The following is a 72,089-nucleotide window of genomic DNA, read 5'->3' on the forward strand; positions in this document are numbered from 1 at the left end:
CACCCCATCTTGGATTACCCTAGGTATTTAGTTTTAAAAAATGCATAGGTTTGGTAGGTTTCCCTAGGTGCCGGCTGAGCTACAGGCCAAAATCCACAGCTAGGCACTTTGCAAAAAACAGCTCTGTTTTCTTTGGGAAAAAGTGATGTGTTCATGTTGTGTTTTGGGGCATTTCCTGTTGCGGGTGCTACGCCTACCCACACAAGTGAGGTACCATTTTTATTGGGAGACTTGGGGGAATGCTGGATGGAAGGAAATTTGTGGCTCCTCTCACATTCCAGAACTTTCTGTCAGCGAAATGTAAGGAAAAAGTGTTTGTTGATCAAATGTTGAGGTTTGCAAAGGATTCTGGGTAACAGAACCTGGTGAGAGCCCCACAAGTCATCCCATCCATGATTCCCCTAGTTTCTAGTTTTCAGAAATGCGCAGGTTTGGTAGGTTTCCCTAGGTGCCGGCTGAGCTAGAGGCCAAAGTCCACAGCTAGGCACTTTGCAAAAACAGCTCTGTTTTCTTTGGGAAAATGTGATGTGTCCACAATGGGTTTTGGGGCATTTCTGGCGCGGACGCTAGGCCTACCCACACAAGTGAGGTACCATTTTTATCGGGAGACTTGGGGGAACAGTGGGTGGAAGGAAATTTGTGGCTCCTCTCGGATTCGCTGAACTTTCTTTCACCAAAATGTGAGGAAAAAGTGTTTTTTTGGCCAAAGTTTGAGGTTTGCAAAGGATTATGGATAACATAAGCTGGTGAGAGCCCCACACATCACCCCATCTTGGATTCCCCTAGGTGACTAGTTTTAAAAAATGCACAGGTTTGGTAGGTTTCCCTAGGTGCCGGTTGAGCTAGGGGCCAAAATTTACAGCTAGACACTTTGCAAAAAACATGTCAGATTTCAATGTAAAAATGTGATGTGTCCATGTTGTGTTTCCTGTCGCGAGCATTAGGCCTACCCACGCAAGTGAGGTACCATTTCTATCGGGAGACTGGGGAGAATACAGAATAGCAAAACAAGTGTTATTGCCCCTTGTCTTTCTCTACATTTTTTCCTTCCAAATGTAAGACAGTGTGTAAAAATGACGTCTATTTGAAAAATGCCCTGTAATTCACATGCTATATGGCCACCCCAGAATTCAGGGATGTGCAAATAACCAATGCTTCTCAACACCTTATCTCGAAGAATTTTATACACACTCCTGAGACCTTACTCTGTGTCGTGTAAGACCTTATTCGTTGTCTTTCTATCAATTTTTGTAAGCACCTAAGATTATTCGCATTAAATAATGCTTAGCAAATTCATCCACCCAGTTGGACACTGTCTTTTAGTTGTGTCTTTCACACTCCAAGATGGTGCCCATTTTTTCTTTCAACACTATGTCCTTTTTCTATTTCGGACCAGCCGATGATTCTCATCATTGAATAAAAGAAGGACCAAACAAACAGACTGCCCGTCATGCCGAGAAGTTTCACACACACCCCTGAGACCTTACTCTGTGTCTCTTCTATACCTTAAACCTCTAGGTAGGTGACATTAATGTTAACTTATGTATTTTGCACTTTATTTTGAGGGGGCTGAGTCTGGTTGCTCAACTTAGAAGCACCATATGATTATAATCTTTGTTACATCGGTTTTAGATGAGACGGAGGGCTTACACGTCCTTTTTCTCTACATACACGCCAGCTTAATTATCGGGGAGCAAGACACAGTGGCCCTCATTCGGACCTTGGCGGGCGGCGGAGGCCGCCCGCCAAAGTCCCGCCGTCAAAATACCGTACCGCGGTTGCAAGACCGCGGCGGGTATTTTGACTTTTCCCCTGGGCTGACGGGCGGCCGCCGAAAGGCCGCCCGCCAGCCCAGGGGAAAACGACCTTCCCACCATGAAGCCGGCTCGTAATCGAGCCGGCGGAGTGGGAAGGTGCGACGGGTGCTACGGCACCCGTCGCGTATTTCACTGTCTGCTATGCAGACAGTGAAATACTAGCGGGGCCCTCTTACGGGGGCCCCTGCAGTGCCCATGCCATTGGCATGGGCACTGCAGGGGCCCCCAGGGGCCCCGCGACCCCCCCTACCGCCATCCGGTTCCCGGCGGGAGAACCGCCGGGAACTGGATGGCGGTAGGGGGGGTCAGAATCCCCTCGGAGGATTCCAATGGGCGGCGGTACACTGGCGGGAGACCGCCAGTGTTGCCGGTCCGACCGCGGCTTTACCGCCGCGGTCGGAATGCCCATTGGAGCACCGCCGGCTTGTCGGCGGTTCTCCCGCGTGCCGCGGCCCTGGCGGTTCTATACCGCCAGGGTCGTAATGAGGGCCAGTGCCTCCAACACAAGAATTTACCCAAAAGAACTGTTTTGTTTATAGGTACATGACCTTTTACTTTTAGATTTATGCCATATTGCTTATGCTTGTCACTACTTCCTTATTATAGCGATCTTCTCTTCTAGATCGCACCGTAAAAGATTTTGGATCCATACGTGCTGACTTATGAGTAATCCCTCACGAAGACTCGGGGATAATAGTGTTTTGCCCCGTCACGTGATTCCCACTACTCTTTCTCTATTGGTACGTGATAGTCCTTTTGTTAGTTCCTTTTAAATTCAGTTTACTGATTATCTTCCTCCTAATGACTTACAATCATTTTATTTCAGATCGTACATTATCTTGAAGAGTTTTACTTGATTAGGATAAGCCATCTATTCATGTTAACACCTTACTTATATTTTGGTAAGTTTTTCTTTATTTAGACACACTTGCGAATGCTTAATTTAGCACACTCACTCACCAATTTCCTAGGTGTTATGACACCTTTCTGTTTCCTTTTTTCCTAATGACACCCTGTCATCAATAGTATATTTCTCAACCTTAGTTTCCGTTTCTCATCGCCACATATCTAGTGGGAGTCTTTATCCCTATTTCTAATTCTCATCTTCTACTTCGTTTCACGTGCACATCAAACTTTTGGTGATATATATAATAATAACAAGTTTATCACTTGTGGTAAACTGTAATCACAGTTTTTTCTCTGTGGCTCCATTTGGTAATGTCACTTGATGATTTTAGACATTCACGTGGTACTGGTGAAGGACTTGCCCATGATTTTAGTGCCAGGTATTAATTTTCCATAATCATGTATAACTACAGATTATGACCAAGCTCATTATTATGTTTCTTACAGCCCTGAGGAAGTCAATGAGATTAATTTCTCGGAGACGAAACACGTGTTGGCTGTTGGATGTTGTTGTGATGACCACATGTGGAATCTTTCTGATGTGATGAACATGTATGAAAACCTCGCACAAGAATAAAGACACTAAACTTTAACTCTGTTTGGATTATATATTGATTTTCCGAAGACCAAGAACCTAACTGTACAGACTCTTATCTTATTTCATACGAGTGCCCTAGCCTTTTGAATCAGTTTGGTTTTTCCTATTGGAGAAACACTGGAGGTGTTGGGAGGACCCTCCGTTCGGGAGCACCGTATTTACTATCTATTGTTAAAGAAATGTTTTGGTGATATTCTGTTAGCACCTATCCCTATAATTTCCCCCCCTTTTCTTCACAACCTTATCTTGTGCCCATTTTGGAAATACAAAGGTTTTCTTGATACCTACTTTTCACAATTTATATTTCAAAATGAATTGCTGAATACCCGGTATAGAATGAAAACCCTCTGCAAGGTGCAGCTCAATTTTGGCTCTGGGTACCTATAGATCTTGATGAACCTACAAGCCCTATATATCCCTGCAACCAGAAGAGTCCAGCAGACGTAACTTATATTGATTTTAAAAAATCTGACATCGCAGGAAAAAGTTAGAGTAAAACTTGTAGAAAAATGGCTGTTTTTTTCACCTCAATTTCATTTTTTTTTTTTACTTCAGCTGTGATTTTCTGTAGGAAACCCTTGTAGGATCTACACAAATTACCACTTGCTGAATTCAGAATGTTTAGCTTTCTGGGATTCAGCATTGGTTTCACACCCATTTCTGTCACTAACTGTAAGGAGGCTGAAAGCACAAAAAATAGTAAAAATGGGGTATGTCCCAATAAAATGCCACAAATGTGTTGCAAAATTGGGTTTTCTGATTTAAGTCTGCCTGTTCCTGAAATCTGGGAAGATGGTGATTGTAGCACCACAAACCCTTTGTTGATGCCATTCTCAGGGAAAAAAACTCAAGCCTTCTTCTGCAGCCCATTTTTCTTCTTGTTTTTAAAGAATCAAAATTTTCGTTGTATTTGGCTAATTGTTTGGTCTTCTTCAGAGGAACCCACAAAGTCTGGGTACCTCTAGAATCCCTAGGATGTTGGAAAAAAAGGATGCAAATTTGGCGTGGGTAGCTTAAATGGACAAAAAGTTATAGGGCCTAAGCGCAAACTGCCCCAAACAGCCAAAAAAAGGCTTGGCCCCTGAGGGGAAAAAGGCTTGGCATCGAAGGGGTTAAGGATTAGGGCCTGTATTTCCAGTGGTTCTTTGGTTTAGGATTTGCATTGGTTTGAGGGCTTAGAGTTTCTGTTGGTTTTAGGGATTAGGAATCCTACTGGTTCCTGGACCTTTGGGATTTACTTGGTCCATGGGCTTTGGAATCTGTGTTTAAATTGGTTTTAGGGCTTAGGGTTCCTATTAGCTCTTATGCCTAGGATTTATATTGGTTCTAGGGCTTAAAATATGAGTTTTCATTGGTTCCAGGGATTAGAGTTGCTACTGGTGCCAGGCCAAAGGATTTCTGTTAGTTCTAGGGCTTAAGCCTCCCTTTGGTACAGGGCACCATTCCCTCACTTTAATCAGAAGCCTTAGGTTGTCCAGCCCAGACTTCAAAGTAAAGAGCATCAGGATAAAGGTGCCACCTGTCTGGGCATGGACAGGGATTGGAAAAAGCCTTGAACCTTTAAAACTACCGGCAAGCAACCACTCATCAACACAGCTAATATCTACTATAACTACTGCCGCCTTTTCAAGAGTATGAATCCTAAGCACCCAGTATATTATTTATTCACAGCGTGAATATAACTACTATTGAACTAAGGATAACTATCACACCCAACACTCAACAAATACTAATCACATGCTTACATTACACATACATCAACTAATCAGAAAGTCAGCCCATGGGCAATCCATCCATTTCCACAAGAAAAAATTCAGCACCAGACCACCATCAACCATATCTACCCACCTCCAGCTTCACACAAACCATCACCCCACAAAGACTTAAAAACTCACACCAATACCTGCACCTCTCATATAGCTTTACCGACAATAATCTAACCACCCAAACTAAACCACACAACTCGTCAAAGACAACACACTAAGGGCTAGATGAACAACCTTTTCATTTGCGATTTGCAATTTGCAATCCGTTTGGGAATTGCAAACTGCGAGTCGCAAAATAAAATGTGCAACAGTGTTAAGTACACTGTTTGCGATTCTCAACAGGGTCACAAATGATCTATCTCATCATTATTCATGAGTTAGGCCATAATTTGCACCCCCATTGGGAATGGCCACATCTTCCACAAAGAACAATTCATAAGTAAGCTTAATGTGCTATTCTGCCACACCACTGCATTCTGAATCGAAATATTGAAGTCAAAATCACACACTGATTATGGAAAGTCCTGTTTTTGGGATGCAATAGGCCTCACCCACTTAGCTGGCATGCTTCATCATCGTGCTAACCTCATGCTGGGTAAGCGGTGCAATATCCAGCACATTCCAAAAGATAGGGGTCTTTAGTGGAAATCTTTTATCTCAATCCTGGCCTAGTGTTCACCAAGGCACATGTAACTTCCCTTTGATGTAGGTTAGAGGGAGAAATGGTAGATTGGGGGATGGTGCAGTTAAAATTGGCTAAGGGCCATCCCTCTTTTATAGGGATGGGCGATAAATTCCCCTCTGCCCGCTAAGTTGGCAGAGTTTTGGCCACTCCACATTATGCATGTAATGCAGAGTTCCTGCCAAATTCCGAAAACTCCTGTGTTGCAGAGTTTTTTTCTCACCAGCAGCTCACAAACTGTAAATTGGCAATTATGAGCAAGATTTTGCAACCCCTAGTGTGATATTTGGTCACTAGGAGGTCACCCTGTGAGATTTCCCCCAAAATGGCCGGTTGTGGACGGTCACGACCATAGGGTCACACTCGAAGTGAAAATCTACTCGAGCAGCAGCAAAACAAATTCTAGAAGCAGGGCATCTGGTGCACCACTTAGTGCCAATTGCACTGTTTTTTCAGTGTAAAATGATCTCTTAGTGCCAAGCACAACATGCCTTACTCTGCATGTTCGCGGAACTCTGAGGAATCTTGCAGAGTTTTCATGTGACCCCACAGAATACTGAGGAGTAAAAACTCCTCGAGTTCCCGACCACCCCTTCCCTTTTCTACATTTTCTTCCTTGTGAATATCCATGCCAAGGGTTAAAACAAAGCGTGAACCCAATGGGCATAGTCATGAATCCTTGGTTTCAGCATGTGGTTGACATATTTCATGCCCTAGTCATCTGAAGAGTCAGAGACATTTCTTAAGGATCAAATGTAGAATAAATCCTTATCTACTAGGTGGGGATTCAATATCAACACTGTGGGCCTGATTCCAACTTTGGAGGAGGTGTTAATCCGTCCCAAAAGTGACGGTAAAGTGACGGATATACCACCAGCCGTATTACGAGTTCCATAGGATATAATGGACTTGTAATACGGCTGGTGGTATATCCGTCACTTTACCGTCACTTTTGGGACGGATTAACACCTCCTCCAAAGTTGGAATCAGGCCCTGTATGTGAAGTATTAAGATAATTGTGCTATAAATTTCAAATTAATCAGAAGTAAATATTATTACTTAGCAGACTTCCATGGTGCCCCCGTGAATGGTTAAGTCAAAATACATTTCTGTTTACGATAGCTCTGAGCTTCTGGCCCTCAAACAAGTTTGGTGCGGAGGGAGCACGGTGCATATCCTATCCTGCTTCCGAGATCCCAGGAACATTTTCCATGGCCTATCGTGCAGGCGTAAAATCACTAATAGTAAAATTAAACTTAAGGTTAGTGAATACCAAAAAAAATATTAAACTTACTCAAAAGTGTACGTTTACTGCTGTGCATTGCTTTATGTGTTTACAATTGCTACCCTAACTGTATGCCCTCTCATCAGGTTGCCTGTGCTGCAGGTACTTGTTCACCATGTGTCTTGTAATAATTTCCATACCATTATACTTTGCATGGTTGTTGAAAATGAAAATAACGTTTAAAAAAAAATTGTGATAAGCCCCAAGTGTATCCAAGTAGTCAATTGCAAGAGCCACAGTCTATGTACATGTATTAGAGAAATAGTTAATATCAGTATCACAAGGGAAGGATTTCCCAGTGTTCCAGGCAAGTTATAATGCATCCAGCTAGGTACATACCTGGTGCAAACCAGTAATACTGTAATACTGCCTAGGCCAAGATCCGTTGACTAATGAGTGAAATGTTCATTCATGGGAGTCAGGTACATGGGTGCATAATAAGTCAAGTAAGTCAAAAGGTCTGTTATGTTTTTGAGCACTAGTGCTTGCCTATGTCTGATCATACCTCAACCTGTGCTGTCTATACCAGTTTTTAGTATGAGGTTATAATCACCACCCCAAATGATAGTGTGATAGTGTGATAGGAACGCCCACAAATGAGGAGAGAGAGAGAGAGACAGACTCTTGATGTCCTGCACAGATAGACTAAGGACTTTGGGGGTGATTCTTACCTTGGCGGGCGGCGGAAGGCCGCCCGCCAGCCCAGTGGAAAACAACCTTCCCACGAGGACGCCGGCTCTGAATGGAGCCGGCGGAGTGGGAAGGTGCGACGGGTGCAGTTGCACCCGTCGCGAATTTCACTGTCTGCAATGCAGACAGTGAAATTCAAAGTGGGGCCCTCTTACGGGGGCCCCTGCAGTGCCCCACGACACCCCATACCGCCATCCTGTTCCTGGCGGCATGCGCCGCCATGGAGGATTCTTTTGGGCAGTGGAAAACCGGCGGGAGACCGCCGGTTTTCCACTTCTGACCGCGGCCAAACCGCTGCGGTCAGAATGCCCTGCGGGGCACCGCCAGCCTGTTGCCGGTGCTCCCGCCAACCCTGGCCCCGGCGGTCCATGACCGCCGGGGCCAGAATGACCCCCTTTGTCTCCAGCTGATACACAGGGCTGGATGGGTCCTTACAGGGCCAAAGCCACTGGCCCCCTAATGCCCCCTTATACCCTCTGCAGACCAGTTGGCAGAAGACCTAGGCTTCACCGCCATTTCAGTTGCTCTGCAAGGAAGCTAGGCGCCTATGGGGTCTGGGAGTACAAACAGGCAGGTGCTCTGCTGGATGGCAACAGATGCCCCTACCAATAGAAGAGGAGCACCAGGAGCCAGGAGAGGAGAAGAATGGGGCAGGAAGGTAGTAAATCTGAGTCTAAGGGAGACCTTGGACACAACACAAAGAAATGGAGTGTCTGGTGCTCCACTGTTTCTAGAGGTTACCCAGGATGGGCCAGGGCCCTAGGTTCAGCACATAATCCATTAAAGATATTCTTCTTGGGGGAGTAGACATGAGTTGAGCCCCCTCCCCTAACTCCAGGTTGCCCCCCGGGGCTCCAGTCTCCGTGGGGACCGACGCAACAGAACAGCAAATTGGTGAAGCAAATTATACCACAGGACCCCATCCTCCAGGTCACACAACCAAACTTGACCAGGCATGTTATACACCCACAATGCCCGTGGCTGGGGGAGGCAGGCCGTTGAGGTAATAAAGCACCCTGTTCATGTAACAAATGAGTTCCTTGCTCTCGCTGTGGGTGGGAGGTACTAGAAAGTGCATCTCCTACGCTACTGGAGCACATAGCAAATGTTGTTGGCTGTTATGTGGCCCCAGATAAGTGGAGCAAAGTGTGGGGAGTCTACAGGGCCTAGGTGCCTTGGGGCTTTCCCCACAGGCCCCCAACTATATGGGAACAATGGGTGAGACCGAGGAGCCCATAAAAACAAGATTAAAAAAAAACTCAGCTTGTGGCTGCTGCAAAGCACAAAAAACATAGCTCATTATCTAGTCTGTGCTCACAATTTGTGAGTGCCCCAGAATGCCCCGCACTTCTTTGCATAGGTTGTTTTGTTTGTGGTGACGCCACAATGGCAGGAGCACTACTGACATTTTACCATTGTGTTGGTGGGGGTTGGTGCTTGATGTCCATCAGAACCCTAGAATGTTTATTTAAATGTTACCCTAAGCCTCCTAGGGCCTGATAAGCATGACCCAAGAAGAGGTTCTCATTATTTTTTAAAGTTTTCTAGATTTGGACCTTTTGCTTTTTTGATCTAGATTGAAGGGGTCTAAGTTGGTTGGTCCAGTGGCTGCTTTATATTGCCTGAAAAGTTGAACAAAAGACTCTGACATATCTGCTCATGGGTATTTTGAGCTAACAATATCTTATTGACAGTGACTATTGATGAATATTGTAATGCTGATATTCATGACAATGCATTCCGATAGGATTCTTGATTCTTTTTGTTTTAACGTTGAAATCTAAAGTGTACTTACTGTTTTTATTCATGTGGTGACTTCCTAATAAAGTAAAGAGGCCTGCATTATATATGGTGTCTCTCTTTGACAAAGCCAGTATGCCTGCCTTATTTGAAATGACATACCCTTATATTGTGACATTGTATCTTGTGTAGGGATGGAGAATTATTATTATGGGCTTCAGGACCCACCATGGTAAAATGTTATATGAAGGTGTCACCAAAGGTCCTTCCATCTACCTGATGTATACTTGTACTTTAATGAGAAGTGTTTAGTAGTGGATATGTGATAAATGTAATTTTCCATTTTAAAGAAAAAACACTGACTGGACAGGAATTTATTGAGTGTTGTTGATGAAGGCCAGTGAATGGAGACTACTAATGCACATCACATTCCCAGAGTAGGGACTGTTCTGCTTTGCACCATGAGAGAGTCAAGTGCAGCAATTGTGTACTTGGTTCCCAATAAGAAAACATTTGTAAACATATTGCTTGCGCAGGCCTCACTCAGATTTTTGAGCACATTAACAAAAATATAGATATCTGCTTGTTTCTAAAAGCTGGGAAGTGGGTGACCTTAACACAGCAAACCATTTATTGATAAAATGTGTAGAACAAAAACACACGTTTTTCTGCAAAGAGCAATAACATTTTCCTATATTTTGATTACTTTGCAGTTCCTTCCAGGGAAATCCACAAATCCTGGGTATCTCTAAAACCCATAAAATGGAAATTAAAGGATGCAGATTTGGCTGGATATATTTTATGGGAAAAGCATTGGCCAAACTAATAGGTCTTACCTAAAAGACCTATTGATTTGCCAATGGTTTATGGTTTTTAGCCATGCTGTACAGCATCATACTGCTGTGCAACATAGCTAAAAAAAAAGACACAATGATGCAACCATGATATCAGTTTGTAGACACACGCATACATTTACCTAAATGACATTTTTCTGTTTCACCAATATATTTAAAAAGTAGTGTTAAAGCACTGTTTTAAAATGTGCCGAAAGTGATTTTTTCCTAAAAACAAGAATATTAATTTATAAACAGATGAGCAGGGGCTCAGTTTGGGGGGGTGAAGCAATACTTTGAGTAAACTGTAAACTTTGCACTTGTATAACAAACTATTCCCCCATTAGGGTCTCAAGGTGCTGTACACATAGCACTGTGGAACCCCTCCTGGCTTTTCCCTGTGAGGTGCCCACTCCTGGACAGCCCCAGGGTGAAACCAAGCATCCAATCGCTGTGAGGGTCTTTGTGAAGATTTAGCAAGCTATTGAGCAGAGTTCGACCCATTAATTAGATTAGGTACTGAGGTGAGAATTATCTGGTCCAAGGGAATTGAGCCCAAGACCCGCCAAGGTGGGAATTGAACGCTGGTCCCAGACCAGATTTCTGCACCAGGGTCTGGTGCTCTAACCATTGTACCACACTTCTCCAGTGGTAAGTGAAGCTGTACAGTGGGCCGGGGAGATGAAGGGGCATATTTATACTCTGTTTGCACCAAATTAGCGTCATTTGTTTTTACTCTAATTCGGTGCAAAACTAGCTTCATATTTATAGTTTGGTGCTAGACCTGTCTAGCGCCAAATTATGGAGTTGAAGTCATTTTTTGGATGTGGAAAACTACCTTGCCTTAATGAGATGCAAGGTAGGCGTTCCCGTGCAAAAAATGTCTTTATGGCCTTAATGCCATATTTCTACTCCTGTGCAAAAATGGTGCACGGGAGGAAGGAGTGGTAAAAAAAATGGTGCAAAGCTTGCTTTGCCCCATTTTTTAATGCCTGGGTCAGGACAGGCGTTAGGGTACCTGTGGGCCTATTTTCATGGTGGAACACCATGGAATAAGCCCATAGGTGCCCCACCAAGGGCCCAGGGTCACCCCTCACCCACACCAGAAGGACAGTGAAGGATGGAGGACCCCATCCTAGGTAAGTACAAGTAAGTACAGGTAAGCATTTTCTTTTTTAAATGCTATAGGGGGCCCTGAAATGGGCCCCCATTCATGGCACAGGGTGGTCCCCTGTCCTGGCCATTGGGGTCGTTGGCATGACTCCTGTCTTTTCCAAGACAGGAGTCATGTGGTATGGATGGTTTTGCATCAGAAAATTACTGTAGGCAGGTTAGAGTCAATTTTTGGTGTGAATCCCCCTTCTTCCATACCGCCAGGCCCACTCGACTAACATCATTTTTTTTACACTCGCCTACCCTTTGCACCGGCTTGCACCATTCCATAAATATGGTGCCCGGCTGGTGCACCGAAATGGTGCAAGCCATTGCTAAACTTTTTGGTGCAAAACTGCGCTAGTGCAGTTTTGCCCCAAAAAGTATAAATCAGGGCCGAAGTGTCTTTGCCCGGGTGGAGAAGCAGCCTGAGGGAGACAAGATGGGGAAAAAGGCACAGGTGGAGGGAGAAGAACATAGGTAAGAGAGAACAACACTAGTGTGGGTGTGATGTGAGAACTGCTGGAAAAAACATGCACTCCCATGGAGTGCTGAAGTACAAAAAAAAAAGTACTTCCCTCAAAGCAAGCAGAGGAAGCATGGAAATGGGACAGACAAAGGGATGGTAAGGAGATTATTCTCGATGGGAGTGACAAACACAAGATGGACAAGCTGAAACAAGGAAAGCAATCAAATAAAAAGTAAGCAAATAAGAACGACAGTAAAGCCAACCAGTGGTAAGCAACAGTTGGATTGCAAGCCTTTGCATGTTCTTGGTAAGCCCAGAATATGTCTTGCACAAGGAGTCAACTTGCACTGTCTGGCAGGTTTTACCAAAAAATGGATTGGCAGAGGAAGTAGGTTTTACCTCTAAAAGACTCAGCTATTGCCTTTTCCAGTGCATTTTGCAACCTTTCCAAGATGCTCTCTGTTGTGCACAAAATGTTGTAAAAATGATAAATAAAAAAACAAATTGGAAGAATTAGGGAGTATGAGCTATGGGAAATAAAGAGCGCAAGTAGAGTATGACAAAGAAGTGTAAGAAAGGAAACGTATGCACTACAATGTGTTCCATAGATAATTAAATATAGCCTTTTCAAGTATGCAGCAGGAGGTTATAATTAATCAAATTACAACATGAAGAGCCAGATTTACCAATTTGTCATGCAGCGCAGTGCAGTAGCCACAAAGCATGAGAAGGAAAGCACCATGGCCCATATTTATACTTTTTGACGCAAAGCTGAGCAAACGCGTCAAAAAGTTTACCCCCAGCTTGCGCCATTCCTGGGTGCAAACTGGGTGCCATATTTATGGAATGGCACAAGCTGACGCTAAGGCTCAGCTAGCATCAGAAGAAATGACTCTAGCCGGGAAGGGGGGTGGCAGTAGGGAGAAATGGTGCTAGGCTGGTTAACACCAATATATATTGTGTTAACCAGCCTAGTGTTATATCTTGATGCAATACACCCAAAAATGACTCCTGTCTTTATAAAGGAAGGATTCTTTCCCACCATCCCAATGGCCATTCATAGGGGAGTAGTGTCCTCTGGGCATGGCCATTAGACCCAGTGTCATGCACAGAAAAAAAAGTGCATACTTACCTATACTTACCTATACTTACCCATACTTACCCAGGATGTGGTCCCCCATCCTCTGGTGTCCCTATGGTGTGTGTGGAGTTGTTGCTGGGGCTTGGGGTGGGCATCTGTGAGTCCATTCCATGGTGTTTAGCCATGGAAATGAGTCCATAGCTACCTTAACGCCAGGTCTGACCCAGGCATTAAATAATGGCGCTAAGTAGGCTTAGCTCCATTATTTAGGTCTGCCTCCCATCCGTGCGCCATTTTTGCATGGGGGGATAAATATGGCTCTGTGAGCTTAGAGTCATTTTTTGGATGGGAACACCTACCTTGCACCTCATTGATGCAAGGTGGGTTCAAGCTTCCAAAAATGGCACTAGCTCCAATATTTTGATGCTAGATGTGTCTAGTGTCAAAATATAAATGCGGAGTTAAGTTTGTGCTGTTTTAGTGTTTATAGAAATATGGCAGTCAGGTCCCTTCTCCCTAACGCTGGTGCAGAAATATTGGGCTGCATGCCACAGACACACCTTTGCACCATAGCACAAAGGTGCGGGAAGGATACCCTTTCAGTACCAAATACTATGCTTAGACTAACTTTTTCCCACTTTATATGTGCCGTACAGTGCAGCACACATGCAAAGTCAGAAAATAAAGGAGAAAAAACATTTCTCCTTCATAACACCTATCTGAAATGAGCACTATTTTCTGATGTTGTATAGCAATTTTAGTCAAGTTTTAGACAAGTTGTTTTAGCTAACTAGGCCTGCCGCTCTGCACTTTAACCCTAGTACATTTTGTACGCATTGCTTTATTGTTTTAGCAATAGCTTCATTTACGGTGCTGTTTTATTTTCTCTCTATCTTATTATCCTTTCACCTAGGAAAGCATTGTGTTCTTAGTAGGACATGTAGTTCACTTTGTGCTTCTCTAAGGCTACAGTCAGATAGGATTGCCGACAAACGTGGTATGCTGTCTCTCCAGCATTCACAGAAATACACTCATAAGTGGGGACCGTTTCTTAGAATGTCAGCTGTTTTATTATTTAAACACCACTTAGTCTCCAACACGTTAGAGGGAGATTCCAGCCAGATGTCCACGACTGTATGCTTATTTCTGCAAACTTCGCTACAGCTACTTGCTCGACGACTGAGTCCTGATTCAGATGGGGATGGTGTCTCTTTAGACTTCAGGCCCTTTCTTCAGGTATGAGGGATAATGCTCTCCCGGGGGAAACCCGAAGGGCAGATTAGGTTTAGTATGCTGTGCTCATACTTAGCGTAGGTGAGGGTCTATAGATCCACTCCCCTGTTTAGACAGCATAGTAGGACTGTTTTAGTGTTTTACATTTTTAGTCACATGCCTGCTCCCATTGTTTTTTTATTATACTCGTTATTGTTATGCACCTGCTTTTATCTAAGATGCAGATATTTTAATAAATGCTTATTTAAATATATTCTGCTTTTGGTGTCTTTGCCTGAGTGAGATCTTGGCAACTGAGAGAACGGGATGCGATCTGATATACTACGATTCCCTGGGGAGTCTATTTTACCATGAGCTTGGTTGCCACAAACAGCTTGGTCAGAAATGGGGTGCTGCTACTTAGCCAGAAACCCTAGATTAGGCCGACAGGTGTCACCTGGTGTGGAATTGTACTCAGTACCCATAATCCAGGTGATCCTACCACCCAAATCCAGTAGCCTCATTATCTTAATGAGAACCTACACAACAGTGTCAAAATATAAATGCAGAGTTTAGTTTGTGCCGTTTTAGTGTCAAAATAAATTACATTAAAATGGCGCAAACAGAGCATAATTATCACCCCATATTTATCAAAATATGTCAGTCACCTCCCTTCTCCCTAACACCGGTGCAGAAATATTTGGCTGCATGCCACTGACACTCCTTTGCACCATAGCACAAGGGTGTCTCAGTGAATTTGGCACAGATTTTGCACTGGAATTATACCCTTCCAGTATCAAATAGTAGGCTTGGACTAACTTTAAACATTTTCCCACTTTATATGTGCTGTACAGTGCAGCACACATGCAAAGTCAGAAAATAAAGGAGAAAAAAGCATTTCTCCTTCATAACGCCTATCTGAAATTGGCACGGTTTTCTGATGCTAAACCTTGTCTACTTTTTTAAGTAAATAGGTCTTAGCATCAGAAACCTGGGTGGTTCCATAGGAATGCCCACGCACCACCCATGGTATGCCCCCTTGCTGCTAAGTAGTGCAAAGCAGACCTACACACTGCTTTGTGCTATTTTCAAGTGAATTTCCAGCACTAAATAAGTTTAGCGCTGTAAAGTAAATCGGTGAAAAAATATTTTACGTAATTTTGCGTCATTTTTGTGACACAAACATGGTACTAAAACATAGTAAATAGACCCCTGAGAGTCCAAACGTTTTTCGGTCCAACATACATAAGAATAGAGAGAAAAGCCGTTAAATCAAGATGAACGAAATAAGGTAGACAGCACAATCATTTAATTATGAGCAAGTGGATGACCTGCATCTGACTCAAAGCATATGCCATATATTGGAAACAATAGTTCTGCATACAGATAGCTAAAGTTGTCTGGAACCAAGAGCTAAAAAGGTGCTTACCACAGGCGGTGAAACCATCAGATGTGTTAATTGCTACTTTTGCAGTCCATTTGTTGCCAGGTCCTCGATCACCTACCAGCTACCACCTCCACTACTGTACCTCTGCCCCTGAAACCATGTGGACTGAGCTGTCAAACCAATTGGATGACTGAGCCTGGTAAGTTACCATCTATGTCAGCCTGACATTGTGTAAGCTTGTCTCCTTCTTCAGACATTAGTACACATCAGTAAAACTGTTAATCACTCACCCACAAAAGAGAGTGTGTCATATAAAGATGTCATGGTTTAACAAACATATTTTATGCCTACACCATCTCTACTTTACATATGTGCCTTGGATCCAGGCACTGACAGTTGCATGACCAATATCATCATCAGCCTTTTCGAGATAACAATTTGATAACATAACATGAATGCGTAGTGTAGCTTTATTGATCACAGTAAACTAGACCATGCCTGAACGTAGAACATAAAAAACAACACTCTCAGTGATAAGTAATTCAGTGGTAACGTCTCCTGTAACTCACTCACTAGACCGATGTCCCCAATACTTACAATCATTTAGTGCTATTTAATTTTCATGATTTCTGTCACTGTGTCATGATGAATGCAATTGATTCTTATGTTGCTCTCATTGGCACAGTAGCTACTAACCAGGTCACAGCTTTTAGATGAATAATTTCATCACACATATACTGATAGGTGCTTCCAAAGGTGACTAGTCTGTTCCTCTTCCCAGTTACAGTAAGTAAATGTCTCCTGGTGACCACACCATGGACCACTCATCTAAGCAAATTAGGGGACATCAGAAAACAGCTGTTCCTCCCTCTGCCATTGCTCACTCAGGTACGTGTGGGGCCATAAGACAAGCACTACACTGTAGACTCATCTTCATCTCAGTAACCCTATTTTTCATCTGAACTATTTGTTTGGAAAACATTGATGCCATCCATGTGCAAGAGTTATTAAATTCCCCTTGGATATTTTTCAGCATCAACAAAAGCGTCAGACCTATCATAATTGTCCTAAGTCATTCTGAGATGACTCAGATGTTTTCAAGTGTAATCCCAATCTGTAGTAGTTGGCATGTAACCATTATTCAGAGGACTTTATTCTGCATGACACTTACCCTGCAGTCTTTACAACAGAGGTAAGTAACACACAGGTAAGTAATTCCCTATCAGTTTTTACTTTTACCACTCAGTGCTGTACTCTGAAGCAAAAGGGTGGGTCTGAGTCATTTAAGGGTAAAGGTTATTTAAGGATTTAAACATGGACAGAGGTAAAGGGGTTTTGGGTGAATCTAGGGGAAAGGGGTTCTTAGTGTTAAAGGTGGAAGGGGTGATTTGAGGGTTGAGGCTTTATGTGTGTGTAGTAGTGAATGGTTTATGGGTGAATTTAGAACAAAGGAGTAATGTTAAAGGTGGAAGGGGTGAATTGCAGTGTTTTTCATACTGCAATAGTGATTGAGTTTTAGAAGATATTCACACTAATGTTCAGATTGCACCTAATCCTCAAGGTACCAGAAATGCATGTGGCCAGTATTCAGCCCACTCCTCCTGTGCAGGTGATATGAGTCTGATCATGAATTTGTAATGATCCTGCCATCTGGTCTTCACACTGTACACTTTGGCATGTAGTGAAGGGTTGATTTTGTAACATATATCTTGCACAACTCTACACTTCAAACATCCATGCTACACTGCAGGAATGTGTGAGGGCATGTACTTACCATGTATTTCCTGTTTCTGTCTACACATTTGATTTTGTTGGATACACTTTTGGCTTCATCATTGTGGACAGTGAGCACTGTGTACCAAATCTGGGGATTTGGGTCCCGTCACACTAGATAGGTTGCAAGCACTGATACTCACCCCAGTTGAAAATTACCAGAGTTGGGTATCTGCATAGTATGAAACATCATTTGAGTCAGGGATGCTCACTTGTACATGTACATGCCTCCTCCGCCACTCCTCAGTTTGTGCCAGCGACTCAACTTAATGCCACACAGTAATGTAATCCAGATCATACATTATATCTCACTTGTCTACAACAACAACAATATGTGTGACCTTATATAATGTACTGACATGTCTAGATGTTATTGAGGGATGTGGGTGAAGATGTACCCCACATGGTAGTAGTGCTGGGATTGGTGACATGTATCTACCCAGATTTACAACATGACTAGGCACATCTACCTCAGTATCCAACTATTGCTGACCGCTGCCTTTTGTGGTGGTAGACTGTTTTTTCATGTTCCTTGACAGATCCCTATTTCACATTCTCCTACTGAGACATATGAGGCATGGTGAGACAGTTTCTCTTAAGACACCCCCCTCCCGCCGCCTGCTGCATCTTTACCCAGGACTACATCACATATAGGATGTTGTACTCCAATGGGCTTTTCTCTGTCATCCCTTCCCAGGTAAAACACAAGTGTGACAGTGTCAGACACAGCAGTGGATGTGTATTAGTTATGCTACCTTGTAGAACACATATCAATTCTGACCTCTTTGCTATGCCATGTCTCCTCATTCAGGCACAGTGGCAGTTCAACCTACTCAGCCAGCACTTACAATGCACCTCACAACCATGGGCCTACCAGGGCCACACCTCGGCTTTGGAGCCAACAAACATGGTCCTCTGATGTGCATCACTTGAATTAACACTGACCCAGTCAGATTTGGTACATGGTGTGAGTTCTGATGGCACCTACCATGGCAATTGACACCTGTGTGGTATCATCACACACATCAGGACATCTGTGTGCTCTTTATTGTCATACCAGTTAATATACAAGTGATCTTGGCATGTTCCTATGTGTTTATACATCACATGCCCAACACAAGACTCTCCTCTCAGGTGAGCTGTTTCTACTCTGACAAACAAATGCCATTTGTTTCCTTTAAATGCACATTTGTGCAAGGTGGCCTGCATTGTCACCATCAGATTGTATAGGGGTCTGATGTCCATGCATGATGCTTTGTTCCAGTCCAAGGGGGATATTTTCAGGCAGCGTCCACCACTGGTGCATCACTTGTTGTGACATACTGATGGAGCAGGCTACAGACCCATATAAGGACATGCAAAGCCACTTTGCTTGGTTTTTCATGGCTTTGTAGATATGGAGTTGATGCAAAGTAGTGCAAGTCTATGTGTTGCCTTACTCTGCTTTGGGGGGCATGCCATGGGGATTGCAGTGGGTTTTCCAATGCAAAACCCATGGGTATTGTCACATTCCCTGATTTACAAGGATCTGTAAACTGGTAAATGCGACAAAGTCTTACAGGTCACCAGGGGAGGCGTAAGAAAGAGAAATATGTATTTTCTCCTTCTCTTTTCCTCTTTGCATGTGTGCGGCATTCTGCAGCACACATAGGAAGAGAACAAAGCCTAAAATGATTGTTTTTGTGCAGGAAGGTGTCCCTTCCTGCAAAGGGACAATCCTGTTTGAGACCCTGACATTCTTGCAACATGGTGCAAGGGTGCTTGCATAAGCGCTAGTCAGCCCAGTGTGAGCCAGCACAGAGGGAGTGGACGTTATCTTGTAGGTGTGGCCTAGTCCTCCCCATTCCATGTGGCATAGGGCAGTGCAGTAAGGTGACTTGCCCTGCACCACTTACCTTGTGATTGAGCCCCTATGTTGTTTGCTTTATATTGAGGGACTTGTAGTTTTGGTGGCTCATGTTGTGCATTCCACTACACGTGTTAATATACAAAGGTCGACCTGGACTGGTGTTGCACCTCACACATGTAATGAAGAAATGTGACAGAGCATGACTGAGGTGTGTAACATGCAACTGGACAGTGTGACTGCCATTTCTGAGCCACTTAATGGAACATGAGCCAGATTCTTGCCCTTTGCCCTGCACACAGCACAGTGGAGCACTGAGACATTGCTAGCTGCACTGTGCAACATGACCTTTTTGCCCACATTGCACCTTGTTAATGTTTACCCTTTGCCTGCGATTGTCTCCCATGTGCTGCACTCTGGTGTCCTGGTGCTTCAGCCACCAACTCATCTGGGATGATAACTGCCATCCGTTCCTCAAAGGCATCCATCTCCTCCTGGGGTGCGGGGCTTCATCCTCCGGTCTGCATTTCTGCCTTCAAGTTGTAGGCCAGTTTCTCTTTTGCCCGGCTCTAATAATTGTGCCAGCGCTTCTTGCAGTCAGTGACAGTCCTCTTTACTTGTCCCACACTGTTGACCTTCTCCACTGTGGACTGCCAAATGGCCTCTTTCCTCCCTAGTGGCAATTTAGAGATGAGAAAGAGCAGATATTAGTGCTTTGTCACCTCAGTGATCAAGATGTCATCCTCTTCCTCACTAAAATTGCACTTCCTTTTCCTCTTCCCCTGGGAGTCTGTCTGGACATCCAGGATGGCGCTGTAAAGTGTGCCTTTTTTCTATCGAAGCATAATTTTTTGTACTTTTTTGATTCATTCTGCACTCAAAAGTGATGCAAGGCCGATTAGCGTCACTTTAGTTGCTGCAAGTCAGCCCTGAGGCACTTTTGTAGCAGAAGCGTAAGATTTCTTTACGACTTGGCGCACAAAGATGTGTCATTTTTTTCATGCAACCAGGATCCTTATGCCATGGTGCGCCATATTGTAAATACTGCACATCCATGGTGTAGAATTCTGTTGCACCGACATGCAAGTTCTTGTAAATAAGGCCCAATGTTTTTTAGCCTGATTTTCTCAAAAAATAAAGATCAGATTTACACAAAAACCACACTTTCTGGACCAAGATCTGTCTTTCTGCCAAATTTGGTGATTCTGTTTGGCATTTTTTCCAGTAAGTCTGATTAATTTTCCTATGGAAAAATGAATGGAAAAACCATGCTTGACCCCCCACTTACTTTGCCCCTGCTTTATGGATCACTCATCAAACTTTCCAGGAAGGCTTTGAGGTGGCTGAGAGTTTTTTAGGAAGCCAAAAAAATGTTTTTTCTATAGAAGCATGGTCCTAACTATTATTAGTCACCATGGCCTGAAATGGAGGCTGTAACATTCTCCTCATGTTGCGGCCAGCCAATCAGAGCCTGAGCTTCCACGAGAGTCTTGGAGCTTCTCACAGCCATTGGACCGAGAAGGCCACTGGAAAAAGAGACAGATCAGATTGCTAAATTATTTAAAGGTACCACCCAACCCCACATGCATGTCTCTGAGAGGGTCTGTGAGTGTGTGCATGAGTATCTCAGTGGGTTTATCAGTGGGTGCATGTGTCTCTGAGTGGGTGCAAGACTCTTTAAGTGGATGTGTGAGTGGATGCATGATTCTTTGATTATTTTTGTCGATGCATGACTGTCTGGGTGGGTCTCTGATTGTCTGAGTGGGTCTATAATTGCAGGCATGAGTGTTTCAGTGGGTCTGTGAATGGGTGTGTGAGGGTCTGAGTGGGCCTGTGAGTCGGTGCCTGAATGTCTGAGTGGGTCTGTGAGTGGGTGTGTGAGTGTCTGTGTAGGTCTGTGAGTGGGTACATGAGTCCCTGAGTGCATCAGTGAGTGAGTGAATGAGTTTCTGAGTGAGTCTGTGAGTGAGTGCATGAGTCTCTGAGTGGGTCTGTGAGTGAGTACATGAATATATGAGAGGGTCTGTGAGTGGATGCGTGAATGGCTGCATGGGACTGTGAGTGGGTGCATGAGCGTCTAAGTGGTTCTGTGAGTGGGTGTGTGAGTGTATGAGTGGGTCTGTGAGTGGGTGTGTGACTATCAGAGTGGGTCTGTGAGTTGGGTGCATGAGTTGGGTGCATGAGTGTCTGAGTGAGTGTGTGAGTCCATCTGTGAGTGGGCATGTTAGTGTCTGTGTGGGTTTGTCAGTAGCTGTATGAGTGACTTGGCCACAAAGGAACCTCACCTGCCCTTTTATCCAACACCTTTTCACAAAATATCTATCCAAGTGGAGTTCTTTCTGTCTCCTTGGGTAAATGTCCAGTATGTATTGTATACTATAGGACTGTAACGGAGCACAAGGAAATGTCACCAGTGACCTTGTGTACGTCTTGGCAACATGATTGTTCCGGTTGCGTCTTTCTAAGTGATAGCATTACTACTACAATTGAGAGACCAATGAGATTATAAAGATGTAAATCTCCATCAAACCAGGGTCCTTCCTCTTATCTATATGATGTAAGTGCTTCTTTATTTTGTAGAGATGTCCTCATATTCTTCTGCATCAAGAACGTGCCACCAAAATCGATGGGAAATGCACTGGGGGGCACTTTGGTAAGCTGTCCATCATCCTGGCAAAAAGACAGGAAGACATATGCATACTACTAAGCTGGACAGTGTGGGTCCAAATGGGCCCAGTATCCAGATGATTTTCACATTTGCATACTCATAGCAATTTAATAGGAGAACCATGGACTCAATATGGAATAGCTGAGTAAACACACTTCATAGAGGAGGATGGCAATGGGCCCCCCTCCCTCTGCCAATCTCAGCCCCAGGCCCTCATCCCCTGGAGCCCTGCTTTTATTAAATAGGGGAAGTAGGCCTCATGGCCTAGGTACCCCCTGGGTAACCCTGGGGACCATAGAGGGGGCCTCGAGGCCTCCATGATCCCAGCCAGCTCGCCACCTTCTGCAGGAGATGACATTACTATTGCACACAGAGAGCTGCTAAACATGCAGCTCCCTGTGTGCAAGAGCAATGGTTTCATCTCTTGTCAGCGGGCAGGGAAAGAGGTGAAACCTTCGCTTTCAGCAGGCTGGAGCACATTGAGAGCTCTCGCCCACTGGAAGCAAGGTACTTGCTCTGACTTGGTGGTAGCTGTCAAAACTCCTGCCAATTTAGAGCAAATAGCTATGTCCCGAGTGTGGGCACCCCAGGACATAGCAGAAGCCGGCCCTGAGGTCTGGTGATTCCCAGGGCCATTATTGGCTCCAGGAGGGGGCCGCATGGCCCCCCTCCATTGTTTCTATTTAGCTCTAGGGAGGTGGTGGTTCTGGGACCGGGGGTCCATGACCGACCCCCTATCTTATTTTATTTCAGCCCTGGGAGGTTGTGGTCCTGAAGGTGCGGTTGGGCCCAGAGGGCCCACCTGCATGCATGTATTAAGAACCCTGGGGAGGTGACAGTCCCCGGGGCTGTGGGGGCCACACGGGCTGCCCCCTTATTAATTTACTATAATTTGCCCCCTGGAGGTGGCAGTCCCTGGGGTGCGATCAAGCCCAGTGGCCCCGCTTGTACATGTATATTAAGTGCACCAGGGAGGTGCCAGTCTTCGGGGCTCTGGAGTAGCCACGCGGCCCCCACATTTATTTATTGAGATTCTCCCCATAGAGGTGGCAATAAGCCCAAGGAGGGCGGCTCTGTGTGCCCCCTCCTTTTTTAATCTCCCAAATCCCCTGGGACCTGGCCCACCCAGGGGAAAACAAAAGGGGAGGCAGTGGTCTCTGGGGTTGTGGGGGGTCGCTCAGGCCCCCGGCATTAATTTACTATAATTTTCCTGGTGGAGGTGGCGGTTCCCAGGGTGCAAGCGAGCCCAGTGGACACACCTGCATACATATATTAGATGCCTACGGGAGGTCGCAGTCCCCGGGGCTGTGGGTGGGGGCTGCACGGGCCTCCATGCATTAATTTGCTATAATTTGCCCCGGAGGGGTGGCGGTCCCTGTGGCGTGGGTGGGCCCAGTGGGACCACCCGCATATATATATATTAAGTGCCCCGTGGGGTGGCGGTCCCCAGGGCTATAGGGGCCACATGGGCCCCACTGCATTTATTTATTGAGATTTACCCTGGCAATGTGGCTGTCCCTGGAGCTAGAAAAAGCCCTAGGAGGAGGGCCCCGTGCACCCTCTCCTTTTTTTCAGCAGCCAAAGCCCCTGGGACCTGACCCACCCAGGGGCAATTGAAAGGAGGAGCACAGGAGATTGTGCTTTAAAAAAAATATATCTGAATGATCTGCAGATCCAACTGCGGATTTGTACGAATTTATTTTTTTTAAATGCTTTTAAGCCCTGGTGGGGGCACCTTTTCTTTTTACCATTTTTTGTGGGACTCAGTTGAAGCAGAGTCCCAAAACGGCTGCCAACACTTCCTTGTTGAAATGTTGGCAGTCAATCAGATATCAGCCCATGGACAGTTTGATCCACAGAGGATTCCTATCCCTAGATATCTATATTTTGTAAACTCTAATATCTCAAAAGCTACTGAACAGATTTACACCAAGTCACAAAAAGCACACTTGCTGGACCAAGAGCTATCTTTCTGCCAAATTTGGTGTAATTCCAGCCAGCGGTCGCGCTGGAGCCGTGTTCAAAATCCCTATGAAAAAATGCATGGGAAAAATGTGGTTGGGCCCACATGATGTTTTTTGCTTGCCTATATCCTTGGTGCCACTTGACGAATGTTCACTAAGTTTTCCAAAGAAATTGGACAGTCATTTAACCTCTCTCAGGAGAATTTTGGGGTGATCCATCAAAGGGGGGACCGAGGTTTAGAGCATTTCCAATGTTATTTCTCATAGGAAGAATTACACCAAAGTTGGCTGAAAGGCAGCTCTTGGTCCCTTTTTGTTATTGCAAATCCATTCAGTCGATTTTGAAAAAATTTATGGAAATCCCAATTTGTAAATATAGGGACGCAAAAGGATTTGTGACCCCTCCCCATCTCGCATTGAGATCTGATGGGCTGCCAACACTTCAAACCTGGACAGGACCTGCCAAGCATAAGAAGTATAAAAATGTGGGCATAACACCATTATAATGATTACTAGTCTATCCACAAAGGACAGTAGGAGTCTAGACCAGCGAAGTACCTGGTCCTCAAATTTGGACATAACCCTGCCATAGTTCCAATAGATTACTGATTCTGGGTCTCTGTGTACACAAATCTCAACATATTTCACCAGACATGTGGTCCAGACCAAGGGAAATTTGAACAGGCACTCCAAAGCACTGAGCGTGATTGGAAATGTAACTGAGTTTGTCCAAATAATGCATAGGCCTGAATATTATTCATATTTAACATATTCCCTAATGTCTGGGGGAGGTCCATAGGTGTGTAGGAGGCTGGCCTGTTTTGTAGCGGGTACCTATGGTACTTACACCTTATACCAGGTCCAGTTCTCCCTTATTAGTGAAATGTAGGCAGTGTTTAGAGGTAGCTGTAGGCAGCCAAGGCTAAACTAGGAGGCATGGCAAGCGCGTGCAAAACAACTGTAGTCACACAGTACTCACACACAAGAAAGATAATACTCAGTGTTACTAAAAATAAAGGTACTTTTTTTAGTGACACAAGGCCAAAAATATCTTAGAGGTTATACTCCCTTAGGAGGTAAGTAAAACACATAAAATATACACTAGTAACCAAAATCAGGTAAGTACACAGTCACAAAATAGTGCAAATAGTGAAAATCACCATAGGCTGGAATGTGCCTAGGTGCAACACAAACCATATACTAAAATAGTGGAATGTGAAAGTCAATTCCCCACCTAGGCAAGGGTAGTGTGTAGAGGGGTGCTGGGAGTGTAAGAAAACACCAAAGGTAAGCAAAGTACCTCACCCCAGAGCCCAGGAAAACAGGAGTAAAGTACAGAAAGTTTCCCCAGAACACACTAGAAGTTGTGGTAAAGGGTTATGCAAAAACCAAGCAAGACTGCAAGACACCAATGATGGATTCCTGGACCTGAAGCCCTGTGGAGAGAGGAGACGAAGTCCAAGAACAGAGGAAGAGTCCAGGAAGAACAGGAGCCCCTGCTAACCCATATGGAGGTGCAAAAGTGTATTCTCCAGTTAGAAGAAAAAGTCAGAAATGTATCAAAGAAGACAGCTGCGTGTTCCTGCTTGGTGCAAGAGATGGCCCAACGTCGAGTTGTTGGATACAGGCTGGTTTTCATCACTGGATTCTGCAAACAAGCCTGAACCTATCAGGAGGGGTCTCTGACATCACCTACTGGCACTGGCCATTCAGATGCTCCCAGAGTTCCCTGAACATCCTGAAAAGAAGATGGCAGAACCCAGCAACACTCTGGAGGAGCTCTGGGGACCACCCATGGGGTGGTGATGGACAGGGGAATGGTCATTCCCCTTTCCTTTGTCTAGTTTCATGCCAGAGCAGGGACTGGGGGACCCTGGACCAGTGTAGGCTGGATTATGCAAGGAGGGCACCATCTGTGTCATTCAAAGCACTTCTAGAGGCTCTGGGAGGAAACCCCTCCAGTGCCTGTAAGAACTATTTCCAAAGGGAGAGGGTGTAGGAAATGCTTTGTTCTGCCTTCCTGGGATTGAGCTGCTCAAGCCCCATGAAGGCAGAAGCCTATCTGTGAGGTGGCAGCAGCTGTGGTTGCAGTGAAAACCTCAGAAGACTGGTATGGCAGTACTGGGGGTCCATAGTGGAAGCCCTAGGGTGCATGGAATTGGCCCCCAATACAAGAATCGGATTGGGGGTAGAATTTCTCAATCCTAGACAGCTCACATGGCCATATTTGGAGGTACCATTGTGAAGCTACATATATGTGTTGACCTATAGGAAGTTGTCCTGCCATTTGATAAAGTTTTGTTTTGACCAATGACTTTGTGTTTCACCACTGCGCATATTAGTTGCTCAAGGTACACCAGTAGCACATGGTATGTTTTGTTCAGTTGAGCCGCCTATGGGCTTTGACATGGCATTAGCCATTGCTTTCTGTATTCAGTTTAGCCGTCTATGGGCTTTGACATTGCATTAGCCATTACATTCTGTATTCTGCCTATTGGCTTTGATATGCTGTATCCAGTCTAGCCGCCTATTGGCTTTGACATTGCATGCCTATTGACTTTGACATGATGTATTCAATTTAGCTGCCTATTGACTTTGACATGCTATTAGATATTCTGCCTATTGGCTTTGACATGATATCATATATTACATTCAGCTCCGCTGCCTATTGACTTTGACATGATATCATATATTACATTTTGTATTCAGCTCCGCTGCCTATTGACTTTGACATGATATTATATATTGCATTTTGTATTCAGCTTAGATGCCTATTGGCTTTGACATGACACTAGACATGCATTTGATATTTAGGTTAGCTGCCTATTGCCTTTAACATGACATTGCATTTGATATTTAGGTTAGCTGCCCATTGCCTTTAACGTGGAGTTCTGTATTTTTCCAAGCTGTGTTTTTGCACCAGAGAACCAAGATGTTTTGCTCTCACAGTAGACTAGACCTGATAAGAGAGAGTACATGGGCGTTGTTTCTCTTCCCTTGAGCTTGGGAACAGGAGTAGTCTTGGAGACCTGGCCAGTCTCCAAAAGGCTTGCTCAGTTTCCCAGGTCTGAGAGGAGGGGGCACACCTTTGTAACGAATGTAACAGGCTGCAGAGAGTCAGATTCGAATCTGCCGGACCTCGTGCTGGAGCTTGGCGCCAGTTGCCAGCATCCCGTGTGGGTAGATGACACTCTTTCTCGCGGCTGACAGGGGTCTCAGCTTGCAGACCTTAGAAAGATGTAGCTGTAAATAGTTCCTACACGGTGAAGTATTTGTTTTGCTTTGCATTCAATATCTTATAAATATAACCTGCTGTGTATATTGCAAACTGATATATTTTGTTTGATTAACGCGGACTTGAAAGCTACTAATTCGTCATTCATTCATAAACATTGTGGTTGGGGAAGAATAAAATAACAATAAAAGTCTTCTTTGACCTCAGAAGTGCATTTCTGTTGTGTTATGTTAGTGCTTAGAAACTAAATAAGAGGAAAGCACTACAATTGGTACCTGGAGTCGTGGGGTCGGTCATTAAGAGGTGATTAAGAAGGGGTTTGACGAGTTAGTAGATTTCGAAGTGCACACTTTAAAAGTGTAATTGTTTTTTTGTTGTTTGGAGAATTACAGAAATTGTTTTCTGTTTGGAGAATCACAGTAGCACGGCAGACCATGTCTGAGAATACATGTGTTGATGAACTGCCTGATGGTGCTAAGAAAAACTGTGAATTGTTTTCTGTTTGGGGAATTACAGAAGAAAATGCATGTGTAGCTAAAAGACCTGATAATGCTTTGAGAAATAATTCCCGTTGTATATATGTAGAAAACGTGTCTTTTGGAAGTAATGATGACAGAAAGGTCTGGATACCTTTATCTGCTTACAGAGAAATGCAGGAGAAATGTAGGAAGTTGGAACATGAAAATAGGAATTTACGTGAGCAAATTAGCCCGACTGAAAGTTATAAAAAGGCTGTTTTTGAAGAATCTTTCTTGTCCCATTCCAGTAATGAGGGGGTTAAGACAGCTCCGAGCTGCACTGAGTTTCCGTGTGAGCCAGGGTTTTTGGCAGCCAAAATGCATTCCTTAACTGATAACACGGACGATTTACGAGTTACCGTTGCAAAATGCACAAGTAAAACGAAGGATTTTAGAGCAAGACACCCCGAGTTTCATTAGCTTGTTTGATTTTTGGAAAAAGAATAGCCCTCATTTGAGAGAAATCCTAACACTTTTGTACATGGTCACTGTGAAAAATAATATGCAGCTGCGCGCTTGTGATTTGGCAAATGAAATAATGCAGACTTTAGGTTTCTGCGCAGTGCAAGAAGGAAATACTTATGTACATTTAAATCATGAACAAGGGAAGAAAATAGTGCCCCTAGCTAGAATCATACAATGGATCTGGTACTTGCAAGACAGGGCTAGAGTACCACAGATAAAAGAATTACCAATGAAATTGTGTGCACCATTTGAATTCGTGTCCACTGAAGATAAAAAGCATGTTTGTTTTACTAATGATTCATTGACTGAAATGTTGTTTTCTGGCACCGTAGAAGGAACAGCGTTGTATAATGTGTGTCAGATTTTAAAGCAAGAGCTACGTGAGATGTGTAATTTTTACGCTGATTTTTGGTTCTTTGATAATGTTTTAGCCACATGGCTTGTACCTAACTGGTTCAATTACCTTGCAGATGTTAATCAGAAAAATTCAGAGAGAGAAGTGTTCACCCAGAATTCTGCCTTAGTGGGGATGGCTATGTGGGTGCCCCAGAAATGTGAAAAGGCCACTTACAGGTGGGCAGAGATGAGAGAGATGCACATTCCCCTAGATTTGATAAAAACTGTGCAGCACGCACAAAAGCAATCTGTCATGCAAGCAGTCACAGAGCAGTTGGGGAGAGGAAAGTTACCAGAACAGAAATGGCAAATTGATCAGGTTTTAGGGAGAGTGATTGCTGCAAATTACCAAGGAAAAATCGAAATTATGCTGATACCTAGAAAAGAATCTGATTCATTCATACAAATTGGAGACAGAATGGCCCAAATTGGCAAAAGTGCAGTGAATGGAGGTTTGGTAAAGAAGGAGTCTGCCCCAGCCCTTCTGACAGTGCAAGAAAAGGGAAGCTGTGGTGCAGCAGATAAAAACCTCAGTGCTGATGTGTGGGCTGACGCCCCAAGTGATCCTCCAGAACCTGCAGAAAATATAACAAAGGGCCCCAAAAACGTCCTGCTGATTATAAAACAGGGAAAGAAAGAGGAAGGGTGCAGTTTAAATGAAAAATGTTATTTGCAAGAAAAGTCATACTTGTTTCTTTTGCAGATCCGACCACGTTTCGCCACTGTCCCTGAGTGTGCTGTGTGGTCCCCCTTCCGGTGTGTGCGTGTGGGGTCGGGGAAGGGACTGAATCCCCAACCTGAACCTGGCTGAGTAAAGTGCCAGCACCATGGATCCATTTTGCGCAAACTGCGCCTTCAGTTCAAGTTCAACTTGTTTGATTGCATTCTTCAAGCTGTGATTTTTTTTTTCCCCTCTCGTATGGAACTCTGACTTTTGCTTACCTTCCAGAAAACCTTTCAGGTGGACCGTGCACCTTTACATGAGCAGAACTCATGCCACATCAAATTGCTAACACTGTTGAATTAGAGACTCATTCAGAAAAAAAAAAAAAATTGCCCAGTCTTTTCTATGTAGATGTATCTGATGTGAAAGGTTATGAGATCAATGTGTTAATTCACTTCTATTGCTTTACAGGGATTGCTTTGATCATAATGTTTTTTTTTGTGCTGATGTTTTTTTTTTTTTTTGAAATATGAGATATGTGAAACAAAAATTAATTGGTCAAAGGGCGGAATGTCCTGCCATTTGATAAAGTTTTGTTTTGACCAATGACTTTGTGTTTCACCACTGCGCATATTAGTTGCTCAAGGTACACCAGTAGCACATGGTATGTTTTGTTCAGTTGAGCCGCCTATGGGCTTTGACATGGCATTAGCCATTGCTTTCTGTATTCAGTTTAGCCGTCTATGGGCTTTGACATTGCATTAGCCATTACATTCTGTATTCTGCCTATTGGCTTTGATATGCTGTATCCAGTCTAGCCGCCTATTGGCTTTGACATTGCATGCCTATTGACTTTGACATGATGTATTCAATTTAGCTGCCTATTGACTTTGACATGCTATTAGATATTCTGCCTATTGGCTTTGACATGATATCATATATTACATTCAGCTCCGCTGCCTATTGACTTTGACATGATATCATATATTACATTTTGTATTCAGCTCCGCTGCCTATTGACTTTGACATGATATTATATATTGCATTTTGTATTCAGCTTAGATGCCTATTGGCTTTGACATGACACTAGACATGCATTTGATATTTAGGTTAGCTGCCTATTGCCTTTAACATGACATTGCATTTGATATTTAGGTTAGCTGCCCATTGCCTTTAACGTGGAGTTCTGTATTTTTCCAAGCTGTGTTTTTGCACCAGAGAACCAAGATGTTTTGCTCTCACAGTAGACTAGACCTGATAAGAGAGAGTACATGGGCGTTGTTTCTCTTCCCTTGAGCTTGGGAACAGGAGTAGTCTTGGAGACCTGGCCAGTCTCCAAAAGGCTTGCTCAGTTTCCCAGGTCTGAGAGGAGGGGGCACACCTTTGTAACGAATGTAACAGGCTGCAGAGAGTCAGATTCGAATCTGCCGGACCTCGTGCTGGAGCTTGGCGCCAGTTGCCAGCATCCCGTGTGGGTAGATGACACTCTTTCTCGCGGCTGACAGGGGTCTCAGCTTGCAGACCTTAGAAAGATGTAGCTGTAAATAGTTCCTACACGGTGAAGTATTTGTTTTGCTTTGCATTCAATATCTTATAAATATAACCTGCTGTGTATATTGCAAACTGATATATTTTGTTTGATTAACGCGGACTTGAAAGCTACTAATTCGTCATTCATTCATAAACATTGTGGTTGGGGAAGAATAAAATAACAATAAAAGTCTTCTTTGACCTCAGAAGTGCATTTCTGTTGTGTTATGTTAGTGCTTAGAAACTAAATAAGAGGAAAGCACTACAGAAGTGCACACTTATAATGGTGTCCCCGCACTCACGGAATCCGGGACATTGGTCCTGGAGAAGTGGGGGCACCTGTGCTAGTGCAGGGGTGCCCCCACACACAGTAACTTTGCACGTAGCCTTCAGGAACTGAAGGTTAGACATATAGGTGACTTATAAGTTACCTGGTGCAGTGAAAATGGCTGTGAAGTAGTGCTTGTACTATTTCAATCAGGCTGCAATGGCAGTCCTGAAGAAGTGTTTGTATGATCTCCTTATGGGAGGCAAAAGAAATGCTGCAACCCATAAGGATCTCCTGGAACCCCAATGCCCTGGGTACCTAGGTACTATATACTAGGGACTTATAGGGGGGGTCCAGTATGCCAATTTCGACCCTACCCTACTATGGGGGTCATTTTGACCCTGGCGGTCCGAGACTGCCAGGGCAAAAATGACGGAAGCACCGCCAACAGGCTGGCGGTGCTTCCAGGCGTATTACGACCACGGCGGAAGCGCCGCAGTCGCACCGCCGGGGCCGGCGGTATTCCGCCACTTTTGCCCCGGCGGTGATAATCCGCCTGGGCAGTGCTGCTTGCAGCGCTGCCCTGGGGATTACGAGTCCCCGACCGCCAGCCTTTTTCTGGCAGTTTGCACCGCCAGGAAAAGGCTGGCAGAACGGGGAGTCGTGGGGCCCCTGGGGGCCCCTGCACTGCCCATGCCACTGGCATGGGCAGTACAGGGGCCCCCTGTCAGGGCCCCATGCGGCTTTTCACTGTCTGCTATGCAGATAGTGAAAAGCGCGACGGGTGCAACTGCACCCGTCGCGCGGCTGCAACACCGCCGGCTCCATGTGGAGCCGGCTCCTATGTTGCGGCCGTGATCCCTGCTGGGCCGGCAGGCGGAAACCAGGTTTAAGCCCGCCGGCCCAGCAAGGATCTCCAAATGGCCGCGGCGGGGGTGCGGCCGCATTGGCGGCCGCACGGCGGTCAGATCTTGGCGGGCGGCTGATGCCGCCCGCCAAGGTCATAATGACCCCCACCGTCTCTAAGGCATTGTAAGGGCATCTTGCTGTTTTTTACGAATGTGGGATGGAAGGATATTTGGCCGATTATTACCTCCGGTCGGCAGAGCTGCACTAATGTGAGGACATCTTGCCTAAGGGTCTCTGGCACCCCTTCATGTTAAATACTTCTAAGCATCCATTAGAGCCAAATTGGAAATGCACTTTGTGTATTTGTAATATCTATGTCCTAAAAAAAGACAGGCAAAATAACACATTTAGGCCCTCATTATGACATTGGCAGTAAATTCTGCAAACCGCCGCGGTGGCGGCCGCCAACATACCACGCAGTGGCGAATATCCGTTAGCCATAGTATGACACACACAATCACCAATTCACCAGAATACAGCCACATACACAAATCTGCCAGCCCAGCCATGGTCAGTGCTAAAGTGGCAGTCCCAACAACCATACCGTTACGCCAACAAAACAACGTCCACAACATTACGACCCACTAATCACCACGGTGGACATTCAACAGCGGTTAACCATTGGCGGTACATACTGCCGCGCTCAGAATGGACACCCACATACAAAAACAACACTACATTGGCCAATATGAAAAACACACACCTGACATCAATACACACACCACACCCACCCTCCCACAGCACTATAAAACACACATCCAAAGTACCCACAACCCTTTACGAACAACAATTACTGCCAGGAGATTGACAAGAACAGCACAGAGACAACTAGACACACACTCTCACCAACACACACCACACAACACCCATGTCCCCACAAAAGCACCCCGTTTCACTGGTGAGGAGTTAAGGGTCATGGTGGAGGAAATTGTCAGGCTAGAGCCACAGCTGTTTGGAGCACAGGTACAGCAGATATCCATTGCAAGGAAGATGGAGCGATGGCGGAGAATCGTGGACAAGGTGAACGCCGTGGGACAGCACCCAAGAACAAAGAACGACATCAGGATGAGCAGCAAGGCACCAGCTCGCCATAGAGAGGACTGGCGGCGGACCCCCACCTGTGTCCCCACAGCTCACAGCATGGGAGGAGCAGGTTTTGGCACTACTGCATCCTGAGAGACTCACTGGAGTAGCTGGAGGACTCGACACTAATAAGTCAAAATTTACTACTTATCACCCCCATACCTGCATGCCATCACACCCCCTCACCCTCACTCCCATCACTCCACTCCATCCCACACACTGCACCTACACATCTGACTAACCCCAATTCTTAGCCCTGCATGCATACTAATGCATGGACACCCCTCCCAGTCCTGCATGGACAGCTATCACCAAAGCATGCAGAGCATAGGGAAACTAACAATCAAACAAAACATTACCATACACAAGCAAAAGGTGGCAGGGCAACACCAACGATAGTGGGTAAGCCAGGGATATACAATATGTCACAGACATGAAGCATAATACATCACTTACATCCCCACAGGTGCCCCAGCCAATGTCAGCGGAGAGGAGGTGCCACGACAAACCAGTGCCCCAACAGAAGATGCCCCCAGTGATGACAGTAACTATGGACTTCTGGATCTGGACCAACAACCTGGCCCATCGGAGACCACTGGACAGTTGGTCATCCAAGCCCACTCCCAGTCCACCACATAGCCTCCTCCATTAGTATCCAACACCACAGCACCCACCCAGCGTATCCACACCTTTGTTCCCAGGACACGTCTAACAGCAGTGTGCCCACCTGTACAGGGACCCCAGTCCACGCCTCATGCCCAAGACAATCTTAGACCTGGGGTCAGTGGCAGTGGGCACACCATTCAGGGGACACAGGCACAGGCCAACAGGGACACTGGTAGGACCGCTGTGCGCCGGGGAGGATAGTCCCAGGGAACCGACTCTCCAGGAGGCACTCACCTAGATCCCGGGAGCCTACCAACATTCCCAGGACATGATGGGCCAGATCCTTGACAACGTGCAGGAGAACAGGGGGCTGCAGGAGGAACAGTATCAGGGGATCAGGGGGGACTTGCAGGCCATTAACACCACCTTGATCTGCATAGCAGGGGTGCTGGCAGACATGGCCAACATCATGAGGGAGGCAACAGCACAGCAGCAAGCCCCTACCACTAGCCAGTCCATTGACCAGCCCTCCACCTCCGCTGCGGCTAGTGGGCAGAAGGCCCCGCCACAGGACCCACAGGCCACCAGCACCCCTCCCCCTGCCAGACAGAAGCCAGAGACACTTACCAAGACCACAGTCAGGAAATGAGACTCTTTTGATTGTCCCCCGGGTGTCCCACCCTGTCACCTTGTCCACTTTGAACTACTTTTGCTCCCTTACCCATGGCCCCTTGGACACTGAACCTGTGCTACAAACAGACTTGAACAATACCCTGGACCTTCCTCCATCATCACCCCATTCCATTGCACTTTTCCCTCAATTTCATAGCACTTCAATAAATAACCTTTAACACAACTTAACTACTAATATTTTATGTTTGAAAATGAAATATGCATTTATGGAAACAGTCACATCTAGTGCAAATGATCGGAACACTGTGAGAGCATAGGAATAAGGACCTGTTGCTGTCTGTAGTCAGCACATCAGTACACAGTTGTGATGTCACCAACATCTGTAAAATGACAAGCCATAGGTTACAATATGTTGAGATGCAAAGGAAGTTAATGCCATCATGCTACAGCCACATAGAATACATCAATAGTCAGAGGAATGGCTAGGTGCACTGTCTCACCTGTGTGTCATTGGCAGTATTGATGGATAACTGATGTTCTGTTGTCCTCAGCCTCATCTTCAGCCTCTTCATCCTTACTGTCCTCAGGGTCTACTGCTGCCACAGGGGCGTCTCCAGTCTCTTCCTCCTGCAGAAAGGGTACATGCCGTCTGAGGGCAAGGTTGTGCAACATGCAGCATGCCACTACTATCTGGCAGACCTTCCCGGGTGAGTAGCACAGGGATCCACCTGTCAGATGGAGGCACCTGAAACTGGCCTTCAGGAAGACGAAGATCCTCTTGATGATCCTTATGGTTCTCCCATGTGCCTCATTATAACGTTCCTGTGCCCCTGTCCTGGCATTCCTAACAGGGGTCAGCAGCCACAATAGGTTTGGGTAGCCAGAGTCACCTGCAAGTATTGAGGGACAACATTTAGCCACACGCAATGCTATAGGGATGACACCTGAAGGCATACACTAACATACAGTGGGTGGGGACCATGACTCACCTATTAGCCACATCCTGTGCCTCTGTAGTTGTGCCATCACATTTGGGATGCTGCTATTCCTCAGAACAAATGTGTCATGCACCGACCCAGGATACTTAGCATTGACGTGGGAGATGTACTGGTCCGCCAGGCACACCATTTGCACATTCAGTTAGTGGAAACGCTTACGGTTCCTGAACACCTGTTCATTCTGGTGGGGGGGGGCAAACGCAACATGTGTTCGGTCAATCGCCCCAATAATATTGGGGATATGTCACATTGCATAGAAGCTAGCCTTCACTCTGGCCAAATCTTCCACCTGGGGAAAGCTATGTAACTGCACATGTGTTTTACCAGGGCAGACAAAACTCTTGCCAGCACAATTGAGTACGTTGGCTGTGACAATCCTGCTGCCAAGCCCGCTGTCACTTGGAAAGAACCTGTTGCCAGGAAATTGAGCACTAATAGAACTTGCACAAGAGGGGGGATCCCAGTAGGATGACGGATAGCAGATATTAGGTCAGGCTCCAATTGGGCACACAGCTCAGTTATTGTGGCCCTGTCCAGTCTATAGGTGAGTATGATGTGCCTGTCCTCCAGTGTAGCCAAGTCCACAAGGGGTCTGTACACGGGGGTATGTCTCCTCCTCCTATTCATCTAGAGCGGTAGGTATCTAAGGGACACAAGAGTGAGTAGGCTGTCACAATTTGAACAATGGAACCACAACTTCAGTGTACATAGTGCATTTATATGATGGGACAGTGGGAATGGCGAGGTATGTGCTAATCTAGGCTGTGATGCAGGTAAGGTTGATATGACCATTGTCTGCCACCAGGAAATGGCGTCCGCCTGTCCTGAATGTAGGGACAGGTGGAAGTGAGGTAACTCCACCGATGTTGGGCATCATGGCGGAAGGCGGTCTTGTACCGACATGCAATTCCTCATTGGATAATATGGGGCTCTATGGAGTACAGTGGCCAATGGGGATCTGTGCCGGCGGTGATGGTGTACACCTCAGTGGACGTGACCAACATTTTCTATCTGATTCCTCACTTGTTTCCTGACCTTCAACAGGAGAAGACCTACACTGCGAGTGCTGCTGAGATGTGTCTGGAACCTAACATAGACCGTGTGACAGGGGAAAGGGCCCTTGCCTTCACTTCAGAGGAGTTGGTGCAATTGGTGGATGGGGTCCTACCCCAGTACAGACTGCTGTATGGGCCTCCAGACCAACAGGTGAGTACACTTTGGGCACGATGCATGTGGGAAGGATGCATGGCGATGTGTGTGCAAGCATTGTGTGATTGGGGGGAATGTCTTATTGTGGTGTACATGGTGTGCGCCGCCCGATGTGTGGGCCAATGATGACGGAAACGGGATTGGTGAGCTATATGTGTGACAGGCTGGATTTTATGGTTAATGGTGTTCTCCTGTCTGTATTACCTCTGCAGGTCAGCGCCCATCAAAAGAAGGGATCCTGTCATGCCATCGCCAAGGATGTGTGGACCCTGGGGGTCTATGGCAGGCGGAGCACCCACTGTCAGAAACAGTGGGAGGATCTGAGACGCTGGGCACAGAAGACTGCTGAAGCCCAGCTGGGGATGGCCTCCCAATGAGGAAGGGGTGCCCGTCGGAACCTGACCCCCCTGATGGCCCGCATAATGGCAGTGGCCTACCCAGAGCTGGATGGGCGTTTGAGGGAATCACAGCAGCCACAATGGGGTGAGAAAAGTGGGCATTATTAAAATATTTGGCAGGTGGCATGGGATCTGGGTGGTGGATGTGAGTTAGTGGGTGCCCCTAAGGCCAGGCCAGACATTGCAGCTTGAGTCAACTCTAGGGTAATGGGTGTATGGCAAATGCAGGCAACCTAGCTTGTTAGCATTCCATGTCATACAGGGCTTTGTGGGTGCCAGGAGGGTGCAGTTGGCGGTGTGTGACCCTCATCTTTCTGTGGCATCTAGCCACATCACTGGCAGTGCAATGCATAGTACACGCCTGATCCCTGTGTGTGGCGGTGATGTGCATGCCAACTGTGGTGTTGATGCAATAATTGACTCAGTGTTTCCTTTTTCTCCCCCCCTTTTTTCTTCTGTCATCCTGTCCATGTGTGCATTAGCATCATCTGGTGGAGGAGCAGGGGCACCGGCAACAGATAGCGAGCTGCATCCCACAGGACCCAGGAGGCAGAGTCCATGGACGCAGAGGTAGCCAGTGGGATGGAGGGCTAGAGGAGCACCACGGCAGAGACAAGAGGTGAAAACACAGACTCAGATACCTCCTCCGATAGAAGCTCCCTGGTGGTGGCGGACAGCACTCTGACTACCCCAGCTGCAGGTACAGCCGCCACCCCCATACCAGCACCACCCTCCCAGTAGCCCCCCAACGAGTTGCCCATGCCCGCTCCCCCAGGAGGGTGGGCATCTCCTTTACCCCATGCACCTCAGGCCTGCCCTAGTGAGCCCTGCTGCCCTGAGTGAGGAGGCTATTGACCTCCTGAGATCCATCTCTGTAGGGCAGTCAACCATTGTGAATGCCATCCAGGGGCTGGCATCCCAGATGCAGCAATGCAATGCATTCCTGGAGTGCATCCACGTTGGATTGCTGGCCCAACAGAGATCGATTCAGGCTCTAGCCTCCTCTCTGATGGCAGACATTGTCCCTGTTTCTACCATCCCCCCTCCAACTACCACTTCCTAGTCCTAGTCTCCTCAACCCCAACCCATCCCATGCACACATACAGATGAGCATGCACACAAGATAACACCCAAGAGTGGCACATTCAAACACAGGCACCACACTTCTTCCCACAAGCACTCATGCAAACACCAGACAGTTGTAGACACAACCACATCCACTGCCTCCACTGTCTCCCCCTTCTCCACCTCCCTCACAATCTTGTCCACACTCACACCTGCATGCACTGCATCACCATCCACCACCAGCATCACCACACCAAGCAGCACACACACCTCACTAGAAGACATCTCCACAACATCCATGCACGTGCCTGCTGTGTCCTCTCCTACCCTGTCTGACCCCGCCAAAGGATACAAACGCAAGCACTCACACACCCAACAGCCATCCACCCCAAATCAGCACACTGAGCATGCACCTGCACCCAAATCCAGCAGACATACACCTCCTACAACCACTCCCTTAACGTCCACTAACATCCCTCCTCCCTCCTCCTGCCCCACCGTCCCTAAGAAGCGTTTCCTTGCCCAACTTGACCTCTTCCCTCCCCATCCTGCCCGTAAGAGCAGGGTCCCAACGAACCAGCCCAGCACCTCGAAACAGTCCACGCGGACAGTGGTGTCATCACCTAGTTGTGGTGGCAAGTCAGTGAAGGATCCCACTCCACCAGCCAAGAAGGTTAAGGCTCCCACACCTCCTGCCATGAAGAGGAAGGAGCCTGCACCTCCTGCCATGAAGGGGAAGGAGCTTGCACCTCCTGCCATGAAGGGGAAGAAGCCCTTGACTCCTGCCCAGAAGTCTAAGAAACATGCACAACCTGCCATGAAGGGGAAGAAGCCCTCAACCCCTGCCAGGAAGGGTAAGGATCCAACGCCTCATGCCATGAAGGGGAAGAAGCCCTCGACTCCAGCAGAGACTGTCAGGGGGACACCTCCACCACCACCAGTGGTCATGGGGCCACCACTGCCAGCTGAGGAAGTGAATCCTTCACCACCAGCAGAGGCTGCCCAGGAGGCACTTCAACCTGCCACCACAGTTCAGCCCTCACCACCAACAGAGGCTGCCCAGGAGGCACCTCCACCTGCCACCACAGTTCCGCCCTCACCACCAGCAGAGGCTGCCCAGGAGGCACCTCCACCTCCCACCACAGTTCAGCCCTCACCTCCAGATGACACAGTGCAGCCATCACCACCAGTGGAAGCCATGTAGGCCACCCTCCAGGGGCTGATGTATGAGGGGCCCCCTCCAGGAGCAGTAGGGATGTTCTCCACCTGAGAGACTGGGGCCTTGCACTCCCCAGCAGAGAAAATGGGCATGGAGTCCCCTCCAGAACCAGTGGGAAAGTCACCCACTCCTAAGACTGTGGCCTTGCACTCCCCAGCACTGAGAAATGGGCATGGAGCACCCTCCAGAACCAGTGAGAAAGTCACCCACCTGAGAGACTGTGGCCTTACGCTCCCCAGCAGAGAGAAATGTGCATGGAGCCCCCTCCCGAACCAGTGGGAAAGTCACCCACTCCAGAGACTGTGGCCTTGCACTGCCCAGCACTGAGAAATGGGCATGGAGCCCCCTCCAGAACCAGTGGGAAAGTCATCCACCTGAGAGACTGTGGCCTTACACTCCCCAGAAGAGAGAAATGGGCATGGAGCCCCCTCCAGAACCAGTGGGAAAGTCACCCACTCCAAAGACTGTGGCCTTGCACTCCCCAGCACTGAGAAATGGGCATGGAGCCCCCTCCAGAACCAGTGAGAAAGTCACCCACCTGAGAGACTGTGGCCTTACGCTCCCCAGCAGAGAGAAATGGGCATCGAGCCCCCTCTCGAACCATTGGGAAAGTCACCCACTCCAGATACTGTGGCCTTGCACTGCCCAGCACTGAGAAATGGGCATGGAGCCCCCTCCAGAACCAGTGGGCTTGTTCCCGACTTCGGCTGAGGTGCCCCCCACCACTCATACCCCTGAGGTGCCTGCCCACTTGCATACTGATGCCCCTGCAGACTTCTATCCGGATGAATTAATGTTTCGAGTTGGACCTTGGTCTGTGCCCTGTGGCCATGTGGGCCCTTAGTACATTGGACTGGATAGTGGCCCTTTGTGTACATCTGTACATATCTGTTTCACGTACAATTGGTTTATTTAGTAGCTGTTTATATCAATACATTCTCATTACTGCATTCTTGTTGTCCTTGCATTATTGTGCCGTGTATCATGTGCCATTGTTTTTCATGTGCAGCTGGTTGTGTGTATGGTGCGTGTGTGTCGGGTGTGTGTTGTGCGTGTCTGTGTCACTCTCATTTTCCTCCCTCCCTCCCTTGTGTGCTAGGCGACTGTATGCACCGTCTTCATCTTCATCAGCTTTGGTGTTCCAGGTGGAGCATGACGTAGATGAGCATCGGGAAGACTTATAGTTCCGGTTCCATGGCGGCGTTGTTCTTCCCGGTGTCTCCGATGGTGAGTCTTTGCTCTACTGTAATGCGTTTCCACCAGGCTTTTGATGGTGTTGGTACCGCCACGGAAAACGTAGCGGATTGATAGGTCAAAATATGGTGGATGGTACTTTGTCTTCCGTCTGGCTGTTGAAGGCTACCACCGTGGTGAGTGTTGTTTCCGCCCTGGCGGTTGGTGTGGTACATTGGCTGTGTATTGGAGTTCTCACCACCATGGTCATAATTTGGCAGTAATTACCACCAACCTGTTGGCGATATTACCGTCACTTTATCACTCACCACCAGAGTCATAATGAGGGCCTTAATGTCAATTACGCGTAAAAGAAAAAATTCTTATCAAGCACAGCAATTACAAAAATACTGGCCATGGCGAAAACCATATGAACATAATGTATTGCATCATGGGATCAACCAGGTAAAGGAAATAGTGTATGTGCCCCCAACAAGTCAATAAACATATGAGCAAGCTGCCTGATATTGTTTTCATGATGGCCAAGGGATTCTTCCACAATATACTACAATTGCTGATAATACCGTTCAAGTACATATGCGAGTAAAAAAAAATATATGCAAGTGAAAAAATTTATTAAATCAAATCAAATGTAGGGCAAGACTCACAAGAGGCTCCCAAGAGGATATTCCATCCCATAATATACATCAATCGAAGTACGTACTATTAGTATGATATCAAACCCAAGTGGATACAAGCTGGAAACAGATTATATGGCTCAAGGCATGTTGAAATAAGACTAAAAGATGGTTTCAAAGCCAGAATTCCATCTCATGAGAGCCTATACATCGGTAAAGATATGTACTACTGATATGCAATCAATGTCAGCTGGGAAATTATAGATAACCATAATATCTTGCTCAAGACAACGTAAAATAAATAAATAAAAAAAAAGATGGAAAGATAAAAAGATGGACAAGACTTAATAAATGGGTCGTTTGCAACTATTCCATCTCATGAAAACAAAATTTACACAAGAGTACGTAATGCTAATATGCAATCAAGCCGAGGTGGGAAATTGTAAATCACCAATAGGGGAGAACCATTGGCAATTAATTACCCCTTATGTAAAGAAAGTAAAGGTTAGCAGTAATTGCTAGACAGACCATTGGCTGGATACCAACTAACATTAAGCATGCAAACCACAGAAAACATTAATCTGCCTCAATCTCAAAGTATGGGAATCAAAAGTAATGGTGACCAAATGTAATGGGATGCTCATAAAGTAACCCGAATAGCAACCAAAAGGCATAATAATCACATGGTCAGACAAAAAGTAAATATAATTCATATGTGCAGTCTACCCTGCACCCTTTCATGATATTATTGCTCTCCATGTAAAAAGTAATAGATGGGACAGCAAAATCCTACATATCACTAATCAGTCTTAAATATGTACTGCCATTTCCTTGTCCGTATCTAACCCACGAGGGGTCATGGTATCCAGCTCAATGATAAGACATGGCTCCAGTATCTGTAACAGTTGTTATCTGTTTTGTCCTCTGATTGATGTCTCTACTTCTGATGTTTCAGTCTAAAATGCCTAGCAACTGGGTAGGTTTCATCACAATTAGTAATAGCACATTGATGTTCAAATATTCTTTTCTTCACAGGAAATGTTGTGCTTCCTACACACTTCAGTTCACATGGGTACCCTAAGACATAATAGACACAATAGTCAGTAGCACATGTAATGAACCTAGAAATTTTGTGCTCATCCCCATTGGCAAGTTGATATGTAAACGTGTTGCTACGGTTTTGGCAGGTCTTGCACTTGCCACACTTGTAAAACCCCCAGTGCTACTCAACCACCCTGTTTTGAGTGGGCTCTGGAACTGAATGTATGTCACAATGTCCTAAAGTGATCTAGCCTTTCTGAGCATAGTGCTCGCATGTGGTCCCACATGGGTAGCAGCCATGATAATACCCCAATGCTTGTTCATCAATTTACTCACTACACTTCATTTGTTGTTATAGTTAGTTATGAAGCAAACTTTGGTGGAATATTTGGTGCCGCTTTTTTGTTTACCAAAGACAACTTTGTCTCTTTTAATGGTGGAGACTCTATCTTTTGCAGATCTTAGCACCTTGTTAGGGTAATCCCTCTCATGGAACCTAGAAAGCATTGTGTCACAATCAATCTTAAACCATTCCTCTAGTGAGCAATTCTTTCTGGCACGTAACAACACGCCATGTGGGGTGCTCCGTTTCAGATTGGCAGGGTGGTGACTGTCAGCATGTAATATGTTTTTACTGGATGTATCCTTTCTGAAAAGACTAGTTACATTCTATCCTTCAACTACAGCAAATCAACTATCTAGGTATTCAAGGCTCTCATTACTAATGTTTGTAAGTAAATCTCAAGTTCAAGTCATTCCTTTGTAGACATTCAATTAATTCAACTTCTAAGTTCACTTCAGCATCCCAAATGATTAATAAATCATCTATAGACCTAATCCACATACCTATATTCAGACAATCTGCTTCTCCCACCAGCCAAAGATTTTGATTGCAAAACTGGGGGTGAAGCAAGTTCCCATCACAGTCCCTGATATCCGCCTGTAGTTTACTTTGTAAAAACAAAAGATTTTCTGGGTCAGACAAAAGGACATTGTTTTACTCAACATGAGAGTGTGCTTCAAACACTTCACAGATCTACCCTCTAGAAAGGAGACACATGCATCTATACCTTATTGTTGGTCTACACAAATATATAAGGAATTTACATCTAATGGTATCATTCAGTATTTATCTTCCCAATGTATTCCCTGAAGTGAAGTCAGAAAATCTGTGGTGTGTCTGAAGCATGATGGTAATGCAAGAACATGAGGTGCCAGAATAAAATCCAAATACATGGCTGTGGGTTCAGGCAGTCAGGTCTTCCAGGAGGATTTGTGTGATGTTTTTGTACCTTGGGGAGAAAGTATATGGTGGATACTCTAGGGTAATCTACTCTCAAAAAGCGATATTCATCACCATCGATAATACCACTCCCCAAACATCCATGTAACAAAGTCCAATATTCGACACATGATTTCTTATATTCAGAATGATTAATTTTTATGTAGCATTTTTCATTGTTCGGTTGCCTAATTGCCTCTCCACAATAATTGTTTGATATCCATAATGACAATATTCACCCCTCATTATGATATGTTTGTCCTCAGGAAATGTTTTTAATACTTCAGTCTGGGTTTTGGTTAAATTATATTTTCCAGAATATTTTTAGACCCTCATGGTTAGTGACTTTAAGCCTAAGAGCAGTACTAACCCTAACACCCCACATGATGCCTTTGATTCCTTTCAGTAAACTATGGCTGTAAATTTGAAAAAAATGAGGGTTACAAAATATTCTAATACAATTGAACAATATTCAGCGTTTGTAGTTAGAGTTATTTCAAGTAACTATAACTCGTGCCCTAAGGTAACTCGAACTTGCACCGTCGCCATGCACAGTTTTCTCATCAATAGTATTACTGCAGATATTACAGTCATATTATCAATGATGTCAAAGAAGATGTCATGAGTGATATAATAACTGGGCTAATCATCAGTGCATGGATAGGGCACGAGTTATAGTTACCTTGGGCACCAGTTATGGTTACTTGAAATAACTCTAAATATTGGCATTGAGCTGCCCCACCTCAGCTAGCTGCTCCTGCCCCTCCTTTGCCATCCATTGTCCAAGTCAATGCCCCTGCTCCCTCATTACAGTCCTGTGTGTCCATTTTTCTGACACTGCCCTTCTTGCCTGCCCTGAACAATTAATTTGCTGCCCCATCCACCTCCACCCTACCCTTTGTAAACCGAGTCCATGCACAAGCCCCCTCCCTCCTGCTCTACATGGTCTGATGTGCTGCCACTTCTGTCCTCTCCCTCCTGCCACTCATGGCCCAATATGCTGCAACAGTCCCTCCTCTCTTGCTGCCCTTGCCTCTTTGTCCTCTGGTCTCTGTTGTCCAGGTGCATGGCCCTTTCTCCTCCTTTTCGCATTCCATGGTCTGTTATGCTGCACTGTTGTCCCTTCTTTCCCTGTGCTGCTTCAATCCCTGTTGCCTGCCCTGTAAGGTCAATTTGGTTTCCCTGCCCAGCTCTCTCCTCTCCTCTCTTATCCAAGTCCATGTCCCTATCCCATTTCTCCTGCCCTCAGTGATCTGATGAACCATACTCACCAACATTTTGAACTTGGTAAGTAGATTTTGAAAAAAAAATAACCCAGGGAATTGATTTTCCCCATTGACTTACATTAAACAAGACGAGATTTTTAGGCAGGTAAAAGAAACCCCTTTTGCCTGAATCGTGTCTATCAACACGTATGGTTGTACTGCCACTGCCTCCTCCTTCTGCCCTCAATGGTCTGTTATTTTGACACAGCCTCTCTTGTCTGTCCTGCATGGTTGGTTTGTTGCCCCTGACCCCTTTTCACCTGCTCTCCATGGTCCCTTGTACAGCTTCTGCCCCTCCTGCCTTCCCAACGTGGTCAACTTGCTGCCTCTGTACCCTCCTTCCTGCCCCAATTATCTGAGTCCGTGCCCCTGACCTCTGCTTCCTCATAGTATTCTAATGAACAACTAGATTGCTAACATTCCATACTTATTACAAGGGTGTGGCTCTCCTGATGTCATCTTGATGTAATCAAAACTGAAATACCTAAAACATTTTCTTTAGAAATTATAAAATGAGAGGGTCTTATTCCCATAGAAAGTATGGTTAGTGCTATTAAAAAAATAAAATTAGGACATATTTTCTGAGTTCTCAAAAAGTGACAAATCACTTTAAATTATTTGCTATCTTTCTGTACCAAAATGAATGTGAACTTGTGTAATGTAACTGATGTTCATGTAAATCCCTCCAATACCTTTGGGTCAAGTCTGCAAAGAAAACTGTGAAACTAAGGGCCATATCTCCACGAAAGTGTTGTCCCGATGCAACACTATTCTTGCACTGCCCCTGCCCCACCTAATGACACCATGACTATGATGTATTCGCAGTACAGCACACCATTTCTCTAGTTTCCACAATAGAGTAATAATTTATGACACTATTGTGGTACTTTGCTGGATAAGCACCATAATTTATGTTGCTAGTACAGCAAAGCACTAGGAGGCCCATTTGTTATTATGGCCCCATCTTAATTTATGCCGCTAATACAACAAAGCACTAGGGAGGCCCATAGGTTATTATGGGCCCTTCACTTTAACGCCTTCTCTGAGCAGGTATTAAACATTAAGGAAAAAAGTTACAGTGAAACCTTCACTGTCCCATTTTTTGCAGCCTCCCTGCATGGGAACGCCCCCCTTGCAAACATTATACCTGGTGCAAGGTATAATGAGGTGCAAGGGGTTACAAAGTGGTGCAATTCTAGTATTGCACCACTTTGTAAATGTGCCACAGGAAAATGGACTCCTTAACGCCACATAAGCATAAACAAAAATTACACTACTGTGGCGCAAGGAGGCTCAAGGGCCTTGTAAATCTGGCCCTCAGTGTTTTGCATACGTCTGTATTGGGCTATCTTTGAGTGAAATGTGTGCTACATTTGAGCTCTTTTTTCTCTGGTGGCCATCTTGGGAGACTTATTTGTTATGAAGCTCCCTCATTTCCTTATTTACTGCAGTATCCTCAGTAGAAAATTCTTTCGGTTTTCCACTTCAATTCAATCAAGATGGCATTCTGATGTGCCACATTTTTGGCATACATTCAGAATGTTAGCACTCTAATTGCTCATTAGAACACTGTAAGCTACTGATCACCAGTAAGCTAGCACGCAGTCTGCTGCTGGTGTTAAAAGTGCATGTTTCCGTCCGTATGTCTGAATGTTTTAATGAAATAGAAGAGAAAGATATTAGAGACCTCACTTAATTTATTTTCAATTCTATTTCCTAACTATAACGTCCCTGTAACCTTTGTTTTTTTCAGTGAATTTCTACGGTTTTTTAACGTAAAGTAATTTTAATTACTGTATGTTAATCCAACCACTGCCACGTACCTGCTTCGGCTGTGTGCAGTGGGTTTTGCCTTAGGCCATGCGCAGTGGGAGCTGGAAGCAGGGTCTGTCTCTCTGGATGTGAGAATAGGTGTAAGAGGGTGTGTTTGACTCCCTGGGTGGGTTCATGAGTGGGTGCATGAGTGTATGATTGCTTCTATGAGTGAATGATTTCGTTTATGAATGAGTCTGTGAATGTTTTTTTTTTAAAAACAAATTGCCAATATTCACAAATTTGTCACAACCTGATGCTGGAGGCCACACTGAGTGTCACGACGTATTCGTGAATATCGTGCAGCGTGATAAAAACAAATATTTTTAAGGACATAATTTCACCCTCACATGCCCCTATATCACAGCCCTGCAGTCAAGGTACCACCATCCTGAACCTTTAGACCATTTATCAAATTTATTTTCAACCCTGGGGTCCATGACCCGTAACAAGAAATGGAGGCTGCAACTTTCTTGTCAGGTTGCAGTCAACCAATCACAGCATTTCAGTTGGTGTGCACATTCACGGATTCACAGTGATCGCCACAAAAACGTCGCAATGGATATGCGGCCCTCTCAAAAACTACTGAACGGATTTACACCAAATAACTGAGAGCGTAATTTGTGTACTTACAGCTACCTTTTTTCCACATTTGGGGGAATATTTATACCACATTTGTGCCGAATTTGTGTCATTTTTCTTTTTTTTACACAATTTCGGCACAAAACTAACTCCATATTTATAGTTTGATGTTAGACCCGTGACAAATGACAGATACATTTTTTTTTAATGGTACAGACATTTTTTATTTTAGGGGCACCAACGTGCAAGGATGTCTGTGTTGAGGGGTGTGATTGTTTATGTGTGGGAAGGTGTCCCTTCCTGCAGATAAACAATCACTAATGGTGCTTTGGCACTTCTATGTGTGCTGCACAATGCAGCACACACAGAAGTGCCAAAGTGTCATTTTCAAATGATTGTTTATGTGCAGCCAGGGACACCTTCCCACACATAAACAATCATTTTTGGCATTTTGCTTTTTCTATGTGTGCGGCAGAATGCAGCACACAAAGAAAAAGCAAAAAATGAGGAGGAGTAAAAGTATTCCTCCTTGTTGTCCCCTGCTAACACCACCGCTGGGGGTGGCATTACATTTTGGTGCTGCCTCAGGTTTAAAAAATTTCATAAATCTGAGGCAGCGTCAAAATGCAATGGGTGTTGCTGTGGCACAACCACTGCAACACCCATTGCACACCCCTCCCACGTACAGTGCTGTGTGGCAAGGGGCCGTATTTACAAGGTGGCGTTAAGCCACAAAAAGTGGCTTAACGCCACCTAGTAAATAAAGCACTGGGCTAAGCGCCACAAGTGACACTCCTGTGGCGCTAGAAGCCTATAAATACGGCCCCAAAGGTTACAGGGATCTTATAGTTAGGAAATAGAAATTTTAAAAAACATAGAAATTCACTTAAAACACAATCTTTACAGGGACCTTCTAGTTAGGCTCCATTGCAAGTATACAAAACCATAGCAATTCACCAATTATATTTATAATTATCTCACACAACAGCAACTCATGCCTAAGGTAACTATAAGTTGTGCCCTCGTCATACGCTGCTAATTACCCCACAAATTACGGCACTCAAGACATCTTTGATAATATCATTAATAATATCAATGTAATATTTGCTGTAACATTTTTGATGAAAAAACTGTGCATGGTGGGGGTGCGAGTTATAGTTACTTTAGGGCACAAGTTATCCTTACCTTAGGGCACCCTTCATGATGCATTTTAGCCAAATAGACGGTGAGCGAGGCCATGTGTTCAGCCGAAACGCGTCATGAAAGGTGATTAAATACTGGTCAAACTGCTACCTGAGTGAGTGCCATCATTAATTCTGTGGGGGTTGTAGATATTTTGATCAGGCTGGCGGTACTTAGCGCCACATTATGACATTGGCAGGTTGGCTGAAGCCAACCTGCCAATGTACCACTCTGACCGCCATGGCGGTAGCAGCCGCCGGGCTGGAGATAACCATCTCCAGCCCTTCGGCCACCATTGTGGGGCCGGCGGGATTATGACCCTGCCTACCACCATGGTTTTTGTGGCGTTCGTAACGCCACGAAAACCATGGTGGTAGGCCCTATCAGTGACAGGGAATTCCTTCCCTGTCACTGATAGGATGCCCCCACCCCACTACCACTCCAGACACCCCCCACCCCTCCTACCTCTCCAGATACCCCCACCCCTCTACATCCACGCCCCCCCAATCACACATGCAGACACACATTTATTCACACATACATGCACGCATGCATTCTTCCATCCGCACACACATCTGCACACACTTGAAAACATGCACGCTGACATGCATTCCTATTTACATACATACACGCACTCACACTTCCATACATTCATGCATGCAATCAACACTAAACACACACCTGCACACACTCACACATACATGCACACACACCCCCACACACACACAACACCCCCTACACCCCTCCCCTGTCAGAAACCTGACTTACCTGCATCCAGGGGGTCTTCTGGCAGAGACAGGATGGGGCGCTGCTACGGCCAGCAGCGCACGCCAGCAGAACCCCACCAGGCCGTATTATTTTTCATACTACAGCTGGCAGCGGTCTACTGGCGTGGCGCTGCTGGTGGTAGCAGCGCCACTTTACCACCATCCGCCAGTATGCCCACAGCCGGATTTCCGCCCTTCTTGTGGTAGAAATCCGCCTGTGGTCATAGTAGGGCAGATGGATGGAACCCGCGGTGACGGACTTTTGGCGGCTGTCGCCGCTTACCACCGATGTCAAAATGAGCACCTATATCATTGGAAGCATTCAGTGACTCTTCATGAAAACTTTTAAAAAAATAGTTGGGTCTTGTGCATGGAAAGTTTTGGGTGATCCGACAAATGGAGACCAAGAAAAAGAAGTAAAAAAAAGTGTGTCCCTCATGTTAATTTCCATAGAGATGTGAAACACGTCTGTAGCCCAACCCTGGGATGGAATTACACAAAATTTGCCAGATAGGTAGCTCTTGGCCAGAAAGCTCCCATTTTGTTATTTGGTGTAAATCCGTTTAATCGTTTTTGAGATTTTAGAGTGAAAGTAATTATAGGGATCTAGTGCTGCGGAGCCCAGAAATGTTGTGATGAGATCTGATTGACTGCCAACAATTCAACAAGGAAGTGTCGGCAGCCATTTTGGGACTTGGCTTCAGTAAGCAACAGGCATGCACAAAATGGGACTGAAAGCAAGGAGAAAGCAGTAAGGAGAGAAAAGGAAGCAACAAGCAGCACAAAAGAAGGCAGTGAGAAAGGGGAACGTATAGGAGGATGCACACACAAAATGGGTTTCAGAGCAAGGAGAAAACAGTAGGTAAGATTGAAAGGCAAGCAGCAAGCATGCACAAAAAAGGGTTGAGAGCAAGGAGAAAGCAAGGAGAACGAGGGAAAGGCAAACAGCAGGCAAGCACAAAGCTGGGCTGAGAGCAAGTAGAAAGCAATAAGCAGCAGGCGTGCACAAAATGTGGCTGAGAGCAAGGAGAAAGCAGTCAGAAGGAGAGAAAGGCAAGCAGCAGTCACACTCAAAACAGAGGTGAGAGCAAGAAGACTGCAGTGAAGAGGGAAAGGCAAGCAACAGGCAGCACAAAACGGGGTTGAGAGCAAGAAGAAACCAGGGAGAAAGAGGGAAAGGCAAGCAGCAGGCATGCAAAAGACGGGGCTGAGAAAAAGGAGAAAGCAGTGGAAGGAGGGATAGGCAAGCAGAAGACATGCACAAAATGGGGCTCGGAGCAAGGAGAAAGCAGTGAGAAGGAGGGAAACACAAGCAGCAGGCATGTGCAAAACAGGGCTAAGAGCATGGACAAAGCAATGAAAAGAAAGGAAAGGCAAGCTGCAGGCATGCACCAAATGTGGCTGAGAACAAGGAGAAAGCAATATCACAAAATAAAATGGTGAACGGAGTGTTGAAATATTTCAAACACTCAACCAGTCACAGACCTGGGTTTAATCCATTGTTATCATATAACAATGAATTAAACCCAGACCTGTGACTGGGGTGAGTGTTTGAAAAGTTTCAACACTCCGTCCATCATCCTTTTGTGTTGCTGAAATGAGAATAAGGAGAAAACAGTGAGAAGGAGGGAAAGGTAATCAGTAGGCACACACAACCAGGATTGAGAGCAAATGGAAAGCAGTGAGAAGGAGGGAAAGGCAAGCACAGGCATGCACAAAAGGGGTCTGAGAGCAAGAAAAAAGCATTGAGGAGGGAAAGGCACAGGTAGCAAAAAATGAGGCGGAGAGCAAAAAGAAAGCAGTAAGAAGAAGGGAAAGTCATGGACCAAGAATGCACAAACCAGGACTGCAAGCAAATAGAAAGCAGTGAGAATGTGGGAAAGGCAAGCAAGAGGAATGCACAAAACAGGGTGGGGAAAAAGGAGAAAACATTGAAAATTAGGGAAAGGCAATCAACAGGCATGCACAAAAAGGGTCTGAAAGCAAGGAGAAAGCAGTGAGAAGGAGGAAAGGGGAAAGCAGCAGGCACGCACAAAATGTGTCAGAGAGCAAGGAGAAAGCAATTAGAAGGAAAGAAATACAAAGAGCAGGCACACGCAAAACGGGGCTGACAGCAATGAAAAGGAGGGAAAGGCAAGCTGTAGGCACACATAAAATGGGTCAGAGAGTAAGGAAAAACAGTGAGAAGGAGGGAAAGGCAAAAAATAGGCACTGAAGAAAATGGGAAGAGGGAAGCAAGAAGAAAGCAGTAAGAAGAGAAAAGGAAGCAACAAGCAGCAAACTACAGGGATGAGAGCCAACAGAAAGCAGTGAGAAAGAGGGAAAGTCAAGGAGCAGGCACGCACAAAACAGGGCTGAGAGCAAGGAGAAAGCAGTGGAAAAGAGAGAACGGCAAGCAGCAGGCACACACAAAATGGGACTGAGAGCAAGGAGAAAACAATTAGCAGCAGGCATGAGCAACATACGGCTGAGAGCAAGGAGAAAGCAGTGAGAAGGAGGCGAAGGCAAGCAGCAGACATACAAAAAACAAAGGTGCATGCAAGAAGACAGCAGTGAAGAGGGAAAGGCAAGCAACAGGCAGCATAAAACGGAGTTGAGAGCAAGAAGAAACCAGGGAGAAAGAGGGAAAGTCAAGCAGCAGGCAAGCAAAAGACGAGGCTGAGAGCTAGGAGAAAGCAGTGGAAGGAGGGATGGGCAAGCAGAAGGTACACACAAGATGGGGCTCAGAGCAAGGGGAAAGCAGTGAGAAGGAGGGAAACACAAACAGTAGTCACGTGCAAAACAGGGCTGAGAGCATGGAGAAAGCAATGAAAAGGAGGGAAAGGCAAGCAGGAGGCATGCACCAAACGTGGCTGAGAACAAGTGAGAAGGAGGGAAAGGCAAGTAGCAGGCATTGCCAAAAGGGGCTGAGAGCAAGAAGAAAGCAGTGAGAAGAAGGGAAAGTCAAGGACCAGGAATGCACAAAATGGGACCGCAAGCAAAGAGAAAGGAGTGAGAATGAGGGAACGGCAAGGAAGAGGCATGCACAAAACAGGGCAGTAAAAAAGAAGGCATTGAGAATGAGGGAAAAGCAATTTGCAGGCATGCACAAAGAGGGGCTGAAAGCAAGGAGGCGAAAGCACTGAGAAGAGAAAAGGAAGCAACAAGCAGCAAAAACCAGGGATGATAGCAAAAAGAAAGCAGTGAGAAAGAGGGAAAGTCAAGGAGCAGGCACGCACAAAAAAGGGCTAAAAGCAAGTAGAAAGTAGTGAGAACATGGGAAAGGCAAGCAGCAGGCATGCATAAAACGGGGCTGAGAGCAAGGAGAAAGTGGTGAGAAGGAGGGAAAGGGAAGCAGCAGGCGCACTCAAAATGGCTCTAAGAGCAAAGAGAAAACAGTGAGAAGACGGGAAAGGCAAACAGCAGGCATGTAAAAAACTGAGGGAGGAGGCTTAAGCAAGGAGTATACAGTTGGAGTGACATAAAGGCAAACAACAGCCAGCAGCACAAGAGGGGGCTCAGAGCAAAAAGAAAACAGTGAGAAGGAGGAAAAGTCAAGGAGCAGGAATGCACAAAATGGGGCTGAGAGCGAGGAGAAAGCCATGAGAATGCGGGAAAGGCAGACAGCAGGTATGCACAAAACAGGACTGAGAGCAAAGAGAAAGCAGTGAGAAGTAAGGAAAGGCAAACAAGCACAAAATGGCGGCTTAGAACAAGAAGAAAGCAATGAGAAGGAAAGGAAAGGTAAGCAGCAGTTACACACAGAACTAGTCTGAGAGCAGGGAGAAACCATGAGAATTAGGGAAAAGCAAACAGCAAGATTGCACAAAATGTATCTGAGAGCTAAGAGAAAGCTATGGAAAGTGGGGAAAGGCAAGCAGCAGGCATGCACAAAACGGGGCTGAGAGTAAGGAGAAAGCAATAAGAAGAAGGGAAAGGCACGCAGCAGGCACACTCAAAACAGGGCTGAGAGCAAGGAGAAAGTGATGAGAAGGAGAGAAAGGCAAGAAGTAGGCTTGCACAAAATGTGGCTAAAAGCAAGCCATGTACAAAATTGGGCTGAGTGCAAGGAGAAAGCAGTGAGAAGGAGGGAAAGGCAACTAGCAGAAACATCCAAAACATGGCTGAGAGTAAGAAGAAGACAAAGGAAAACAGCAGGTATGTACAAAACGGGCCTGAGACCAAGGAGAAAGCGTTGAGCAGGAAAAAACAAGCAACAGGCATGCACCAACAGGGTCTGAGAGGAAGGAGAAAGCTTTGAGAAGGGGAGAAAGGCAACCAGCAGGGACATCCTTAATGGGGCTTAGCAAGGAGAAAGTGGTGAGAAGGAGGGAAACGTAAGCAGCAGGCACTGACAAAACCAGACTGAGAGCAAAGACAAAGCAGTGAGAAGGAGGGAAAGGCATGCAGCAGCCACACACAAAACAGGGTGATAGAAAGGAGAAAGCAGTGAGAAGGAGGGAAAGGCAAGCAGCAGGCATGTACAAAATGGGGTTAACAGCAAAGAGAAAACAGTAAGGAAAAGGGAGAGGCAAGCAGCTGCCACGCACAAAACAGGGCTGGGAGCAAGGAGAAAGCAGTGAGAAGGCGGAAATGCAAGCAGCAGGCACGCACAAAATGGGGTGGATTAAGCAAGGAGAAAGCAGTGAGAGTGAGATAAATGCAAGAACTAGGCAGCACAAAACAGGGCTGAGAGCAAGAAGAAAGCAGTGTGATGGAAGAAAGACAAGCAATAGGCTTGCAGAAAACGGAGTTGAGAGCAAGGAGAAAGCTGTGAGAAGGAGGGAAAGAGAAGCAGCAGTCATGTACTAAATACAGCTGAGACAATGAGAATGCACAGAGAAGGAGGGAAGGTCAAGGAGCAACCACAAAAAACAACAGGGCGAGGGCTTAAGCAAGGAGAAAGCAGTGAGAGCAAGATAAAGGCAAGCAACAGGCAGCAAGATAAAGGCAAGCAACAGGCAGCACAAAACGGGGCAGCGATGAAGAAGAAAATAGTGAGAAGTGGAGAAAGTCAAGGAACAGGCACTTGCAAAATGGGGCTGAGAGCAAAAGGAAGCACTGAAAATGAGCGAAAGGGAGGCAGCCGGCATGTACAAAACAGGGACGAGAGAAAGGATAAAGTGGAGAGAACTAAAGAAATGCATGTAGCTTGTGTGCACGAAGCAGGGCTGAGAGCAAGGAGAAAGAATTGAAGAGGGAAAGGCAAGCAGCTGACATGCAGAAAACAAAGCTAAGTGCAGGGAGAAAGTGGTGAGAAGGAAGGAAATGCAAACAGCAGGGATTCATAAAATGGGGAGTAGAGCAAGGAGAAAGTTGTGAGAAGGGGGGAAAGGTAAGTAGCAGACACTGACAAAACCGGGGCTGAGAGTAAGGACAAAGGTGTGAGAAAAAGGCAAGGGCAAGCAGCAGGCACGCACAAAACGAGGTGAGCGCAAGTAGAAAGCAATGAAAGGAGGGACAGGCAAACAGCAAGCAGGCACAAAATAGGGTTGAGAGCAAGGAGAAATCAGTGAGGAAAAGGGAAAGGCAACCAGCAGGCATACACAAAACCGGGCTGAGAGCAAGGAGAAAGCAGTGAGAATGTGGGAAAGGCAAGCAGCAGGCACAAATAGAATGGGGCTGAGAGCAAGGGGAAAACAGTGAGAAGAAGGGAAAGGCAGGCAAAGGCAAGCAGCAGACACTCACAAAACTGGGCTGAGAGCAAGGAGAAACCAGTGAAAAGGAGGGAAAGTCAAGGAGCAGGCACGCAAAAAATCGAAAGGTTAAAGCAAGGAGAAAGCAGAGAAAGCAAGATAAAGGCAATCAACAGGTACCACAAAACGGGGATGACAGCAAGAAGAAAGCAGTGTAAAAGAGAGAAAGGCAAGCAGTTGGACATGCACAAAATGGAGTTGAGAGCCATGAGACAGCAGTAAGCAGTAGACATGCACAAATCAGAGCTGAGACAATGGCACAGTAGAGAGATGGAGGGAAAGTCATGGAGCAGGCACTAAAAAAAATGTGTGAGAGCTTATGTGAGGGGAAAGCAGTGAGAGCAAGATAAAGGCAAGCAACAGGCAGCACATAACGGGGCTTAGACCAAGATGAAAGCAATGAGAAGTAGAGAAAGTCAAAGAGTAGGCACTCAGAAAACAGGGCTGAGAGCAAGAAGAAATCAGTGAGAATGAGGAAAAGTTTATCTGCAGACACACAGAAAACGGGACAGAGTGCAGGAAGAAATCAGTGAAAAGGAGGGAAAGGCAAGCAGAAGGCACGCACGAAACGAGGATGAGAGCAAGGAGAAAGCAGTGAGAAGCAGGGAAAGGCAACTAGCAGGAATGTACAAAACGGGGCTGAGAGCCAGGAGAAAACCATGAGAAGGAAGGAAAGGCAAGCTGCAAGCACAAGAAAAACAGGACTGATAGTAAGGAGAAAGCAGTGAGAAGCAGGGGAAGGAAACTAGAGGGAACATACAAATTGGGGCTGAAAGCAAGGAGAAAGCAATGAGAACAAGGGAAAGGCAAGCATCAGGCAGACCACAACGTGGCTCAGAGCAAGGACAAAGCAGTGAGAAGGAAAGAAAGTCAAGTAGCAGGCAGTCAAAAAAATGGGAGGGGAAAATAAGGAGAAAACATTGAGAATGCGAGAAAGTGAAGCAACATGCAGTCCAAAACAGGGCTGAGAGCAAGAAGAAAGCAGTGAGAAGGAGGAAAGTCACAAAGTGGGGCTAGGAGCAAGGAAAATCAGTGAGAAGGAGGAAAAGGGAAGCAGCAGGCATGCACAAAAAGGTGCCCAGTGCAAGAAGAAAACAGAGAGAAGGAGGAAAAAGCAAGCAGCAGCCATGCACAAAATGGGTCAGAGGGAAATCAGTGAGAAGGAAGGAAAGGCAAGCAGCAACTATGAGCCACAAGAAAGCGGTGAGAAGGAGATAAAGGGAAGCAGCAGGCAAGCACAAAATGGGTCTGAGAGCAAGGAGAAAGCAGTGAGAAGCAGGGAAAGGCAACTAGCAGGAATGTACAAACCGGGGCAGAGAGCAAGGAGAAATCAATGAGAAGAATGGAAAGGCAAGTAGCAGGCATGCATAACATGTGGTGGAGAGAAAGGGGAAAACATTGAAAAAAATGGAGAGGCAAGGATCAGCCATGCAAAAACTGGGCTTAGAGCAAGGAGAAAGCAGTGAGAAGAAGGGAAAAGAAAGCAGCCACCATGCACAAAACTGGCCTGAGAGCAAAGAGAAAGTGTTAAGTCAGGAAAAGCCAAGCAGCAAGCATGCCACAGAAGGGGCTAAGAGCAAGGAGAAAGCTGTGAGAAGGAGGAAAAGGCAAGCAGCAGGCACACAGAATGGGGTTGATAGCAAGGAGAAAGAAGTAATGGAAAGGCAAGCAGCAGTCACGAATAGAATGGGCTGAGAGCAAGAACAAAGCAGTGTGAAGGAAGAAAAGGGAGGCAACAGGCACGCATAAAATGCAGCTGAGAGCAAAGAGAAATCACTGAGAGGGAGGGAAAGGCAAGCAGCAGGCATGCACAAAACATACCTGAGACCCTGAGAGAGCAGAAAGAAGGAGGGGAAGTCAAGGAACAGGCACAAAAACAGGGCTGTGAGAAAGAAGAAAGCAGTGGGAAGTAGAGAAAGTCAAGGAGCAGGCACTCACACAATGGGGCTGAGAGCAATGAGAAAGCAGTGACAACGAGGAAAATGGAGGCAGCTGGCAAACATAAAACAGGGCTTAAAGCAAGGAGAAAGCAGTGAGAATGAGGGAAAGGCAAGTAGCAGCTGTGCACAAAGCGGGCTGAGAGCAAGGAGAAGCATTGAGGAGGGAAAGGCAAGCAGCAGGCACGCACCAAAATGGGCTGAGGGCAAGGAGAGAGTGGTGAAATGGAGGGAAAGGCAAGCAGCAGGGATGTTCAAAATGGAGCGTAGAGCAAGGAGAATGTGGTGAGAAGGAGGGAAAGGTAATGAGCCATCACCAGCAAAACAGGGCTGAGAGCAAGGACAAAGCAGTGAGAAGGAGGGAAAGGCAAGCAGCAGGCATGCACAAAACAGGGTGAGAGAAGGAAAGCAGTGAGAAAAAGGGAAAGCAGCAGACACACATAAAATTGGGCTGAGAGCATGGAAAAACAGTGAGAAGGAGGGAAAGAAAAGCAGCAGGCACGTACAGAATGGGGCTATGAGCAAGGAGAAAGCAGTGAGAAAGGCGGAAGTCAAGGAGCAGGTACGCAAAAAATGGGAGATTAAGCAAGGAGCAATCAGTGAGAGCAAGATAAGGGCAAGCACCAGACAGCACAAACATGGCTGAGAGCAAAAAGAAAGCAGTGAGAAGAAGGGAAAGTCAAGGAGCAGGAATGCCCAAAAAAGAGGTGAGAGCAAGGAGAAAGCAGTGAGAACAATGGAAAGGTAATAGGAGGCACACACAAAACAGGGCAGATAACAAGGAGAAAGCAGTGAGGGTAAAGGCAAGCAGCAGGCATGCGAAAATACTGGGGCTGAGAGCAAGAGGAAAGCAATGAGAACGAGCAAAAGCAAGCAGGGGCAAACACAAAATGGGTCTGAGAGCAAGGTGAAAGCAGTGAGAAGGAGGGAAAGACAAGGAGCAGGCATGCACAAAATGGGGCAGAGAGCAAAGAGAAAGCAGTGAGAAGGAGGGAAAGGCAAGCAGAAGGTACACACAAAATGATTCTGAGAGCAAGGAGACAGCAAGAAGAAGGGGGAAAGACAAGCAGCAGGCACTCATAAAACGGGTCTCGAAGCAAGGAAAAAGTCATGAGAATGAAGGAAAGGCAAGTAGCAGGCATGCACAAAATGGGACTGAGAGCAAGGAAAAAGCTGTGAGAAAAAAAGAAAGTCAAGGAGTAGGCATGCAAAAAAAACGGGAGGGGGAAGTAAGGAGAAAGAAGTTGGAATGGGAGAAAGGGAATAACCAGGCAGCCCAAAACAGGGCTGAGAGCAAGAAGAAAGGAAGAAGAAGGAGGGAAAGTCTCAATGCAGGGCTAAAAATAAGGAGAAGGCAGTGAGGAGGAAGGAAAGAGAAGTATCAGGCATGCACAAAAGGGGGCTGAGTGCAAGGAGAAAACAGTGAGAAGGAGGAAAAGGCAAGCAGCAGGCACTAGGAAAATGGGGCTAGGAGCATGGAGAAAGTGATGAAAAGGAGGGAAAGGAAGCAGCTGGCAGCTCAAAATGGGGATGAGAGCAAGAAGAGAGCAGTGTGAAGGAAGAAAAGGCAAGCACAGGTTTGCATAAAACATATCTGAGAGCAAGGGGATAGCAGTGAGAGAAAAAGAAAATGATAGAGCAGGCATGGAAAAAACAGGGGGGGAGCAAGGAGCAAGCAGTGAGAATGAGAGAAAGGGAAGCAACAGACAGCAGAAAACGGGGCCGAGAGCAAGAGAAAGAAGTGAGAAGGAGGGAAAGCCAAAGTGCAGACATGCCCAAAACTGGGCTGATAGCAAGCAGAAGGCAATGAGAAAGAGGGAAAGGCAAGCAGCAGGCACACTCAAAACAGGACTGAGAGAAAGGAGAAAGCAGTGAGAAGGTGCAAAAGCAAGCAGCAGGTATGCTCAAAATGGGCCTGAGGGCAAGGAGAAAGTGGTGAGAAGTAGGAAAAGGCTAGCTCCAGAAAGACTAAAGCTGGACTGACAGCAAGGAGATAGCAGTGAGAAGAAAAGATAGTCAAGAAGCAGGCATGCAAAAAAATGTAGGTGGAAGGAAGTGGAAAGAAGTCAGAAAGAGAGAAAGGGAATCAACAGGCAGTAGAAACTGGGTCTGAGAGCAAGAAGAAAGTAGTTAGAAGGAGGGAAAGGCAAGCAGCAGGCACACACAAAACAGGGCTGAGAACAAGGAGAAAGTGATGAGAAGGAGAGAAAGGCAAGCAACAGGCATGCACAAAACGGGGCTGATAGCAAGGAGAAAGCAGTGAGAAGGAGGGAAAGGCAAGCAACAGGCAGCAGGCACGCACAAAACAGGGCTAAGATAAAGGAGAAAGAGGTGAGGAGGAGGGAAAGGTAAAAAAACAGCTACCTACATAATGGGGCTGAGAGCAAGGAGAAATCAGTGAGAAGAGGGAAAGGCAAGCAACAGGCATGCACACAATGGGGCTGAAAGAAAGAGGAAATAAGTGAGAAAATGTGAGAGACAAGTTGTAGCCACACTAAAATGGGGTTAAGAGCAAGAAGAAAGCAGTGAGATGGAGGGAATCACCGTCTGCACCAACACCATAGCCCCCCTCAAAAAGAACATCAGCACCCGTGCAAAGAAAGCCAGCTGGTTCACTCCAGAACTCCGAGAATCCAGACGCACTTGTCCCCGCCTCGAGAAAATCTAGAGAAACACCAAATCCACAGAAGCCCAAAGCAACTTCAGAGCCGCCACCACCGCACACCACCAACTCATCAGAAACACCAGAAAGATGTCCTCACACGCACACAACAGCAAGGAACTCTTCAGCATCATCAAGAATTTGCCCAACCCAACAGTGAAAAAACAGACATCCCACCCTCACAGGACCTCTGTGACAGACTCAACACCTACTTCCACCATAAAATCAAGACCATCTATGACAACTTCACCAAGGACAACTTACGAGCAGAACCCACTCTAACAAAACCTGATACCAACAAACCAACAATCAACACTTGGACCCTCCTCACCACCGAAGGTACTCTGAGATCAATGAAATCCATACATTCCGGGGCCCCCACAGACCCATGCCCCCACCACATTTTAAACAGAGCCGCAGACACCATTGCCCCAAGGTCCTCCTCACCATCAACTGCTCCCTAGCTGTCGCCACATTCCCCGACGACTGGAAACACGCCGAGATCAACCCCCTCCTTAAGAAACCCTCAGCAGACCCCACCGATCTCAAAAATTTCAGGCCCATCTCCCTCCTCCCATTTCCTGCAAAAGTCATAGAAAAAGCCGTCAGAAGCCAACTCGCCACATTTATCGAAGGCCACAACATCCTCGACACCTCCCAATCCGGATTCAGGAAAACCCACAGCACCAAAACAGCCCTCCTGGCTGCAACAGATGACATCCTGCTGGACAAGGGAGAGAAGGCAGCACTCATCCTGCTAGACCTTTTGGCGGCCTTCGACACAGACTCCAACCACACCCTGATACGAAGACTCCACGAAGCCCGCATCAGAGACAAGGCCCTCGACTGGATCCTATCCTTCGTCTCCGTCAGAACTCAACGAGTGAGACTCACCCCCTTCCTCGCAGACTCCATACCTACCACCTGCGGAGTTCCCCAGGGATCCTCCCACAGGCCCACGCTGTTTATCGTCTACATGGCGCCACTAGCCACCATCATCAGAAGCTACAGAATCAACATCGTGTCCTACGCCGACGACACCCAACTCATCCTCTCCCTATCCAATGAACCCAACACAGCCAGACACAACTTCCGCAAAGGCATGGAAGCAGTCGCCAACTGCATGAGAAACAACTTCCTTCAATGCAACACAAACAAGACAGAAGTACTCATCATGGGCGCTCAACCCGACGCATGGAACGACTCCTGGTGGCCACCCACCCTCGGAAACCCGCCCACTCCCACCAGCCAAGCCTGCAACCTCCAGATCATCCTAGACTCCAAACCTAGCATGAGCCCTCAAATTGACTCAGACACCTCCACCTGCTTCCGCCACCCTCTGCCTCCTATGCAAGACTCTCAAATGGATCCCCCTCAAACATAGAAAGACCATCACACATGCCCTCATCACCACCAGACTGAACTACAGCCACACACTCTATGCCGGAATCAACAAGAAATTCACCCACAAACTACAGAATATCCAGAACGCCACCGCCAGACTTGTCCTCGACCTGCCTCGACACTGCCACATCTCGCAACACCTGCGCACACTACACTGGCTTCCAATAGAGAAAAGAATCACCTTCAAGATCCTCACCCACACACACAAAGCCCTCCACATCACCGGACAAGCCTACCTGAACCTGCAACTCAATTTCCACATACCCCAGGACCCTGCGCTCAGCCTAGCTCTCTCTCGCCGAAGTACCCCGCATCAGGAAAACCAGAACTGGAGGACTCTCCTTTTCCTACCTCGCAGTCACCACCTGGAATGCCCTTCCTCTCCACATCAGACAAACCATCCCTCTCTTCAACTTCATGAAGGAGCTGAACAAATGGCTTTTCTAAGAACCACCTCAGCGGTGGATGCTACACTTTCCCCTCCCGCGCCTTGAGACCCTCATGGGTGAGTAGTTGTGCTTTTAGCACTGATTGATTGATTGATTGAGGGAAAGACAAGCAGCAGGTATGCACAAAATCAGCATGAGAGCAAGAAGATACCATTGAGGAGGGAACAGCAAGCAGCAGGCATGCACTAACAGGGGCATTCTGACGGAGGGAAAGACAAGAGGCAGGGATGCACAGAATGGGGCTCGAGAGCAAGAGAATGCGGTGAGAAGAAGGGAACAATAAGCAGCAGACACTTGACAAACAGGGCTGAGAGCAAGGAGAAAGTGGTGAGAAGGAGGGAAAGGCAAAAGGCAGAGATGCACAAGATGAGGGAGATCAAGGCGAAAGCAGTTAGAAGAAGGGAAAGACAAGCAGCAGGCACGCACAAAATGGGGATGAGCAAGGAGAAAGCAGTGAGGAAAAGAGAAAGGCAAGCAGCAGGCATGCACAAAATGGGTCTGGGAGCAGGAAGAAAGCAGTGAGAAGGAGGGAAATGGAAGCAGCAGGCATACACAAAACGGGGCTGAGAGGAAGGAGAAAGCAAGAAAGTGGTGAGAAGGAGGTAAAGGCAAGTACCAGGCAGACAAAAATAGGTCTCATAGCAAGGAGATAGCAGTGAGAAGGAAAGAAAGTCAAGGGGCAGGCAGGCAAGAAGCAGGAGGGGAAGTAAGGAGAAAGAAGTGAAAATGGAACTTAACATGTAGCCCAAAACAGGATTGAGAGCAAGAAGAAAGCAGTGAGAAGGAGGGAAAGTCACACAGCAGGGCTGAAAACAAGGAGAAAGCTGTGAGAAGGAGGGAAAGGGAGCAACAGGCATGCACAAAAGGGGGCCAAGTGAAAGGAGAATACAGTGAGAAGGAGGGAAAAGTAAGCAGCAGGCACTCACAAAATGGGGCAGAGAGCAAGGAGGAAGACATTAGAAGACGAGAAAGGCAAGCAACAAGCATGCACCAAATGGGGCTGTGAGCAAGGAGAAACCAGTGAGAAAAAGGGAAACGCAGGCAGCAGGCATGCACAAAACGGGACTGAGAGGAAGGAGAAAGCAGTGAGAAGATGGGGAATGCAAGCAAAGACGAGCAGGAGGTGCACAAAGTGGGGCTGAGAGCAAGGAGAAAGTGGTGAGAAGGAGGTAAAGGCAAGTACCAGGCAGACCAAAATGGGGCTCATAGCAAGGAGATAGCAGTGAGAAGGAAAGAAAGTCAGGGGGCAGGCAGGCAAAAAACAGGAGGGGGAAGTAAGGATAAAGAAGTGAAAATGGAACTTAACATGTAGCCGAAAATAGGATTGAGAGCAAGAAGAAAGCAGTCAGAAGGAGGGAAAGTCACAAAGAAGGTTTAAAACAAGGAGAAAGCTGTGAGAAGGAGGGAAAGGGAGCAGCAGGCATGCACAAAAGGGGGCCAAGTGAAAGGAGAAAGCAGTGAGAAGGAGGAAAAGGCAAGCAGCAGGCGTGCACAAAAGGGGCTGAGAGCAAGGAGAACTGATGAAAAGGACGGAAAGCAAGCAGCAGGCATGCACAAAATGAGGGTGAGAGCAATGTAAAAGTAGTAAGAAGGAGAAAAAGGCAAGGAGCAAGTCCCTGACAAAAGAGGGGTTAAGCAAGGAGAAAGCAGTGAGAGTGAGAAAAATGCAAGGAACAGGCAGCACAAAACGGACTGAGGAAAAAGAAAGCAGTGTGAAGGAAGTAAAAGCAAGCAATAGGCATGCATAAAAAGGAGCTGAGAGCAAGGAGATAGTAGTGAGAGGGAAAGAAAGTCAAGGAGAAGGCATGCAATAAAACGGGAGGGGGAAGCAAAGTGAAAGCAGTGAGAATGAGAAAAAGGCAAGCAACAGGCACTGGCAAAATGGGTATGAAAGCAAGGAGAAAGCAGTGAGAAGGAGGAAAATGCAAGCAGCATGCATCCACAAAATGAGGCTGAGAGCAAGGAGACAACAGTGAGAAGATGGGAAAGACAAGCAGCAGGCACACACAAAACAGAGCTTAGACAATGAGAAAGCAGAGAGAAGGAGGGAAATTCAAGTAGCAGGCACACAAAGAAACTAGGGGATTAAGCACGGAGAAAGGAGTGAGAAGGAGGAAAAGGCAAGCAGCAGGGATGCACAAAAAGGGGCAGAGTGCAAGGAGAAAGCAGTGAGAACCAGGGAAAGGCTGGCAGCAGGCTTGAACAAAACAGGGAAGAGAGCAAGGAGAAAGTGTGGAGAATGAGGGAAAGGCAACCAGCAGGCATTCACAGGGCGAGACTGAGAGCAAGGAGAAAGTGTTGAGGAGGGAAAGGCAAGCAGCAGGCACATACCAAACGGGGCTGAGAGCAAAGAGAAATATATGAGACGGAGGGAAAGACAAACTGCAGAAATGCACAAAACGGGGCTGAGAGCAAGGAGAAAGCCGTGAAAAGGCAGGAAAGGCAAGCAGCAGGCACGTACAAAATGGGGCTGAGAGCAAGGAGAAAGAAGTTAGAAGGTGGGAAAGGCAAGAAACAGGCATGCACAAAATGGGGCTGAGACCAAGGACAAAGAAGTTAGAAGGAGGGAAAGGCAAGCAGCAGTCAGCACAAAACAGTGCTGAGACCAAGAAAAAACAGTGAGAAATAGAGAAAGTCAAGGGGCAGGCGCTCACAAAACTGGGCCGAAAGCAAGAAGAAAGCAGTGTATAGAAGAGAAAGTCATTGAGCAGTAATTCACAAAACAGGGAAGAGAGCAAGGACCAAGCAGTGAGAAGACTGGAAAGGCAAGCACCAGGCGTGTACAAAACAGGGTGAGATCAAGGGGAAAGCAGAGAGAATGAGAGAAAGGGAAGCAACATGCTGCACAAACTAGAGCTGAGAGCAAGAAGAAAGCAATGAGAATGACAGCAAGTCAAGGAGCAGGCATGCACAAAACGGTGCTGAGAGCAAGGAGAAAGCAGTGAAAAGGACGAAAAGGCAAGCAGCAGGTACACACAAAATGTGGCGAGAGCAAGGAGAAAGCAGTGAAATAGAAGGCAAGTCAAGGAACAGGCATGCTAAGAAACAGGAGGGGAAGCAAGGAGAAAGGATTGAGAACAAGATAAAGGGAAGCAACAGGTGGCTCAAAACAGGACTGACGGCAAAAAGGAAGCAGTGAGAAGAAGGGAAAGTCAAGGAGAAGGCACAGACATAACCAGGCGAGAGCAAGGAGAAAGCAGTGAGAAGGAGGGAAACAGAAGCAGCATACCCACACTAAATTGGGCCAGGATCAAGGAGAAAGAAGTTAGAAGGAGGGAAAGGCAAGCAGCAGGCCTGCACATAACAGGACTGAGAGCAAGGAGAAAGCAATGAGATAGAAAAAAAAGTCAAGCAGCAGGCACGCACAAACTAGGCCTGAAAGCAAAGAGAAAGCAGTGAGAAGGAAGGAAAGGAAAGCAGCAGGCAGGCTCAAAACAGGGCTGAAAGCAAGAAGAAAGTGGTGAGAAGGAGGGAAAGACAAGCACCAGGCAGACCAAAATGGAACCGACAGCACGGACATAGCAGTGAAAAAGAAAGTAAGTCAAGAAGAAGGCATGCAAAAAAAACAATTCGAAGAAGGAGGTAGAAAGTAGTGAGAAAGAGAAGCAACATGCAGCACAAACTGGGGCTGAAAGCGAGAAGAAAGCATTGGGAGCGAGAGGAAGTCAAGGAGAAGGCATGCACAAAAAGGGGGCGAGAGCAAGGAGAAAGCTGTGAAAAGGTGGGAAAGACATGCATCAGGCATTCACAAATGGGGTCCGAGAGCAAGGAGAATAAAGTTAGAAGAAGGGAGAATGGGGCTGAGAGCAAGAAGAAAGCAATGAGAAGGAGGGAAAGGCAAGCAGCAGGCATGCACAAAACAGGGTTGAAGGCAGAGAGAGAGAAGTTAGAAGGAGGGAAAGGCAAGCAACAGTCTGCACAAAACAGTGCTAAGACCAAGAAAAAAACAGTGAGAAATAGAGAAAGTGAAGGAGCAGGCACTCATAAAACTGGGCTGAAAGCAAGAAGAAAGTAGTGAATAGAAGGGAAAGTCAAGGAGCAGGAATTCCCAAAACAGGCAGAGAACAAGGACAAAGCAGTGAGAAGGAGGGAAAGTCAAGCGGCAGGTGCACAAAAAACAAAGGAGGGGTTAATCAATGAGAAAGCATTAAGAGCAAGATAAATACAAGCAACACACAGCACAAAAAGGGGCTGAGAGCAAGAAGAAAACAGTCTGAAGGAAGGAAAGGCAAGCTGCAGACAAGCAGGAAACGGAGCTGAGAGCAAGGAGAAAGCAGCGAGAATGAGGTAAAGGCAAGCAGCAGGCACACACAAAACAGAGCTTAGACAATGAGAAAGCAGAGAGAAGAAGGGAAATTTAAGTAGCAGGCACACAAAAAACTAGGGGATTAAGGAAGTAGAAAGGAGTGAGAAGGAGGGAAAGGAAAGCAGCAGGCGCACACAAAACAGAGCTTAGACAATGAGAAATCAGAGGGAAGGAGGGAATTTAAGTAGCAGGCACACAAAAAACTAGGGGATTAAGGAAGTAGAAAGGAGTGAGAAGGAGGAAAAGGCAAGCAGCAGGCATGCACAAAACGGGGCAGAGTGCAAGGAGTAATCAATGAAAAAGAATGAAAGGCAAGCAGCAGGCATGCACAAAACAGGGCTGAGAGCAAGGAGAAAGCAGTGAGAACAAGATAAAGGCAAACAACAGGCAACACAAAACCAGGCTGAGACCAAAAATGAAGCAGTGGGAAGTAGAAAATGTCAAGGAGCAGGCATTCAAAAAATGGGGCTGAGAGCAAGGATAAAGAAGTAAGAATGATGGAAAAGCAGGCAGCACAACACTGGGTTGAGATAAAAAAAAACAGCAGTGAGAAATAGAGAACGTCAAAGAGCAGGTACTCAAACACAGGGCTGAGAGCAAAAAGAAAGCAGTGATAAGAAGGGAAAGTCAAGGATCAGGAATTTGCAAAACGGGGTTGAGAGCAAGAAAAGAATAGTGAGAATGAGGGAAAGGCAATAGGAGGCATGCACAAAACAGGTCATAGAACAAGGAGAAAAAAGTGAAAACAAGGGAAAGGCAAGCAGCAACCATGGAAAAATGGGGCTGAGAGCAAGGCGAAAGCAATGAGAATGAGCAAAATCAAGCAGGATGCACACACAAATCAGGGCTAAGAACAAGGTGAAATCAGTGAGAAAGAGGGAAAGACAAGGAGCAGGCATGTACAAAAGTGGGCTGGTAGGAAGGAGAAAGCAGTGAGAAGGAAGGAAAGCCAACCAGCAGACATGCACAAAAACTTGGCTGTGGGCAAGAAGAAAAAAGTGAGAAGGAGGGAAAGCCAAGTATCAGGCAGATCAAAACGGGGATGAGCGCAAGGAAATAACAGTCAGAAGGAAAGGACGTCAAGGATCAGGGATGCAAAAAAACAGAAGGGGGGAAACATGGAGAAAGCACTGACAATGAAAAAAAGGGAAGCAACGTGCAGCCCAAAATGGGTCTGGAAGAAAGCAGTGAGAAGAAAGGAAAGTCGCAAAGTGGGACTGAAAGTCAGGAGAAAGCAGTGAGAAGGAGGGAAAGGGAAGCAGCAGGAACACAGAAAGGGGTGCTAGTTACTAGGAGAAAACAGTGAGAAAGAGGGAAAGGTAAGCAACAGGCATGTACAAAACGGTGCTGAAAGCAAGGAGAAAGCAGTGATAAGGAGGGAAATTCAGACAGCAGGCATGCAAAAAATGGAGCGAAGAGCAAGGAGAAAGCAGTGAGAAGATGGGAAAGGCATGCAAAGACAAGCAGCAGTGCATACAAAGTGGGGCTGAGAGGAATAAGAAAGCAGTGAGAAGGAGGGAAAGTCAAGGACAGGTGCGCATAACACGGGGAGGTTAATCAAGGAGAAAGCTGTGAGAGCGAGATAAATGCAAGCAACAGGCAGTTTAGATCAAGAAGAAAGCAGTGTGAAGGAAGGAAATGCAAGCTACTGGCAAGCAGAAAACGGAGCTGAGAACAAGGAGAGAGCAGTGAGAAGGAGGAAAAGGCAAACAGCAGGCACACACAAAACAGGGCTGAGAGCAAGAAGAAGGTATTGAGAAGTAGAAAAAGTCATGGAGCAGGCAATAATAAAATGTGGCTAAGAGCAAGGAGAAAGCATTGATAATGAGGGAAAAGCAAGCAACCGGCACCCACAAAACAGGGCAGAGAGCAAGGAGAAGGTGGTGAGAATGAGGGAAAGTCAAGCAGCAGGCATGCACAAAACAGAGCAGAGAGCAAGGAGAAGGTGATGAGAACGAGGGAAAGGCAAGCAGTAGGCACTCACAAAATGGAGATACAGCATTTGCCGCACCAACTTATGGTGAAAAACTTTCTACAACGTTACAGCACTTGCTGCACCCATTGATGGTGAAAGACTTTTTGAAATATTATTCAAATTCATTCTAATGACTGCATTTATCATGATGCTTTGGGGCTATTCGAGCTGAAATGTAAGACAGGGTGCTCCCTTTTTGGATTGTGCACTCACAAAATGGAGCTGAGACCAAGAAGAAAGCAGTGGGAACAAGGAAAAGGGAGGCTACAGGCAGCACAAAACTAGGCTGAGACCAAGAAGAAAGCAATGAGAAATAGAGAAAGTTAAGCAGCAGGCACTCAGAAAATAGGGCTGAGAGCAAGGAGAAAGCATTGAGAATGAGAAAAAGTTAGTAAAAAGCAGCACAAAACGGGACTAAGAATAAAAAAAAACTGTGAAAGGATGTAAAGTCTGGGTGCAGGCATGCACAAAATGGGGCTGAGAGCAAGGAGAAAGCAGTGAGAAAGAGGGAAAGGCAAGCAACAGGCACCCACAAAACAGAGCTGAGACAATGAGAAAGCAGAGAGAAGGAGGGAAAGTCAAGGAGCAAGCACACAAAAACAGAGGGGGTTAAAGAAGGAGAAAGAAGTGAGAGTTAAACAAAGGCAAGAAACAGGCTGCAGAAAATGGGGCTGAGAGCAATGAGAAAGCAGTGAGAATGAGGAAAAGGCATGCACAATACAGCGAAGAGACCAAGGAGAAAGTGGTGAGAATGAGAAATAGACAACTAACAGGCATGCACTAAGTGGGGATGAGAGCAAGGAGGCTGTGTTGAGGAGGTAAAGGCAAGCAGCAGCCACGGACCAAATAGAGCTGAGAGTGAGGAGGAAGCAGTGAGAAGGAGGGAAAGGCAAGTAACAGCGATGCACAAAAATGGGAGTAGGGCAAGGAGAGAATGGTGAGAAGGAGGGATAGGTGAGCAGCAGGCACCAACAAAATGGGCTGAGAGTAAAGACAAAAGAGTGAGACGGAGGGAAAGAGAAGCAGCAGACATGGAAAAAGCAGGGCTGGGAGCAAGGAGAAAGAAATGAGAAGGAGAAAAATCAAGCAGCCGGCACGCACAAAATGGGGCCAAGAGCATGAATAAAGGTGTTAGATAGAGGGAAAGGCAAGCAGCAGGCACGCACAAAAATGGGTTGAGAGCAAGGAGAAAGCAGTGGGAAAGAAGGGAAAAGCAAGCATCAGTCAGACCAAACGGGCTGAGAGCAAGTGGATAGCAGTGAGAAGGATGACAAGTCAAGGAGCAGGCATGCTAAAAAACAGGAGGGGAAGCAAGGAGAAAGCAGTGAAAACAAGAGAAAGGAAAGCAACAGGTAACACAAACTGGGGATGAGAGCAAGAAGAAAACAGAGAGAAGGTGGGGAAGTTAAGGAGCAGGCATGGATAAAATGGTGCTGAGACCAAGGAGAAAGCAGTGAGAAGGAGGGAAAGGCAAGCACCAGGCACACACATTTGTTTTTGCCAAGATCAAGGAGAAAGAAGTTAGAAGGAGGGAAAGGCAAGCAGCAGGCATGCACAAAACAGGGCAGAGAGCAAGGAGAAAGCAGTGAAATGAGGAAAAGACAAGTACCAGGCAGACCAAATGGGGCTGAGAGCAAGGAGATAGCAGTGAGAAGAAAGGCAAGTCAAGGAGCAGGCACGCTTAGAAACGGAAGGGGGAAGCAAGGAGAAAGCAGTGAGAACAAGAGAAAGGGAAGCAACAGGTAGCACAAACAGGGACCAACGGCAAGAAGGAAGCAGTGAGAAGGAGGGAAAGTCAAGTAGAAGGCATGGACAAAGCGGGGCGAGAGCAAGGAGAAAGCAATGAGAAAGAAAAAAAGGCAGGCAGCAGGCACGCACAAAAAAGGGCTAAGAGCAAAGAGAAAGCAGTGAGAAGGAGGGAAAGGAAAGCAGCAGTCGGGCTCGAAACAGGGCTGAGAGCAAGGAGAAAGTGGAGAGAAGGAGGGAAAGGCAAGCACCAGGCAGACCAAAATGGGGTCGGCCGCAAGGACATAGTAGTGAAAAAGAAAGAAAGTCAAGGAACAGGCATAGAAAAAAAACAATCGGGTGAAGGAAGTAGGAAGCAGTGAGACGGAGAAAGGGAAGAAACAGGCACGCACAAACTGGAGCTGAGAGCAAGAAGAAAACAGTTGGAGGGAGGAGAAGCCAAGGAGCAGGCATGAAGAAAACAGGCTGAGAGCAAGGAGAAAGCCGTGAGAAGGCGTGAAAAGCAAGCATCAGGCACACACAAAATGGGGCCGAGAGCAAGGAAAAATATGTTAGAAGGAGGGAAAGGCAAGCAGCAGGCATGCACAAAATGAGGCTGAGAGAAAGGACAAAGCAGTAAGAAGGAGGGAAAGGCAAGCAGCAGACATGCACAAAACGGCGCTGAGACCAAGGAGAAATCAGTGAGAACTTTGAGAAAGTCAAGGAGCAGGCACTCACAAAAGTAGGCTGAAAGCAAGAAGAAAGCAGTGATAAGAAGGGAAAGTCAAGGAGCAGGTATTCACAAAACAGGGCAGAGAGCAAGGACAAAGCAGTGAGAAGGAGGGAAAGGCAAGCAGCAGGCACACACAAAGCAGGGAGAGATCAAGGAGAAAGCAGGGAGAATCAGAGAAAGGGAAGCAACAGGCAGCACAAACTGGGTCTGAGAGTAAGAAGAAAGCAGTGAGAAGGAGGGGAAGTTAAGGCGCAAGCATGCACAAAACGGTGCTGAGAGCAAGGAGAAAGCAATGAGAAGGAGGGAAATCAAGCAGCAGGCACGGACACAATTGATCTGAGTGCAAGGAGAAAGCAATGAAAAGGAGGGAAAGGCAAGTAGCATGCATGCACAAAACTGGGATGAGAGCAAGGAGAAAGCAGTGAGAAGGACGGACAGGTAAGCACCAGTCAGACCAGACGGGGCTGAGAGCAAGGGGATAGCAGTGAGAATGATGGTAAGTCAAGGAGCAGGCATGCTAAAAACCAGGAGAGGAATCTAGGAGAAAGCAGTGAGAACAAGAGAAAGGAAAGCAACAGGTAGCACAAATTGGGGCTGAGAGCAAGAAGAAAACAGAGAGGAGGGGGGATCGAGGAGCAGGTATGGACAAAACGGTGCTGATACCAAGGAGAAAGCAATGAGAAGGAGGGAAAGGCAAGCTGCAGGCACACACAAAATGCTGCTGAGAACAAGGAGAATGAAGATAGGAGGAGGGAAAGGCAAGCAGCAGGCATGCACAAAACAGGGCAGAGAGCAAGGAAATAGCAGTGAGATGGAGGGAAAGGCAAGTAACAGGCAGACTAAATGGGGCTGAGAGCAAGGAGATAACAGTGAGAAGGAAGGCAAGTCAGGGAGCAGGCACGCTAAGGAATAGGAGGGGAAAGCAAGGAGAAAGCAGTGAGAACAAGAGAAAGGGAAGCAACAGGCAGCACAAACCGGGTCTGACGACAAGAAGGAAGCAGTGAGAATGAGGGAAAGTCAACTAGAAGGCACTAACAAAGCGGAGGGAGAGCAAGGAGAAAGCATTGAGAAGGTGGGAAACAGAAGCAGCATACCCACACAAAATTAGGCAGAGATCAAGGAGGAAGAAGCTAGAAGGGGGAAAGTCAAGCAGCAGACATACACAAAATGGGTTGAGAGCAAGGAGAAAGAAAAAAGGCAAGCTGCAGGCATGCACAAAAAAGGGCCGACAGCCAAGAGAGAGTGGTGAGAAGGAGGGAAAGGAAAGAAGCAGGCAGGCTCAAAACAGGGCTTACAGCAAGGAGAAAGTGGTGAGAAGGAGGGAAAGACAAGCACCAGGAAGATCAAAACAGCAAGGACATAGCAGTGAAAAAGAAAGAGAGTCAATGAACAGGCATAGAAAAAAAACAATTGGGTTAAGGAAGTAGAAAGCAGTGAGAAAGAGAAAGAGAAAGGGAAGCAACAGGCATGCACAAACTGGGGCTGAGAGCAAGGAGAAAGCAGTGAGAAGGAAGGGAAATGCAAGCAGCAGGCACGCACAAAACAGGGAGAGATCAAGGAGAAAGCTATGAGAATCCGAGAAAGGGAAGCAACAGGCAGCACAAACTGGGGCTGAGAGCAAGAAGAAAGCAGTGGGAAGGAGGGAAAGATAAGGAGCATCCACGCACAAAACAGGGCCGATAGCAAGAAGAAAGCAGTCAAAAGACAATAAAGGCAAGCAACAGACATGCACAAAACTGGGCTGATACCAAGGTGAAAGCAGTGAGAAGGAGGAAAAGGCAAGTACCAGGCAGACCAAAATGGGGCTGAGAGCAAGGAGATAGCAGTTTGAAGGAAATAAAGTCAAGAATGAGACAAGCAAAAAACTGGGAGTAGGGAAGTAAAGTGAAAACAGCGATAATGAGAGAAAGGAAAGGAAAAGGCAGACCAAACCAGGGCTGAGAGCAAGAAGAAAGCAGTGAGAAAGAGGGAAAGTCACAAAGCCGGGCTGAGAGCAGGGAAAACGCAGTAACATGGAAGGAAAGACAAGCAGCTGGATGCAGAAAAGGAGGCTGAGTGCAGGGAGAAAACATTGAGAAGGAGGGAAAGACAAACAGCAGGCACGCACAAAACAGGGTAAGAGCAAGGAGAAAGCAATGAGGAAAAAGCAACCATCAGGCAAGAACAAAATGGGGCTGAAAGCAAGGAGAATGCAGTGAGAAGAAGGAAAATTCAAGCAGCAGGCACCCACAAAATGGGGCTGAGAGAAAGGAGATATCAGTGAGAAGATATGAAAGGCAAGCAAAGACAAACAGCAGGCGTGTACCAAGTGGAGCTGAGGGAAAGAAGTATGCAGTGTGAAGGCGAGAAAGCCAAGCAGTAGGTGCATAAAAAACAGGGGGGTTAATAAATGAGAAAGCAGTGAGAGCAAGATAAA

At 46.3% G+C, this 72,089-nt stretch overlaps 1 long non-coding RNA gene across 1 annotated transcript; it reads left to right on the forward strand.

Annotated features, from left to right (window-relative positions):
• Window positions 1-26,151: 26,151 nt before the first annotated feature.
• On the forward strand, window positions 26,152-29,678 carry LOC138265653 (uncharacterized). Its single transcript, XR_011199394.1, has 2 exons — window positions 26,152-27,132; window positions 29,187-29,678. It is a non-coding gene; the product is annotated as an uncharacterized lncRNA (long non-coding RNA).
• Window positions 29,679-72,089: the final 42,411 nt, after the last annotated feature.

The sequence above is a fragment of the Pleurodeles waltl genome, chromosome 11 (genome assembly GCF_031143425.1).
Source record: "Pleurodeles waltl isolate 20211129_DDA chromosome 11, aPleWal1.hap1.20221129, whole genome shotgun sequence".
Taxonomy (NCBI): Eukaryota; Metazoa; Chordata; class Amphibia; order Caudata; family Salamandridae; genus Pleurodeles; species Pleurodeles waltl.